Source organism: Spea bombifrons, chromosome 1 (assembly GCF_027358695.1).
Source record: "Spea bombifrons isolate aSpeBom1 chromosome 1, aSpeBom1.2.pri, whole genome shotgun sequence".
NCBI lineage: Eukaryota > Metazoa > Chordata > Amphibia > Anura > Pelobatidae > Spea > Spea bombifrons.
The window spans coordinates 49,426,173-49,486,143 of NC_071087.1; the positions used below are offsets into that span (position 1 = coordinate 49,426,173).

Below are 59,971 nucleotides of genomic sequence, written 5' to 3' on the forward strand. Positions count from 1 at the left end.
CCATCAACAGGTTACCCACACCTGAACCTACAGTCTTCAACGGGGACCCAATTCAGTTTGTGAACTGGAAAGCCTCATTTATGTCACTTATAGATAGAAAGGGCATCTCTGCAGCTGACAAACTTTATTATTTGAAAAGGTACGTGAGTGGCTCAGCACACAGATGTCTTGAAGGCACCTTTTATCGAAATGATGAGGAATCCTACAAAGATGCTTGGAACAAGCTTAACCAAAGATACGGGCAGCCCTTTATCATTCAAAGAGCATTCCGGGAGAAGCTATCAAAGTGGCCTAGAATACAGTCCAAAGATGCAGAAGGTCTGAGAGCATTTTCAGACTTCTTAAATGCCTGTCTGCAAGCCATACCTCATGTTAAAGGCCTGGAAATATTAAATGACTGTGAAGAGAACCAAAAGCTAGTACAGAAACTTCCTGACTGGGCAGCCTCCAGGTGGAACCGCCAGGTCACAATATCCTTTATGGATAGCAAAGAATTTCCAACCTTTAAAGACTTTGTAAAATTCATGTCAACGGAAGCAGAGATTATGTGTAATCCTATTACTTCCTTTCAAGCTCTGCATTTACGTGAGTCTCAAAAGGAAACCAAAAGAAACAAAGCAACTGTCTTTAAAACTCAAACAGCTTTAAACAATGATAAACAGACAAAAGCAAAGGGACAGTTAAAAACACCATGCATGTTGTGTCAAGATGACAATCATCCACTTTGTAAGTGCCCAGAATTCATGCAAAAGTCTCTGAAAGACAGAAGAGCATATGTCAAAGATAATAAACTTTGTTATGGTTGTATAAAACCAGGTCACTGCGCCAAAGAATGTCGTCGTCGCCACACATGTGACGTATGCAAGTTACGTCATCCCACATGTCTTCACGATTACAGCTATGAGGCTAACGAAGATAGGAAACAATCACTGTCCATGGTAAGCAATGCGCATGTACAGAATGGTGAAACTACTAATGCCATGTCACTTAACATCACAAGCACAAGTCATTCAGTCATGACATCTATGATAGTACCTGTATGGGTGTCGTCTGTTAAAAATCCATCCGATGAAAAGCTTGTCTATGCTTTGTTAGACACTCAGAGTGACAGTACTTTTATTGACGAAGAAATAAGTAACGTACTTCAAGTAGATACTCACCCAATAAAACTTAAACTTACCACCATGATAGGAGACAATATGGTCATCAAAAGTAAAAGAGTGTCTAATCTTCGTGTAAGAGGGTACAATTCCTCAGTGTATATCAATCTTCCTCCAGTATACGCAAAAGAGTGTATTCCTATTAATCATGATCACACACCAACGCAAGAAACAGCAAATAACTGGGCTCACTTGAAGGTAATTACGAACGAAATGCCACCTCTTCTCAATTGCGAAGTAGGTTTACTGATCGGCTACAACTGCCCTAGAGTGCTAGCTCCCAGGCAAGTCATACTAGGTAAAGAAGATGAACCTTATGCTATTCTGACAGACTTAGGATGGAGTATTGTGGGCTGCTCCACACCACGCATCAACGTATCATCAGCAGTCAGTCTTTGTCACAGATTAACCACAAAGGAGATACCAGCTTTGACACCTGTGGATGCAATCCGTATACTAGAGTCCGACTTTAAGGACGTCACAGCAGATGACCAGACAATCTCGCAAGATGTTATTGCGTTCCTAGACAAACTGAAGGGCAACATAAAGAAAAATGCTGAAGGACATGAAATGCCCGTTCCGTTTGAACAACGTCCATACTTACCTCACAACAGAGAACTTGTTAAAGTCAGACTTAATCAGTTGCACAAGAAGTTCTGTAAAAATGAAAAATACAAGACGGACTATATTGCTTACATGAAGGACATAATTGAAAGAGGTGATGTAGAAACAGCAAATGAGGATGAAAACCCAGCAGACAATGCTTCTAGAGGAAGAATAACAAATGAGTTACTCTCATCTAACTGGTTCTCTGGTCCCTCATTCTTATGGAAAAAGGAAATACCAACCTCAAATGTTGTATTGGAACTTACAGTAGGAGACCCAGAAGTAAGAAAAATTCAGACATTACAAACAAAGACCATAGAAAGTAAAGATCTTGTAGACCATTTGTCCAAATTTTCATCTTGGTCTAAGGCTGTCAAGGCCATTGCACGCCTTCAGAGACGGATTAAGAAAGATAAAACCCATTCACCTGCATCCGTAAGTGAACAAGATGATGCAAAACGCTTGATTTTTAAGGGTGTCCAAAAACAAATATATCAGAAAGAAATAGATGCTCTGAGTCAAGGAAAACAACTTCCAGGTCATAATAAACTTCATCACCTGGACTCCTTCTTAGATACAGATGGTATAATCAAGGTGGGAGGGAGATTAAACCACTCGTCGTGCATTCACTCATTCAAGCACCCACTGATTCTTCCTAAAGATCATCATATAACAAGGTTGATAATTGCACACTATCACGAAAGTGTAAAGCATCAAGGAAAAGGTTTCACAATTAATGAAATCAGATCTAGCGGATATTGGATACCTGGAATAAACAGAGCTGTCACATCTTACATTCGCAATTGTGTAACTTGTAGAAAACTGAGAAAATCTGTTGAAGGCCAGAGGATGAGTGATCTCCCCAAAGAACACGTGGAGCCTTCTCCACCGTTTGTGTATTGCGGTATGGATTGCTTTGGTCCTTTCATGACTAAAGAAGGAAGGAAACAGCACAAAAGGTATGGTCTGCTTCTAACTTGCTTTTGTTCAAGAGCCATTCATATAGAAATGCTAGAAGATATGTCCACGGATGCTTTTATCAACAGTTTACGCTGCTTTATTGCAATTCGAGGCACAGTACGGCAGATCAGATGTGACCAAGGTTCCAATTTAATCGGCGCAAAGAATGAACTTAACTTAGCATTACAGGAGCTTGACTCAAAAAGGCTCACTGCTTTTCTTGCAGATAAACAGTGTGATTTTGTTATGAATGTCCCTCATTCCAGTCATGCAGGTGGTGTATGGGAGCGTCAAATCAAAACTGTACGGAATGTTCTTAATGCTACAGTTTCCCTCTCATCGGGCAGACTCAATGATGCTTCACTACGCACTTTGTTTTATGAAGCCATGGCTATAGTCAATAGTCGCCCCCTTACAGTGGACAACCTAAATGACCCCAAGAGCTTAGAACCACTTACACCTAACCATCTGATTACCATGAAATCCACCACAGCCCTTCCACCACCAGGAGAATTCACAAGAGAAGATTTATATGGGAAAAAGAGATGGAGACGAGTACAGTATCTTACTGAACAGTTTTGGAGCAGATGGAAAAAGGAGTATCTTCTCAACATCGCTACTAAGCAGTGTTGGCATGCTTCCAAGAGGAATTTTCAAATTGGTGATGTGGTCATGGATGCAGATGATAATTTGCCAAGAAATGAATGGAGACTTGGACGGATTATAGACACCATAATCAGCCCAGATGGACTAGTAAGGACGGCCACAATAGCACTTGGTGATAAAACACTAAGCAAGAAAGGAGAACGGATAAACAAGATCTCAGCAGTAGAGAGACCAGCACAGAAGTTGATCTTATTATTGGAAGCTGAATGACTGAATGTTCTAAAGGACTTCACTATAATTTATTATAGTTATTAATGTGTTATTAAGTGGAAATTACTCATGTTTGGAAAACATGTATAATTTGGTGGGAGTGTAACAGACTTAACTCTGTCATTTATGTTATAATTTGTTGTATTCATATTCTCATAGTTTTTGCAAGTTTTAAATGTGGATAGGGTTTACACTGTCCATGTTGCAGGGGGAATGTGTTTGGGGTAGGTAAATCAGTAAAGTTTTAGCCATCATTCAGACGGGGTCTGCTACAAGGGGTGAAAGGTGAGTGCGAGGGGGCGGAGCCATTTCACTTGACTTGCCCCCCAGGCCTTAGGCTGCCAGCCCTCCCCTGGTATACATGTTAGTATGTGACTGCCTGAGTATGCATGTTAGTGTGTGTCTGCCAAGGTATGTATGTGTGTCTTGGTATGTGTATGTCTGTATGTAAGTGTGTGTCTGGGTATATTAGTGTCTGTTTGGGTATGTATGTTAGTGTATGCATGTGTGTCTGCCTGGGTATGTTAGCGTGTGTCTACCTGAGTATGTTAGAATGGGTGTCTGGGTATATTAGCATGTATATCTGTTTATGTTAGTGTGTGTGTGTTTTTTTTTATTGTGTGAACATTAATTGATGTTAGTATGTGTGTGTCTGGGTATGTTAGTGTGTGAACACTTGTCTTTGGGTATGTCGGTGTGTGTGACTGGTTCTGTTAATTTGAGTATCTGAGTATGTGTGTGTTGGTGTCTCTGTGTGTATGTTAGTGTCAAGTGTGGGTGGGTTAGTGCAAGTGTTTGGGTGTTTGTTAGTGTGAGTGCCCCTCCCGAGGTCAGGCTCTGGATACGCCCTTGGGGTGTAGTTTTATTAGTGAGATAAAATGCTTAGTTTACAGAGATGAGAACCAGTGTGTACAGGGAAGACAGGAGAAAGGACAGACGATAAAGAGAGGAGGGGAGGGAAATGAAATAAAGGAGACAAGAAAGGTGAGTCAAAGAAAAGAAGACAAGAGAGAAAAGAGAGACAAGAAAGGGCTATGAGATGATTAAGAGAGGGATAACCATAGGAAAAAAAGAGAGAAGAGATAAAAGGAAACAAGAGCAATAAAAGAATACAGAGGGGAGAGAGGAAAGGATTCTGGACATCCTGAACATCATCCCTCTCTTCACAATGCTCCAGGGTCAGTGCTGCAAACAGCTGCCTTCACGTGTCCAAAAGATGCCCAGTCCATACCTTGTGGAATACAAACGAACATAGACAGTAGCACAGCATTTCTTGGAGTGGCCAGGTTAAACATGGACAGGCAGCGACCCTATTCCCAGTGCTTTATATGGAAACAACTCCTACTCAATTCATAAAAATTATATCTGAAAGTTTCTTTAAAGTTGAAGTTGATACCTTTTATTGGCCCAACAGTGAAACAAATATAAAATTGTATAAATGTTTGAGACCCCAGAGTTCTCTTCTTCAGACGGACTCTGAGGTCCCAAAACCTTATGCAACTGTATTATGTTGGCCCAACTTCAATTTAAGCCTTCGTTTTAATTGTTAATCTAAGACAATATCAGTGAGTTAATAAACAAACACTGAGCTTGTGCAATAAGAACTAGTATCAGTGAATATTTGTTTTTCTTGTTTTATTTTTATGGACTAGATGTGCAAGTGCAGTGCAGTGCAGGTCACAGTCCTCCAGAGGCATTAACCAGGCCGCCAGTCCCCCTGGAAATAATGTAATGGTTGCTGGGGTAAAGCTTGGACACTTCATCTCAGCTACAGTGAATGGGGCGATCATAGAGCTATAGTTTATTAGTGCTGGGAAGTTCGGATCATTAAAGTGAATCAGATCATTTCGATTCGTTCACTGAAATGATCCGATTCATGATCCGGATCTTCGGATCACTCAGTGTGCCTGCACGGAGTTACTGTTTTCCAGTAACTCCGTGCAGGCATACTAACGATTGGCCCCGCCCCTTTCATTATGAATCCTCCCCCCTGCCTCCAGTGATGTCAATGAAGGCAGAGAGTCGTTCAAAGATTCGGATCTTACAGGGATCCGAATCTTACAGTGATCCGGATCACTGTAAGATCCGGATCATTGTAAGATCCGGATCTTTGAACGACTCTCTGCCTTCATTGGCATTCTAATCATTCAGAGAATATCACCATACTGTTATAAATAAATACATTAATAATCACTGCCCCCAGGATTTAGATTCCCCTTTACCTGCAACTGCACCTTAAGCTAACTTTATTAAATTAATTAAATTAACCCTCACCATTAAATTAACCCTAAACACCCCATCAACCATGACTGCCCCTAAAATTAACCCTTAACACCCCATCAACCATGACTGCCCCAAAAATTAACCCTTAACACCCCATTAACCATAACTGCATCCAAATTAACCCTAAACACCCCATTAAGCATAACTGCCCCTAAATTAACCCTAAACACCCCGTTAAGCATAACTGCCCCCAAATTAACCCTTAACACCTCATTAAGCATAACTGCCCCTAAATTTACACTAAAGACCCCATTAAGCATAACTACCCCCATATTAACCCTAAACACCTCATTAAGCATAACTGCCCCTAAATTAACACTAAAGACCCCATTAAGCATAACTGCCCCCAAATTAACCCTAAACACCTCATTAAGCATAACTGCCCCTAAGTTAACACTAAAGACCCCATTAAGCATAACTGCACCTAAATTATCCCTAAACACCCCATTAAGCATAACTGCCCCTAAATTAACACTAAAGACCCCATCAACCATACCAATTTATTAGGTAATTTATCTGGAGTATATGCAATTAATTTAGGGGCAGTTATGGTTAATGGAGTATTTAGGGTTAATTTCAGGGGCCGTTATGGTTAATGGGGTCTTTAGGGTTAATTTCAGGGGCCGTTATGGTTAATGGGATCTTTACGGTTAATTTCAGGGGCAGTTATGGTTGATGGAGTATAAGGGTTAATTTTATGCTGATGACTGAGGGTTAATTTAATTAATTTAATAAAGTTAACTGTAGGTGCAGTTATAGGTAAATGGGGGCAAACTCAGGGGAATCTAAATCCTGGGGGCAGTGTGAACGTTATTAATGTATTTATTTATAAAAGTATGGTATCAGTAATATTCTCTGAATTATTCGAATCTCTGTAAGATTCGGATCCTTGTAAGATCCGGATCCCTGTAAGATTCGAATCATTCGACTCTTCGGTTCATTCGACTCTTCGGTTCATTCGACTCTTCGGATCATTCGACTCTTTGAACGACTCTCTGACTCTATGAGTCATCGTTCCTGTGTGAATTAATGAGCTGTAACCTGACCCCAGAGTCTGTGTCTGAGTGCTCTGCAGATGACTCACAGCTCTAGGATCAGGTTACAGCTGCATGATTCACAGACTGAACCGCTACAAATGAATCGTTCAGTCTAGTGAACCGATTCATCCGGATCACTAAAAAGAACCGGATCAAATGAACGATTCGTTCATGATCTGGACATCACTATAGTTTATTAGAACTGTGCCATTATACTTGGTACTTGTCTGTTTTTTCCACTGTTATGCCAGGTCTAACTGAAGCTCCTGCTATTGTTAGGTACCTTATGCGATGAAGCAGTTAAGTTGATACAAGTTGAACAATAATAATATACCAACGTAAAACTTGGCCTCGGAGCTCTTATTAAACACAATTAATGTAAAGGTAAAAAACAATATGTATAGGCTATAAACAAAACATACATAGGATGCAATGATCTAGTATCAAGCAAATACATCTGGCATACACACCAATATTTCAACCAAGGAAAACATGATATATGATAAAGGTAAACTACACGCATGGATAGGATAATAAATACATATTCCATACATATAACCAGGGACATACAGAGACCATACAGGGCCCGGGCAACAAAAAGCCATGGCTCCCTGTGGTGATGCCCCTTCCTTGGCCACACCGTATTTTGACCACACCCCTCCCCATGGTTACACCCACTGATATCTATTTTTTAGTATTGAACAAAAAAAATTCAACAGTGTAAACATGTTTTTTTTTTGTGGTTTTCACATATCACATAAATATAATTATTAAATATATATTAAATAATACTGACAGCAATTGAAAAAAACAAGTAACTCTAATAGGGTGACCACATTTTATTTCTGTCATTCAGGGACACACTATGAAGCGCATGAGATCACACACATAGGTGTATATATATATATATGCGTTAGACATGCATTTTTAACTACATAATATGTACTTATCTCTTTGAAGTAAAGACTATGATTGAAATATGATTTCAAAATAACAGCTGAACTGGCAGTTTCTTTAATATTAGCCCCTGCTGCCGATATATATTAATATTAGCCCCTACTGCCGATATATGCTAATATTAGACCCTGCTGCCAATATATATATATATATATATATATATATATATATATATATAATTAGCTCCTGCTGCCAATATATACATAAATATTAGACCCTGCTCCCAATATACATAAATATTAGACCCTGCGACCGATATATATTAATATTAGCCCCTGCTGTCAATATATATAAATATTAGTCCCTGCTGCCAATATATATAAACATTAGACCCTGCTGCCAAATAATTTTATATTGAAAAAATTGGATCCTACGCAAGTATTTCCTTGGGCCCCACTCCACGCTCCATATCATGCAATCACTCCCTCTGCTACTGCACCAAAAATAGGTATAGATCAAATAAACAACACATAAAACAGCACTTGCATGTATAGATCAACTGAATAAGACATACAAACCTTATATTTGCAGGTATACATAAATAATGTATGGAAACATAGCATAGAAGGTATATATCAACACATTAACACACAAACCCAGCTTTGCATGTACAGGTCAATTGAAATTTACATGTGAACTCAGCACTGAATGCATAGAATCAGACATACAAATCCTGTATTTGCCAGTATACAATAATAATATATGGAAACATAGCATTGCAGGTATAGATCAACAGAACAAGAAATTTCAACACCCTGAGGAAGAGTGTTCTTTTTGGGCAGCCGCGATCGTATTTGGGAAGTATTATTTGTATTTATTTTCACATTTCAGCACATGAGCACGTGATTTTAGGATTTCTTTATAGCTCTTATAGATCAACAGAACACACAAGCCCAGCATTGCAGGTATAGATCAACTGGAAATCACAAATAAACTCAGCACTGAGGGTATAGATCAAATAAACACATGGAAACAGAATTGCAGGTATTGATTAACTGAATAAGACACACCCTGTTTTTGCAGGTATACATAAATAATGTATGGAAACATAGCATAGCAGATATGGATCAACAGAATAACATACAAACCCAGCTTTGCAGGTATAGATCAATTGGAATTCACATAAAAACTCAACATTAAATGTATAGATAAAACCTCCTAAATTACAGGCATAGATCACAGGTTGCACAACCCAAAGCCAACCCTGGCGTCCACACTGCCCACATAGAACTTGCCATCTTTGTCCCCAAACAGCCCAGCATGAGTCAACTTTGTCCCCAAACAGCCCGGCCTGTGCCATCTTTGTCCCATAAACATCCTGCTTGTGCCATCTTGGTCCCTAAGGCTCAAACACCCTGCTTGTGCCATCTTTGCCTTTCCACAAATCAATTATACATGATACACACAAACACTTTTACAGTCACTCACTAATTCATACTTTCATTCACATAATTCATTCACACAATCATTTACACATATTCATTAATGCATTCTCAAATTCATTAATTTTCTCCCTCATTCAGACAATTCATCCACACATTAATTCAAACTCTCCCTCATTCAGACAATTCATCCACACATTAATTAATACACTCACTCATTCACACAATTCATTCACACATTATTTCATTCTTTCACTCATTCACATAATTCATCTACACTTTAATTAATTAATTCTCTCACTCATTCACACAATAATTCATACTCTCACTCATTCACACAATTCATCCACACATTATTTCATTCTCCCACTCATTCACACAATTCATCCACACACTAATTCAATCATTCTCTCACTCATTCTCACTCTTTATTTATTTCAATATGACGTCATATTCCGGCATTCAGCATGACATGCCGGCACCGCGACCAAGCTAGAAGCCTCGTGGAGGAGACTGAGGGGCGCTGCTGAAAACTTCCTAGCAGCTTAGAAATATTTTAATACCAAATATACTGGAGCTGTCCCTAGCAATTCAAGCGCTGCTGGAAAGCTACATCTATTGACCCGGTCTCTTTCATGTGCTTTCTTACTAACCATAGCATCACATCTGTTACCTCAGATCCATAGGGGGCCACCTAGCTTGCCTATATGATTGCGCCAGCCTTAGCCCTGGTGCGAAAGAAAAGCAAGTAACCAGGTAAGGTCTCCCAAATTACCCAATTTAAATACACAAATTTCGTTGTCACTATAGAAAACAGCAGTCTTTGTATGTGTGGTAAAATAGTGACTCCCCGTCCATGTTCGTTTTGGTTTACATTAACCTGACCTTATGGATCCAAACCTGGATTAATTACATTAATCCTACTAAGCTTCTTATGGTATGTCTGCTACTTACTTTACTAATGCTATTTGCTCATTCAGTCTCGTGGAATTAGAGTATAGTAGAGGTTACACAGGGCAAACTAGTTCTTGCTCTAAGGGCATCAAAACAACATAGTGCTAGACCAAATCCTGTAAAATCTGTAATGTGCAAATTGGCATTTAATGCACTTCTTTGATACACAAGAAACTGACGAATATTGCTAACTATTCCCCCATATCCTCTGTGTGTTGGTTTCAAAAGAGAAGCATGCAGAAATCACATGCAGAAGACCGAATTGCCGTCAGTAAAAAATGGAGATAAAGAATTTTTTAGATATATAAATGAGAAAAGGAAAGTAAAACAAGGGTTAGTTAGATTAAAAACAAAAGGTATGTATGTAGAAGAGAATAAAGGTCTAGCTGACTGCCTCAATTAATATTTCTGTTCAGTTTTTACAAATGCAAATGAGGGAATGGGACCTCAGTTAGGAAAAAAGCCTTCTGCGATAGCAGTCTGCAATGGCTAAAGCAGCACAGACCGATTCTGCTCTGCTAGATTACCTGGATGAGTCCCCATTCATACTACCATAATGTATTAAAGCAGGGAGGGCACAAAATGTAAAATAAATACATTTAAATGGAAAAAAACATAATGGTTAGGAGGGCTAAGGTCTGAAGACATAACAAACAGGCTATAGTTGCCTTAGATTTAAGAGTATAATTAATGAGAGGTTACGTGGAACAGGAAATGTGGAAATTGTTAAACGGTAGAGGTTGACAAATGTTGAAGGAGCAAAAAAAAGGGTTCTTTGAAGCCTGTATGGTGCTATGCGCTTCTTTTTCTCTTTAATCAGCCATTTTGTTTTTCCCTAGCTCAGCCTAGCGCTTCGGAGGCCATCTTGTACTTCCTGGGAAACCTTGGCTTACAGGTTTTCTTTTACTAGACGCCTGATGGACTTATTCTTTTCCTTACTCCCACTTAGCATATCAGAAAAGGCCCGAAGATTCTGTTTAATTCATTTGGCCTTTTTTATGGTTTCATCTAGTTTGGAAAATAGACATGTTAACAGTTTAACAAAATGTAAAGTGAATGGACAGAACAAAAACCTAAATCAAATCAATATTTAGTGTGACCACTCTTTGCCTTCAATGTAGTGAAGTTCTGTAGCGTAGTGTACTTCTAGGTACACTTGCACAAGGTCAGGGATTTGTGTTTGCAAATAGTAAGGTATATAATTCCACACCTGCCTAAAACTTTTGCACAGTACTATACCTGTATATACATATCCAGGATTTTAGTCCTGAATGTAAAAATACCCATACCTCTCAGTATGACAATTAAGACAACCACGAATGTATACATTGCAAGCTGGCACCCAGTGAGGGGGTGGAGCAATTAGTTAGTAGGCAGGGTATAGATGGGGAGGGAGTGCACCATATGACAACATGAACAGCTCACCCAGTCTGGTGCCATCAGTCTGGATAGACATCAGGAAGGAGGGACCGGCGAACACATCTGACATATTACACACATACACAAAACACACACCGGGCATCTGATCCGCTACATGCAAACACACACAGGGGCTGAGCGTCTGTTGTGTTACCCACACAATGGATCAGCTGTAACACACACTGCGCCGCTGGAATACACCGGACACTGCACGCGCGGGGAAGCTGGCACACGTCGCACAGCTTCGGGAAACCGTTTGCCTATAGGCGCTGCACATATAGGATCTCTACATGCCCTTCCGTGTGTACCCAGCATGACCGATCGCTTGTCTGCCAAGGCGCACACCATGATGGTGCTCGGCATCTCCTCCTGCATTACTGTATAGGGCAAGGCAGCGATTCTCACACTCAGGACGCGGCCAAGTGTGCAGGAGGGGCTGTGATTGCACACAGCAGGCTTAGCATTAGCGCTCATCTCCGCACACACACACATATTTACACCAGGGTTGAGCTCGGGCTGGAGGCCTGGCCTCGCGTCTTGGCTCCTTCCCGGTCTATGAGTCCTGATCTGCCCCGCATACATCCCGGGGATCTGCCTTCATGCCCCCGCGCCATGTCCGGGAAGCATTACAAGGGTCCTGAAGTCAGCTGCTGCATCAAGTACTTCATCTTTGGCTTTAATGTCATCTTCTGGGTGAGTGTTTTGGGGTGCGGGTGACCCTGATTCTTACATTGTTACCGGAACAGAGGGATAGCTAGCCAGGGGTCTCAATCAATGGGGATGGAAGTGGCATGTCTGTCAATGTGTAATGCCTGTTGTTTTTCCATCTTCTAAAGATAAAACACAATACGGTATGTGTAAAAAGTAATGTGTGTATATATATGTATGTATATGTGTGTGTGTGTGTGTGTGTGTGTGTGTGTGTATATATATATATATATATATATATATTCTCACACAATGTATTGCCTTGGCACAATGAATATGAATCTATACCTTGCAAACAATGTATATAGTATAGCTAATATCAGTGCCCGCAGACACTCAGTTGAGTATTGAGATACTAGTATTGTGAGTGTGATCTCACTGGTTTCCCAGTACCTGGAGCCCTGTAGTACTGAAGTATAAATTCATGCTACCCTCAGATTTTTCTATTTATTTTTTAACACATAAACTGCCAACTTTATGGGACCACGAAAAGGATTTTTGTTTTCTTTATAAACAGAGGGTAATAACAAATAAAATGCATCTAAACAAGCATGTGGTACAGCTGTTATTATTATTTATTGGTGTGTGTGTGTGTATAAATATATATAGCACCACCAATTTAATGTAATTTATTACCGTATATTCAGTGAAGTTGAGAAAGTTTATGGCTTATTTAATAAATGTAACTTTTGTTCTTACCATACTGAATAACCTCGGCGTAGCTCTTACGGTGGGTTCTGTTGCCTGTGTGTTTTTGTTGTTTTTTTTTTAAACTCACTGACTTAATGAATTATATATATATATATATATATATATAACGGTATAATTTGTATGATAAAAGTCCAAGCCAGTGAGGTTGCCAAATAATAATCTAAAAAGCGCACCATTTTTTGCCTCTGAATGTTTCCGTTTTCATGCATAGTATGATTTCTTTATTAAAATGGTCATTTGGGACATTCTCCATAAGCTGTATTGTAGGATCCTGTCCGTTAGAGTAGAATATAGCTCAGTACTAGTCACCCTGATACCACAGAACAGTCCCAGGAGCCAATATGTATATACAAATAATATGTATATAATCCAGTTGCGCTGGTACGCCGAAACTGGTTGGTGTTTGTGGTTATTTTGTCGGAAACCAATAAAGGCTGTTCCACTGTGAAGATTTTGGTGGCTGTTTCACATGCTTTGTGTTTATGGCAAGTTGGTTACATCTTTACACTGTTGAATCTCCATGCATTGGTGTTATATATACATATATATATTGACTCTTTATATATTGTTCTCACTTGTTGAGTCAAGTGAATATTGTGGTATATCTATCAATTTTCTTAACCCTGAGTAGGGCCTATTCTTTTCATGTTACATTTTTGGGACCATTATTACCAAGCAGTGGGGAGCTCGGTGGGCAAGAATCATTATTCAGCTTAAACACAAGAACCATATTTTGTTTTCTTTCACCTGTGTGTTTTATTGTATATTTAGTGGTAGAATAATATTAATATTTAATGAAGCGATATTGTTGCCCTTTTATTGTACTCAGCGAAACAACAGGTATATCAAGGGACGGTGAAGCCCCCAATGTTTGCTTCATTGCTGCTGTCTCCAGAAATATTCACGTAGGAGTGTGTCACTTGCTGATTTTACCCCTATTAGTTGAGATCGGAATTGAACCCAGAAGCACAGCATCCATGCTGGTGGCACACGTAAGGGGGAAGCTGATAGACTTAGTGGCCCTGCTGAGGGGGCCTAGCCTACCTATTCCTTGAGCATGCAAGGAGGCTGGGCAGGGTTTGTGTGGTAGACCACACATTTTTTTGCTTCTCATCTATATACGATCCTACATTGGCCAGCGGTGTAGCAACTATGGTAGAGCAAAAGTCCAGGGGTTTTGAGTTTCTGCTCTAATGTAACTATTATCTGTAAAATGGTAGAATGTTCAGATAATGCATCATAGGGTTGTCCAAAAAACATAATCTTATGTCTTTGCCCCTATGCTTCCTCCTCTATGGTCTTCATACACCTGCTGGTGTACAGACCATGAGAGAGAAGAGTTATTGGAGAGGTCTGCACTGGTGGTTGCACAGACCTGTACCAGTGCCATAGGATGTGATGGCTATTGAGGGGCCCAAGGGGTAGATGTCATTGACCCATAAGGTAAGAATGAGCTGGTCCTTTTGACCCTATTAAAGGATGGTGATGATCTTGTGTATTAGATTCATGGGTCATTTTAACCGCAAAAGAATAAGCCAGAATGGGGGAGATGCTTATAGAAGATAAAATGAGATTACATTATTTTAGAAGCTGCCCAGAAGCACAGGATATCTAATTATATATGAACCTTGTAGTTTAGAAACAATTATTTTGGCTGTACAGAAAAAATATTATGTTAGTCTGTAATGATAATGTCTGTTATAGTGGAGTCATTATCCTTAAACAAGTGAATAACATCAATCTGTAGCAGCAACTAAATTTAATAAGAACCGCAGTCTGAATGATGGAGGCTTTTCTCATTTTTTTTTGCTTGCCATAAACATACTGAATCCGTAGCATGTGGCTGTTCAACAGATTTACATGCATAAGCCAAATATATTCTTGCCCTATCAGTTCTAATGAAACAGTTGCCCGTGGGTGGCTTTGGCTTGTCCTTCCCTGTGCTCAAAGCTATGTAGAAAGTAAGCCTATGCCATTTAGACAGCCTGTGTAACAGTTTGTAATGAATCAAAAAGTGACATACCGGGTGTCCCTATTTGAATGGATCTTGAAGTACTTTGGAAAGTCTAGAATTCAGAGCAGGATTGTTTATTTTGTTCAAGTCCTTATCAACACAGGTATATTATTGACATGCTGTATCCAAATCGTCATTAAATTTAATAAATAAAATATTACTGTCTCAAGCTTGACAATTGTTACTGTTCCTTAATGCATACGTAACTGGGGTCACAAACAGTGTCAATGACGTAAGCAAAAACTTTATAGAAAAATTCACAGATAACCTATATATATGAAATGTATTCCTCTATAATGTGTGTGGTTTTTTTTTTCCTGTCAGGTGGAGGGGCAGTTTTCAGATCAGTCCGAAATTTCATTTAAAACTATTATAAAGTTTTTTGATTTCCGCTTTCTAGTGCTTAGATCCCCTACGGTCTTCAAAGAAAAATGATTGATTACATAACAAATAACATGAGCAGTCACGGGCCTCAGCAGGACAGAGGTTGAGTAACATCTGGGCTACATAACAGGAGAGGCAATGATTTAACTGTAGTTTTTAGCAGAGAGGAAGGAAATTTAGGGCACATGATTTGGATCCAGTGACAAATACCAAAGCAGACTGGAGATTAAAAAAGGCGAAGGCACTTTAAGGCTAGCGGTGGATAAAATATATATGCCTCCTGGATGCAAGCCACCATACAACACTTATCCAGTCAGTGGTTGCGCACGGAATCTGCTGCACTAGGGGCAAAAAAGGTCTGTGGGATGCTTCCTTTAAGAAAGCTTTTGTCTTACAAGTTAATTGACAAATAGAATGCTTTCAGAAAAAATCTCACTACACAGTTACTATCATTCTATATATATATTTTTTTTAAATTGCTTCTGAAGACATTCTTAGACATAAGCTAATAGGTGGCCGATGACCTACTCTTCAGGGTTGAGCTGGTCTGATTGACAGTTGCCCCCAGGCCAGTCCAAAACTCTTCAAAAGAAGGGAGTAAGAGAGTGAGAATGGGAGGTAGGTAGGGAGTAAGTGAGTATGTATGTACGGTATGTATGTATGTTAAAGTGACTGTGTATGCAACTGTGTAGAGAGAATTTGTGTTAGCCTGTGTGTGTATGTGTAAGTGTCTGCGTTAAAGTGTATGCTCCCGCTGATGTCATTGGGCGGTCCCACTGACGTTACAGGACACAATCTATTGTTGGAAGGGAAGTGAGTAGGGATTGGGGTGCGCTGCAACGCTCCTGCAGCCAGGAGTTTTCCCGTAGTGACCCAGAGAGTTCCCAGATATGATCATGTAACAGGATCAGCCAACCTTTCTGTGGACCTGCATGGCTCTCTGCTTTAAGAAAAAGGCAAGAATTGTGGTTACAGTGTAAGGATATGTTAATTTTGGCTGCAGACACTGTCACTGTGGGTGGCAATGGCTGATACATAGATAATTCCACAAGCTGACAGCATAGTTTGAAGAAATAGTGGTTTTGTGGAGTTTACTGTGCAGTTTTAAGCTTAAAAAGACATTTTCATCAACAAAAATCTATAATTGAGGTTCCTTCCTTTTAATGTCAAGTAGTGATTAACCATTCTTTATAATGTGCCTGCATTTTAACAAGCAGTATTCTCTCAAGCTGAACATTAAGCGGCACAGAAAATGTTATTTTGTTGATAAAGTGGTTGGAAAAATATATTGAAACTGTACACTATTACCCCAGTTAGAATATTAACCCCTTCTTCACTGAGGGTATTTTGTAGACTTGTGCATTCGTATTCGGGCAAACATGAAAACACCAATGGTACGTTTTCGTTGTTCAGCCTGAATACTGAAGAAAATAATCATGTCGGCGGCAAAACGTACACTAAGACGAATACACAAAACACAAAGAATCTTCATGTTCGTCTTTGTTAATATCTCCAATTAATCTCCCTGGTCACATAGGTTCTCGTGAGGAGTTAAAGGTCCGTCCATCTGAGTGACCAATTGGTTGAGAGCTCCCTACTGGCGACCAATAGAGTTGCTTGTACGGACCTTTAACTCTTGGAGCGTGGAGACCAGGTTGAGTTTCGCCGTCAGCAGTTAAAGGTCTGTATGAGCGACTCTATTGGTCGCTGAAACATGCAGACATCCAGTTAGAAAGAGAGGCGAGGCAGTTAGTTACATGGTCTAAGACAGAGGGAGATCAGGAGAGGATAGGCAGATCTAAGTGTCTTCAGCATACAGGTGGTATTGAAAGTCAAAGGATGAGATTCGTTTGCCAAGTAAGGAAGTGTAAACACAAGGGGTCCTAGATGTTTTATATCATATTTCAGATGGTCAGAGGGGCATTTTTATTTAAGTGGGTGGAGGCTTTTAATATGACTTATTGAGAGCTGTTTTAAGAAAAAGATGAATTTATTTTATTTACACAATTTCTATACACGTTATTGTGACTTGTAGGGATGCAGAGCACTGTGATACACTCATACCCAACAAGCATTCTGAGATTCTAGAAAAAAAGGGCATCAGGGGGAAAAAGTGAGGACTTGGGTTTCCAAGAGAAAGCGTCACTCCGAAAGAGTAACACAACCTACATGTGTATGTGCAGTCACTGGAATAGGGCTTTGGCTGTTTAGGTGGTGTCCAGAACACAACTGCGGCTACTATTACAGTCACCAGAATGTGGTTGTGGCTGCCACATAAAAATATCTTATAGGGAACTGCTGCATTATGATAAGCAATTAGACAGTCTTACCTCTGAATGGAGATTGAGGATGATTTATAATGACCTTAGACAGGTCAGTCAGCATATTGTGCCCTATGTTGTAAATGTGTCTTCAACAAACTGTACCGAATAACATTATCCATGCAATAACAAGTCAGCAAGGGCAGTAGAAGAATGTGGTCTTCAAATGTGGAGAATGTACAAATCAGTGGAAATATTTGTGTTTGTAAAGGAAAAATCGCAGCATTTGATTTTCATTTAGGAGAACACATTCGATGAGGAAATTCCACTTAACAATAAGTCATTAGAACTTGGCACATGAGAAAATAGAGTATGACTCACTTAGTACTTGTATCTCCTGAACCACAGTTTGCTTGGAAAGTGTAATATACTCGATTCCATGTTTTTTTTTCTACATTAAATTACTTAAACACATGTTCAGCGAAGGTAGATTGTTAATTTTGAACATTGCCATCTGCAGCTATGTAGAAATAAATGAATCTGTATTGAAAACCTACTTCAGTACCAAAAGATATGGTTTCCAGCATCCTTCTTCACACCTAGTTACCTTCTGCGTCCTGTGTCCTGTCTCTAATACTAACAGCAGTCATAATTACGAGTGTGTAATGGTGATCCCACTTCCATTCAGATGGTAAAGTTGTTACTCACTTTATCACTATATTTGGTTATGGAATATATTCTTGATCGCCGTTGAGCGCTTGTTGCCTGGACTCACCTTTTGTTGAATACAGTATGTGTCACTTACCCCATGCGTTCTATGTCTGGTTTTGAGCGATGCAGGGATTTTTGTTAAAACAGGCAATTTAAAAATGCATGGGATTGATATAGAGTCGTACTAGATATAAAACAAGAGCAAGGACCACGTAAGGTTTGAGCATTTTACAGCAAGAAAAAAAACTAGGTGGACTGAATGCTTTTCTACTGTTTCGTTTCCGTAACCATACCTAAAGCACAAAAAATGTATCCATGGAGCTCTTCTAATATTTAAAAAATATCACAAATCTCCAAGGTCTGTGATAAATCAATATATATAATTAGATTTTTTCCCAGGAGGGGGTAGAATAATTCTACACTTTTTGCTTGATCATTTTGACATCCTTTTTAAATGTATTTCTTTTTTCCGCTGCAAGAAAATATACCGTATGTGCTCGATTATAAGACGACCCTGATTATAAGACGACCCCCCAAAATCTGAATATTAACTTAGGAAAAAAAGAAAAAGCCTGAATATAAGACGACCCCAAAGGAAAAAAGTTTTACCAGTAAATGTTAATTCATGTAAACTATTTTTTTAATAAAAGCTATGATTGAGAAAAATATTTTTTTTGTTTTTATTTCTTGTATTTTCCAACCTGTCCCCCCAGTTACGCACATCTGCCCCCAGACTTGCCACTCCAATATGGCACTGTGGCCCATGATATGCCTTTTAACCCTCTATATGCCACTGTGCCCCATGGTATGCCTTTTGACCCCCTATGTGCCACTCTGCCTCCAGAAATGCCTTATACCCCTATATCCCATTCTGGCATTTAGGGAGTTAAAATGCATATTATGGGGCAGAGTGGCATATAGGGAGGTATAAGGCATTTCAGGAGGCAGAGTGGCATTAAGGGAGTTAAAAGGCATTGTATAGAGCACTCTGCCTCCAGAAATGCCTTATACCCCTAAATGCCACTCTGGCATTTAGGGGGTTAAAAGGCATATTATGGGGCAGAGTGGCATATAGGGAGGTATAAGGCATTTCAGGAGGCAGAGTGCTCTATTAAATGCCCCCTTAACGCCACTCCAGAAATGCCCTATGCCCCCATTTAACACACACACACCCTATACCCCCATTTAACTAACACACACACACACACCTCTCTCTCTCTCTCTCTCTCTCTCTCTCTCTCTCTCTCTCTCTCTCTCTCTCTCTCTCTCTCTCTCTCTCTCTCTCTCTCTCTCTCTCTCTCTCTCTCTCTCTCTCTCTCTCTCTCTCTCTCTCTCTCTCTCTCTCTCTCTCTCTCTCTCTCTCTCTCTATGATGGGGGGGGGTCGGGTGAGACAGGAAGATCCAGGTCTCCTGCAGCGGTGCGGGGGATCTGGATCTTAGTCTCCTAATCAGACCTCTATTTGAGGTCTGATTAGAAGACGACCCCGATTACAAGACGAGGGGTATTTTTCAGAGCATTTGCTCTGAAAAAAACCTTGTCTTATAATCGAGCAAATACGGTATATATTCCAATGTAATGAAGTTATAGCTGCCTCTCTCTTTTTTTTTTTTTTTATTCATTTTTTTGGTAGTTGACTTTAATTTGGCTTTGAAAACCAAGCACAGAGGCATATGTGGAATGACACACACATAAAATGTCTGCTTCACTTGCTTAATCCTAGCCTTTAATAATTGATAGTATGTTAAATAGCTTACAGATTCTCGACGGGTCTGGAGGCAGAGTGGGGACGTGAAGAACAGTTTTCAGGAGACCGTATATTGGCCTTTAATATGCTTGAACAAGATAATCAGACCTAACATGTCAAGTTTAACAAATCATGTGACATAAGCACAATATTATTTTTCTTTACAGTCTTTCCAATACCATATATATATTTTAAATAACTGTATAGTTTTTGACTGGTAAGTTAAACAGCTGCAAAATGATACAACCAAATCTTAAATCACTAACCAAATGTATTAATTAACTCCCCATGTGCACTCGCACACACACATTTACACACAAACGCATATATAACCTTACCCTTACCTTATACCAGTCACCCTTTACCTCGTGAACAAGTTCCAAAACAGCTTGTAATAGTTCCAAAATGACATGTAATGGCTGCACGTGGTAACGAATCTAGCAAAACCAAACACATTTTCATCAGATTTGCAATTTGATTTCGTCAGATGTTGCCCTTGTTTTCGTTGTTTCGTCTAGTACAGGGGCGTCCAACATGCGGCCCGCGAGACCTCGAGGTGCGGCCCGCGTAAGATCGGCAGCCAGGGCAACCGATCTTACGCGAGCCGCACCTCAAGCCCTGCTACTTACCTGTGGGAGGGTCTTCTGGACTGCACAGAGGAAGCGGAGTTCACGTGACATCCTACTTCCTATGTGCTTTAGCAGAGAAGGCAGAGGGAGGCCGCGCCCCCTGCTGAAGTCTGTGAGAGGCATCGAGGAGCTGCAGTGCAGGTAAGGGGGTGGGGATGGTGTTTGAATGAGTGTGTGTGATTGAGGGAATGAATCTGTGAATGAATGATTATATGAATAAATGAGTGTGTGTGTGTGTGATAGCATGGATTTGTAAGTGCTGGAACCTAGGCATGATGGGACTGTGATTGCTGTTAGCAATAAAACTCCTATCATGCCAAGTCAGCCAGTACATGCTGAAACCTGGCTAGCTGCCCCCCTTGTGTATTGAGGCTGCCAGCAGTATGGGGTCTGCACATCACTTACAGCCACCCTGTACCAGCGTGTATTGGCTGACTTGGCATGATAGGAGTGTGATTGCTAACAGCAATCACAGTCCCATCATGCCTAGGTTCCAGCATTTACTGGATGGATGTGTAAGTGCTGGAACCTAGGCATGATGGGACTGTGACTACTGTTAGCAATCACACTCCTATCATGCCAAGTCAGCCAGTACATGCTGAAACCTAGCTAGCTGCCCCCCTTGTGTAGTGATGCTGCCAGCAGTATGGGGTCTGCACATCACTTACAGCCACCCTGTACCAGCATGTACTGGCTGACTTGGCATGATAGGAGTGTGATTGCTAACAGCAATCACAGCGAGCACAGTCCCATCATGCCTAGGTACCAGCATTTACTGGTTGCCTGGGTATGATACGAGTGTGATTGCTGTTAGCAATCACACTCCTATCATGCCAAGTCATATTGCTAATTTTGTCCAATTGTGTGTTACCTACTTTTATTAAAAATGTGAGTTTTTATTATTATTTTTAAAGGTGGGGGTCGTTTTCGGTTTTGGCTAAGTGAACCCTGAATGTTTTGGTCCAGAATTTTCATTTTAGTTCATCCCTAGAATAAATCTAGGGAATCCTGAATTTGTAGTCGCAAAACTTTCTAGGCTCAGAAATCAGTGAGAGGAAGAGTAAAGGTTTTGTGTCATTTTACTTTATTTTAATCTGAATATTTTATTAAAGGCCATATTTTTTGTCACAGTGAAAAATGAGTGCGTCCCGCGCACGTATACAATTCTGATGAAGTGGCCCACTGCAGAAAAAACTTGGACACCCCTGGTCTAGTACATAGCCATTATGAACAACAACCTAAAAAGACTTTGCTCTAAACCAATATGGAATGCTATAAGTGCAGTCATTGTAAATGTTGTCACTTAATTAAATCTTCCAAATTATTCACCAGCAATTCTACTGAATAAATATTCAATATGAAATCATAGTGGTCCCTCATTCACGTAATAAGATATATGACGAGAGTGTGGTATTCAATATATTGGGAAAACAATAGAACTCTTTGGTTAACTCTATTTACAGCATTATTGAGACCCCTGTCTCTAGACATGTCAAGAAATACCATGACAATAACCACTTGGTTTGACATTTTTAGCAATTGACTACTTAACATTTGATCCCAGAAAAGGGAAGCCGAATGGCAAACTTTTAGAAAGAGAATTTTTATGAATCCTCTAGATTGTAAGCTTGTCGTCCCCTCATCTTCTTGCATGGCTGGTTACCCCTGGCAACGTCAATTTGCCTGTGAAACGCACGTTGCGTCCAGGGTACATACGTGCTGCCATTGTTTGAAAAGCTCCGGGATCTTGCCGTACGTTAAAGTATAGATTGAGTTACGCTTCTAGCTTTTTCCTTTTTTTGTCACACAGGTTTGCAGACACCATCTAAAGGTTTTTTTTGTTCTTTTTATAAGAACAAGCTTCCTAATCACTAAGATTCTTTGCTTTATGTTAGTGAATGCTTTATTAGATCATATTAATTTTTCCTACAATTATTACTTTTTGAGATTCATTTTCATTATTGTTTTAATTTTGGTATTAAATAAAAACTCAGTTTTTACATTAATTATAATTTGGAACGTGGCTTTACCAACTCTAAATTTTTCAGCAAATAGGTTACCCCCTCATATATAACTTTAATATTTAATTGGTTATTTTTCAATTAATTTGACAAGTGTTCAAAATCTAAGAAATTGGGAAGGAGCAAATACTTTTTCGCAATCTTGTACAAAGTGCACATAAAAACGATGCAGTAACTGCATAAGTAAACGCTGATTGCGCATATATGCAACAACATGTTGAAAGGTACAGCCATTGATCGATCAAAAACAGGGTACATGTATGAAGAATTGGGTCTGCGACGCAGCTTGCTCAGGGCTTCAGAACTTTTTGTTTCACCATTGATCCAAAAAGCACTTTTATGACTGTATATAACATGAAATAAAAATATCTAGAGCAGAAATTCTGAAATAAATTGAGGTTTTATGTTTATACTTTATGGGTTTTATGTTATGTATAAGAATCTTTTCTTATTTTTACATACTGTTATTATTTTAAGCTTTATTATCGAATGTGGTTTGATCTAAACCTGTGGCAACACAGAGTTAATATGTGCTCATTTGATCCAGCTGAACACTTGGCTGCTGGTGGGAGCATTGACTTAAACAGAGCTTATGTTGAAAAAATATATATCTGTAGGGGATAGGTAGTGAAGAAAGTAGATACTTGTTACCCCTCACCCAATTCCAGAATGTCTTTTTTTTTTTTTTTTGTTAGCAAAAACAGTAGTAGTAATTATTATTCTGTCAGTGAAATGTAGTTTATGTGCTATGAACGCAAGTTCACTATCACATAGCTATGTTACTTTTTTTCTGCAGGTATGTATTTTATGTGGGGTCCGGCAAAATGTAAAGCATCTAAATACAGTTTTAGAATACCAGTTGCTTGATATTGCGGTGCATTACATAGCGAGTGTCTGGCCCTGGAATTTTTGAGAAGGCAGCTTGTAATTTGGCAGTTACAAGCGATTTTTCTCATGGCCACCGCCACTACCTGCTTGAGACTGGGTGCCAGCATTCACTCGCTGTTCCTGTAGACAGTGACGTAGTCCTTACCTAGACTGTTGGATGAGTTCTTAACTAGATCCTCCTTATTTGAGTGATCCTCACTGTAGGAGCTGGGACATCATCAGCTGGCATTTGCAGCAATAGAATGACTCGGTCTTTATCACCTAGCCAGACATTCTGACAAATGAAAATGTGTTGCAAAGGATCAGCTCCGTGTGGTGTTTGACCAGGGAAAGCCACCCAAAGTCTACCACATGACTGTAAACAATGGCAGCCTCCATGATCCAGCTTCCAAGAAGTTTATTGGAACAAAATAAGCTAAAACCAGGTTTCTGTCATTGCTAACATACATTAACATATACAGCTCTCTATCTTTTATGCTTAAGAAGAATGTTTGTTTTTTGAGGAACTTCAACTTTAAGTTCTTCTAACCGATGAACCCTTGGCATACCTTGACACTTGCAAAACTAAACTTAACAAGTAGTTGGAAAATTCTCTTTGACTTTTCTCGAGTTGGTGCAAGTGTTTGGAAACAAACTATTTGTGAGTCTTGTTCATGTGAGCTGTAATTGTGAGTCTTGTTCATATGAGCTCATATCTTGCATGACTTCGTTGTTTTCGTCAAGAGCTTTTATTTAGTACAATAAAGAAACTTTCCTAAAAGTGCATCACAGAAATGTGCAGAGTTCAAACTTAGCAAGTCGAGACTGAAAGTAGGAAATAGGATTTTTTTTTGTAGCTGAAAAGCTGCTTTCTGCAGCATTAATCCAGCTGACCATATGACTATAATGTTTTAGCATGCTGGCTGAGACATCTTAAGTACACCCTATAAATGTGTTGGAACTATTCAGCTCACTGGTAATACATTGGCAAGAATGACCATGCACATGTTAATTTAGTTTTGTGTTAGAGGAACTCTGGTTAATGACATTGAAATCACTCTTAGTGCAGAGTAAACCTTGTTTATATAGGAAATTGTTATTCATTTGGCTGTCCTTTTGGTACTATTGGAAATATATCAGCTCCGTTATTTGAGAGGCTTCCTACGTCACTCTTGTAAAGGAAACCAAGCCTGCAGATAAACCCTGTCCTACTCTGATAAGCTTCGCTATGTTTTTATCTCTAGCGGTCAAACCTGCGTAGGATCATTAAAGTAATGCAGGCGTGAACCTGTAAGTGAGTGGTACAGCAATAAGATTGTTGACTCAAATGTTTTTTTTATTGTATTTTAGTAAAATTATAAATACAATAGTAGAGTGTACAAGTTGTAACTAGCCAACTAGCAAACATCGAAACTGGTTTTAACTGCAAAGTTGCAGTTGTGGGTTCCAGGCTGTGGCCCCTAAAAAACAAACCAACAAAAAAACGACATTTAAAGAAGAACTCCCACCATACTTTTATACCTTTTTAGTTATTATCTTTTACTTGTAAGGAATACATACCTAATCTTTTGTCACAAAAAGTCCAATAAGTGTATCATTTATTTCTATTTATTTTTTAAAGAGTACTTTCTTACCCGTAATCCTCTGCTATTTGGGAAGCTAGATCTTCTAACTTGTTATCTTCTTGATGATCAACAACACAGCACAGCTTGCTTTAGGTATGATTCAGTGTGCAGCTTAATTACATGAATATTTATGCTGCAACTGGCATCAAACATCCTTACGCAAACCACATATTTTCTCAAAAATAGAAAATATGTCTTTATGTGGGACAATACCCTGACTTCATGTACGGCACGTGAGCTCAGATTAGTAGAGCTCCTTAGTGTCCGTCCAGAAAAGGCGACACGCAACTGTCGGGAACAATGGATGGACTGCATGTAAATCACGTTGGGAAAACTAAGGAAAACCCATACCAAACTTTTGTTTGATTGGAACCCTACAAGAGAAAACAATTTAAAAAAAAAACCCAACTGTATATAACATATACAAAAATCGAGGTAGTTTTGAAATAATAAAAAAAAATCTCTGATCGTTAGGTCGGTTCGTGGAGTAGACATTTAGCACAATAAGATGTACTACCTCAGGGTAAAAACACCAGACAGTGAATACTAAAAAGAAAACATTTTATGTAAATTGCCAAAAACACATCTTGTCTGGCTGTCTGCATCATTTCTTATAAGAGGTGATATTAAGCAACCTCATACAATTCATGAATAAAGTATAGGAATGAAAGCAGATCTTTGATTGAGTTCCTCGTTTGGTTTGAAGGCTGCATATAAAATGTGACAGTTTCATTGGATTAATAATCCTGTGGGGTTTTTTTGCCGCAATGTTTTGGTATTTGTTTTTTTCATAGAGGCTGACTTAAGGGTATCTATCATTTTTAAATGCTGGTTATGAAATATAAAGTATGCTTTGAATAGAAATGATCTAGCTAGTATTAACATAATTCTTGCTTTTAAAGTTTCATTGATATGCTCACATGCACTTATACATAGTTCATGCTCACATACACATATACATATATAGACATCCATGGTTATACGTAGACATAACACACAGACATATGTTCACATACATATATACATAGACATTCATGCTCACGCATGCTTATACATAGACATTTAAGCTCACATACACACAAACACACACAGACATTCATCCTCACATACACATTAATTTTCACATACATACATATACATACATGGGTCACTGCGACAGGGCCTTTTCTAAAGAATTATGAACCGTCACAAGTGGTCGCAGGGGTCCCCTAGAGAGATGTGCTCTGTTGCATTTGCAACCCCTGCAGTTATGCCGCTGTGCATACAAGTGGTCAGTTTATGCAGTGCCTATATTAGACTGGATTTGTGCAGAACATATAGAAAGCTCAGTTTGTGCAGAAGTTGACGTTACTGGCTGCATTATGCCTTGCAATATCACAGAAATTATTGTTTCTAAGGTTTTTTATTTTTAACCAAAGATGTAAACCCTATGAAGAACCACGCCCAATGAGCTTCTTCTGCAAGATGATCTTGAATGGCCATGCAAAATGCATAGTTCAATCAGTGAGTTTGCTTTCAACAAATTTTGCCCACACTTTATAGCTGTAGAAATCAGCTGGGCTTCCATGCAGTTACATCAACCAAAAGCTGCTTTGTCCTCTGGTTAATGAAGCAGTGTTAAAAAATTAGTGACATCCTTGTAGGGTATTTTGACTTAACTGCCATGTTGAATATCAACAGAATCCTTTAATTCAGATCCGTGAAGGATTTTCCAGTTTAACGAAGAACAGCAAAGTACACATGGTTTAAGGAACTTTATTTATAATCCATTTTTGTCTCTAGAGGCCACACTATGTTTACTTATTTGTCAGCATTTATAGGATTAAAGCTGTCATAAACAGATCTTAATTTGATTTTCGTTCTTGGCTGCACTCAAAAGCCACATTTGTACTCGGTTTAAGGCCAGCTCTATTGAGGCATATACAAAGCTACAAAGAATTGTCTCTGTCCCAATTTTAGCTTGTATGCGTCATATGCTAGAAAGCACTTATAACAGAAAAAAACTCTGAAAATGTATTTAAATAGCTGCTTGTTCCATGTAATTTAACTAAATGGAGCATTAAAATACACACTTTACAGAAATGTAAAACTATGTCTCATTCATGTTTTTTCATGTATTGTCAGTGTGTACTATTTTGCATATTGCATAATTCTGCTTCTTTAACCTAGAGTGTATATTAGAGCCCTGCACGGGACTGTTTTCTTAATCCCGCTCCCACTGAATTTCTGACCATTACAGCCCGCTCCCGCAACGTGTGTTCCACTCCCGACCTTTCCCACAAACCTTCTGTCACAGCTTTTAGAACAGTGAATAATTTCATTCCCTCATTAAGATACTCATTCATTCCTTCATTCACAGATACTAATCATTTACAGATACTCATTCATTCCCTCAGTAATGCATACTCGTTCATACAAACTCCCCCACCCCCTTACCTGAACTGCGGATTTTCTGCACACTCCTGCAAGGCTGCCTTCGCGTTGCTCGCACACAGCGTCTCTTCTCTTGTTCAGCCCAGGGGAAGCAGGAACGGAGCAGAGTCATGTGATGTGAAGTAAATTTACGTGACTTTGCTGGGTTCATGGGCGGAACAAGAGAAGAGACGCTGTGTGCGAGCAACGCAAAGACAGCCTTGCGGGAGTGCGCAGGATTACTGGGACCCGCAGGTACATTGTCTGACCACACGCACCCGCAAGTTTAATAAATTAAGACAAGGGTTTCAGGGTGTCTAACAGGACCCTGAACACATATGCACTAAACGCTATTGATTTTAACAAAAAGTTATTAATTACACTGTTCATTGTATGCATTTCAGTAGAAATTTCTAAACATGACATCATGAGCGAAAGCAAAACCAATGTTGACAGTCTGCCGACTGTTGTAAACAGGTCATCAGAGCTTTCACCTTTGAATAAATGTTATTCCAACCAATCTCATGTATATTTACTGATTAATTGTATGTTTAATCATTTCAAGACGAAACCTTAGGCACCCCTTAAAATTAAAGATTTGGGAGTATTGAAGTCGCATCTGACAATAATTCTACAAAATCGCACTAGTTATATTTAATTGGCTGTATCTATATCTGCAGGGCTGGAATGGCAATGACAGGGCGCCCCTGGCACTTGGCCAGTGGCCGCCTGATGACGTACTGTAAGTATGACCGACAGCTGGAAATGCACAGATTCATCAGTGCCTATGGATCTTTGATGATTTCTGTTTTCCACACGGTTTACCCATTAAAATGTATTCTCAGTGTGATTAATATTGTTTTTCCAAGTTTCTTTTTTCCCTGCTTGCTACCCTAATGTGTGGTAGCACTTTCATGCTGACTGCTTAGTGAATTTAATGATTTTGGTGGATCAACACAGATTCAACTGCAGTCTGAGGTGTAACATCAGCCGCTACAGTCCCTACAGTGGGAATTTCCAGATACTTCAGACACTCCAGATTGTTCTGGGTGCACAATCCAGATTCATGGTGAAATAGATTTGAGGAGACAAAGGCCCCTCAACACTACAGTTGGTGTTATGCCTTGAGTTGCAATCTGGAGTACCTGGTTGAATTTACGGTCTGGTTGCCTAATAATTTATTAATGTCCATATTTAATTAGCCAAATGCAAGTACCAATCTAAGAATTTGCTTTGCTTTGGTTTCTGCAGCTGTAGGTATTACGTACCATAAAGATGTGACATATCTTGAGAAGATGTAAGCACTGTCTATGTATTCTTATATGTCTCTGGTGCTGTTTTTGCTGATCAGTCTGTTCGATAGAGCACACAAACACATGTATGGTTGTGCATGTGTATGGTTAAATATATATACGGATATGTTCAAGTGATCTGATGAGACAGTAGAGTTGTCACAGGCATTGGTCAAGCATCATTGTAGTCAAAAGGCAATTGCCATCTTACTAAGGTGACAATTTAACCAAGGTACATGGGAAGCCTGTGGAATAACAACTGTGTTTTAGTCAAGAGGTGGCATCCAGTAATGGCGTGAGGTTTAATCAACTCATAAGGGTGTGACGGAGAAACCATACAGTTTCTGAAAATAATCAGACTCCATCCTGTATTTTAAAATGGCAGTGATGTATTTATTTCCACAGCTACTGATATAACCGTTAGAAACATACTATTCCTGATGGCGGTAATTTGATATTCCGGCGATTACTGTATTTATTTCTGTAAAGTTTGCCTTTTTGTCCAGCCTTAAATTCCAGTCATTGCTCTAAAATAAGTGTTTTAAATAGTTTGGCACATAATGTTATCCTGTGTAGAGGGATACTTTCATGAAAATATTTATTTATATCTCTGTTTAATTTTTGCCGTATATTAACTTTTATTAACAATTATTTATATATATATATATATATATATATATATATATATATATATATATATATATATATATATATATATATATATTGGAATGTATATTCCCATGGCAGTGTTTTAAGAACTTGGTGAGATTTTGTATATTCACTTGGTACTCATGTGTTCAACATATGGAAAGCAATGCCTCAGCTACTGTATTTAGATATTACTGTTGCCATTCAGATCAGCCATCTTGCCCGTCATGTTAGAAGGTATTACTGGTTCAATGCTAAAAATAAAATGGCTTAGATGATAAGAACCTTAAGCATGCATTATCCTCTTTTTTTCCCGCTCTCACAATATCATAGTCATTTGAAGTATATCCATGTACGTCGCATTTTAGAAATCAACACAAGCAAGTCCACCTCTGAATGGCTCAAAAGAAACAAACTGAAGGTCTTGGTGTGGCCTAGTCAAACTCTTGACTTGTATCCGGTTGATTGAAGTTGTTGCTGCCAAGGGTGGCAAAGCCAGTTATTAGGTCTAGGGGGCAAATACTTTTTCACATGGATGATACAAGCTTTTATTAACTCTTTTTTTAACTCAGTAACTGAAATTATCATTTTAAAGCTGTATATTGTATTAACTCCCTTTGTCTTATATTCAAATTAGTTGGATTATTTCAAACATGTAAATGTGATAAATAAGCAAAAATTTGTGAAGGGGCAAACTTCTTTCACAGCACTGAATATTTTTATCATTGAAATCAATCTTTACACTACTATATACCACAACAATAGAGGTGTTTACAAAATACTTTTTAATCATTAAATTAGGATACCACTTATGTGTTATACTTAGGTTTGAATGCCCTTAGGGATATCCTATCATCATCATTATGTTATTATTGTCCCTCGCTATTTGTCTTGACACGCACCGCTCCCTGCCCATTTGCTCTTTAAATGGGGGTGTTTCCCGCGAAGTCACCGGGACTGCCTGCTGATGTCAGTGGGCAGTCCTGGCTAAGTCCAGCAAGGGAAGCCTCTGGGTAGTTGGAGCTCGCAGGTATGTGCATCGGGTCCGTGGTTCAAGACAAACTGATTATAAAATGTAGAGATTCCGCATGTTTGTTAATCCTTAGGCACCCAGACAAAAGTCTAATTTCCACAGCTTGACTGAGCTCCTTAATATTAAGAAAGCAGAGTCGGCTTCTGATAAACCAACCTGTTCCCACCAACTCCCGCATGTTCTTGTTATTATTCCCACCATATTTTTTCTCTTTGCCCTAATTCCTATTCTTTTGCCAATGTGGAGGGCAGAATGGACTTTAAATCAATAGCAGAAGACACCCCCTCCATCTTCTTACCAGTTGATTGAGGTATTCAGGCAAAAACATTTAGATAAGTGACTTTTAAAAACCCCTTCATGGTTTCATCAGAACATGTTGTTCTGGATACAGCGGATGCTCACATCTTGCGTGTGCCCACTCCGTCAAAAAGGTTGCTGGTATTGAAGATGTGTAGAGTATTAGGTGTAAAATCATTCTAGCTAGCACATCTTATCCTGCCATCACATGCTAAAGGGCACACTTTATTGTAATGCTTATTTCTCAACATGTGTTTCTGACATCGTTTGTATTTATTCTTATAATTTTAGTCTCAAAAACATATTTTTATGTTGCGATCTGGGGAGCATTTATTGCTTAAGCTATTTCTTATGCATGTAAAACTTTGGTTTTAATCCTGTTTGATACGCACATAAACAAATTTTGCATGAGATTTTTTCGGTGTAAAGAGACAGCAGTTCTAAGAAGATGCAAAACATATGTTAGAGAAATTATCATACTGCATACATAGTTTCTCTAGGCTAGGGGTGTCCAAGTTTTTTCTGCAGTGGGCCACTTCATCAGAAATGTATGTGTGCGTGAGAGAAAATATGGCTCTTCAGCTTTATAATGCTTATTAATACAGGGTTAATTTGGCGATAATGAAGAGAGCAGTGGAAAAGTTTTTTATGATCAACTTTTATAACACACACCAGGACTGGCTCTGCCACGCCGACACCCAAACACACGCACATCAGGACTGGCTCTTCCACGCCGCCACCAAAACACACACACCAGGACTGGCTCTGCCACGCCGACACCCAAACACGCACACCAGGACTGTCTCTGCCACGCCGACACCCAAACACACACCAGGACTGGCTCTGCCACACTGACACCCAAACACACACCAGGACAGACTCTGCCATGCCGACACCCAAACATGCACACACCAGGACAGGCTCTGCCACACAGACACCCAAACACACACCAGAACAGGCTCTGCCACGCCGACACCCAAACACACCAGGACAGGCTCTGCCACACTGACACCCAAACACACACATACACCAGGACAGGCTCTGCCAAACCTACACCCAAAAACCCCCACACACACATATCAGGACAGGCTTTGCCATACTGACGCCCAAACACACACACCAGGACAGCCTCTGCCCCACCAACACCCAAACACACACACACATCAGGACAGGCTCTGCCATACTGACACCCAAACACACACCAGGACAGGCTCTGCCCCTGCCACGCTGAAGCATAAAAAAATGTATTTTCTACACTGCTTTGTCATTAACTGCCCCTTTTGTATTTCTGTCCCTTTGTGTATTGATGCCCCAGCCCTGCCACCTCTAGTATTGATTAATGTGTCCTCAACAACCTTGTGTATTGCCTCCCTTTTGTGCATTTATGCCCCCACACCCTTGTATATTGATTTATGTGATGCCCCATCCAATCCCATCCCTTGTGTATTGATGCCCCCACCCTGTTTATATTGGCTAATGTGATGCCCAACCACCCTCTTGACACCCCCCCCCCTTGAATATGGGTCCATTTTCTTATAACCCCTAAAGATTTTTTTGGTAATACTTACATTATTATTATTATTATTATTATTTTTTCTTCTTCTTCACTGCTGTCTTTCGACGTGACGATCCTCTCCCTGTCAGGAGATACTCTTCTGTGAGCCCGCCCCCTTGAATGTCACATCTTAAAAGGGGCGAAGAGCTGAGGCAATGCTGCCACTGGGCGGCACTTTAACTTCTTTAGGCAGCCGGCGTAGGTGGTCTTACAACTGCACAACGGCTGCTTTGAAAGCAGCTGCCCGGATGCGAAGTTCAAAGCAGCCGCTTTGGGAAGATAGGAAATAAAGAAAGTGAACCTAGAAGTGCTGTTGCATATAAAAAGCTTGGTCAACTTGACCTTACAGGTAGAGGGGCAACATACTGGCCATCCTACTTGTGGCCCTATTTGGTCTCAATAATTTGCTCCTAATTGATGCTGAGAAATGGCAATATGTTAGCAATTCATCAGGCCCTCACATCTGAAGAGCCAAAGGGGGGTTCCTTGCCCTGCAGAAACACATTACTTGAATACATCAGTGGAAATAATGCAGAACAGATGTGAGAATGGGAAGAGAAAATAAAGGTGATGAGTTAGAATGAAGTACTGAAAACTAGGGCTGAAACAACTAATCGATAATGAAAATCGTTGTCAACGATTTTCATTATCGATTAGTTGAACGATTTTTATCGATTTATAATGCTCTGAAAAACTCCTCTCCTTTATATAATCCGACCTCAAACAGAGATCGGATTATAACACTAGAATCCAGATCCCCCGCAACGCTGCAGGGGACCTGGATTCCCCTCACTGTCGGCCGGTCTCTCACTTCCGTCTCTCTCTTCCGTCTCTCTCCCCCCTCCCATACACCCCTCTTACTCTTCCTCTCTCCCGACTCCCTGGTTTTTTGTGAACCTCCGTTGCTGACCGGCACTTTCACTGCAGCTTCATAGAAGCCTCAGCGTAAGTGAAGGTGAGTAACGAAGGCTCTCTGTGCGCATCGCGCAGACCCCCACCGGCTGACAGAGAATGGAGGTCTCCTGCAGAGGATCATCCTCTCTGTCAGCTGGTGGGGGTCTGCATCGCACAGACAGCCTCCGTTACTGCCCTTCACTTATGCTGAGGCTTCTATGAAGCTGCAGTGAAAGTGCCTGTCAGCAACGGAGGTTCACAAGACACCAGGGAGTAGGGAGAGAGGCAGAGTGGTGTATGGGAGTGGGAGCCACTCTGGCTCCTCCCCCTCCCATACGCCACTCTGCCTCTCTACCCGGCTCCCTGGTGTCTTGTGAACCTCCGTTGCTGACAGGAGGCAGAGTGGAGTATGGGAGGGGGAGGAGGCAGAGTGGAGTATGGGAGGGGGGAGGAGGCAGAGTGGAGTATGGGAAGGGGGAGGAGGCAGAGTGGAGTATGGGAGGGGGAGGAGGCAGAGTGCAGTATGGGAGGGGGAGGAGGCAGAGTGGAGTATGGGAGGGGGAGGAGGCAGAGTGGAGTATGGGAGGGAGGGGGAGGCAGAGTGGAGTATGGGAGGGAGGGGGAGGCAGAGTGGAGTATGGGGGGGGCAGAGTGGAGTATGGGAGGGGGGAGGAGGCAGAGTGGTGTATGGGAGGGGGGAGGAGGCAGAGTGGTGTATGGGAGGGGGGAGGAGGCAGAGTGGAGTATGGGAGGGGGAGGCAGAGTGGAGTATGGGAGGGGGAGGCAGAGTGGAGTATGGGAGGAGGGAGGAGGCAGAGTGGAGTATGGGAGGAGGGAGGAGGCAGAGTGGTGTATGGGTGCCTTATAGTGGTGTATGGGGGTGTAATGAATTTCAGGGAGGCAGAATGGCATATCTGGGGGAGTTAGAGTGGTGTATAGGGGGAGGTAGAATGGTGTATGGGGGGTATAATGAATTTCAGAGTGGCATATCTGGGGAGGCAGAGTGGTGAATCGGAGTATAATGAATTTCAGGGTGGCGCAGGGCATTTATGGGGAGCGGAGTGGCATATCAGGGAGGTATAAGGCATAAATGGGGGCGAGTGGCATATTGGAAGTTATAAGGCATATAGGGGGTATAGGGCGTATCGATATTAGGCATATCAGGGGGGCATAAGACATATCTGGGGGTAAAAGGTATATCAGGGGGCACAGTTGCATATCACTGGCATATAAGGAGTATAAGGCATATCGGGGGCACAGTGGAATCTCTGGCATATAAGAGGTATAAGGCATATATGGGGGCAGAGTGGCAAGCTGGGGGTCAGATGTGCATAACTGGGGGCAGTTTGGTAAATAAAAGAAAATATAAACAAGGCTTTTTCTCAGTTTTTTTGTAAATATGAAAAATAGTTAACATATGAATTAATATTTACTAATAACTTTGTATTAAAACCTAGTTTGAGAAACACTGTGTTTGGGTTCTTGTAGGTTTTATTATTATGCCAGTAAAATGAGAAGGTGAATAGCGAGAGGCCATTGCAATAAAGAGATGAAAGTGTAAATTGTAAGTTTTTTATTACATTATTTTAAATTAAAAAAAATTGCATTTTTTATCCAATTAATCGATTAATCGAAAAAATAATCGGCCAACTGATCGATTATTAAAATAATCATTAGTTGCAGCCCTACTGAAAATATAGAGAAGGGATGTTTCTGAAATTTTAAAATGAATCAGAATCCCAACCAATATTTCCAATCAACCAAGATGCTGCATGTGAAAATAATTATACATTTCCATTTCATACCCCAAGGCTCCCGAGAGTACATTTTCTATTTCTGAAATTCCCACAGATGGAGAAATCAGAGAAAATGAAATTAATCTGTGAACATGAGCATGCAGATTTCTGAGCAACCCAGTGTAACGCTGTGAGCTATATTTATGAAACAGAGTTAAACCTTATTTATCACAAGGACCCAATGTGTCAGAATAGCTTTGTAGCATTTGAAGAAACATAGCCGACAAGCCCATAAAAGCAGAATTTTAATAGATTTTCTATTTTGTAGTTACCTTCTTTCACATATTGAGAAATTCCTATATTTCTTACAAAAAAATTAATCAACTAAATGCAAATAAAAATTCAGAACTCTGCTTCTCTTTTTCGTTTGTTTGGTTGGGGGTCTGTCCTTAAAGTTACAATTCGTACAAATCTGAATGCACAAGTCCAATATATAAATCTGCTTAATATTATTAATCGTAGAACACAATTGAATTTAGAATAAACCTCACGTACTCAAGATGTTCCGCTGTTGCAAATATATTGACTTTTGAAGCTTTTTGAAAAAATTGTGTTTGCTTTTCACGATACATGCAGCAAAGAGAGTATCTTGTTTTTAGCAACACAGTCTAGAGCAGAAATAAAGGCCTAGCTTGTGTTCCTATCATACAGATTTATTTTGTTGCTATGGTACTGCCCTGTATGGTAAATCCATTAATTAAAATATAATAAATGCCAAAGCTGATGACTCATCTCCTTGAGCTATATCTACGTGTAATTGGTACTTTCTAACCTTATAATCAGTGGCTTTATGGAACAAGTATAGTTGCATAAAGTCTTTTGCAGTGTGGTAAACAGGAAGAATATTTTCCTACCTTTTAGTGATTGAACATGGATTGAATCATTCAGCCTTTACGCAAGTGTTTTACTTATGGACAGTGTATTGGTGACATCTAGGATTCAATCTGTTACTAGACACTGATTTCAAGTGCCTAGAATAAAATAAATGTAAAAGTATATTTTCAAAAACAGTGTGAAAAATATTTTTTAAATCAGTTATAGTTTTTGTATGCTATGGTTTCATGCAGCGCTATATATAATAGATATATAGATAGATATCACACACAAACACACACCGTCAGCCATAACATTATGACCGCTGACAGGTGAAGTTAATAACGCTGATAATCTTGTTATTATGGCACTTGTCCGTGGGTAGGATATACTAGGCAGCAAGTGAAAATTTCAGGAAAAGAGGAACCTACACAATATTAGGCAGGTGGTCGTAATGTTATGGCTGATCGGGGTATGTGTATATATATGTATATATGTGTATATATATGTATATATAATTATAATGTACACATACATTATGTATATGTGTGCCATCTGTCTTTTATCTTAGCCCAATCCATCAACCAAATGCACTGATCCTCCTCATACTGTCTGTAGTAAACAATAGAATATCTATGTCTTAATCACCCAGTTGGACATTCTGGCTAATGAAAGTCTGTCATAAAGAATCGGCTCGGTATGTTGTTTGAGCAGGGAAAGCCACACAACAATGGCAGCTTCCAGTTCTGCAGATAATGAAAGAGTATGGGAACAAAATAGACTCAAACCAGGCAGGGCCGGACTAACGATGACACGGCGGCTCCGGCGCTTTTAGTCTGCTGGCTGCCTGATAAAGTAAGTGTGGCCAATGGCTGGATATAGGCGTCCACATGTTCCGTTTTTATTCTCTCATAATGTGTAGCAGGCCATATCTAGCTGACAGACATACACTGCTGCATCCAATCTGAGTATGGGGTGCTATGGGCCAGATGGCGAGTCTGGGCCTGAAACCAGGTTATCAGTGCTAACCAACATGATTTTATTTTATGATCAAGGAGATTTATTTTTTTCATTGGGGCTTCCCATTGAAAGATACATTGAGTCAGATTTATACAAGATGGAGTAGGCCTGGCACTCCTGGTTGCGGTAAATGCCTTGATCCATGCACCGAGTATCAGCAGTCCCACAACAAGTGGTGGAGCCACATGCTACTGTGTCCTACAGGAGCATGTGTGACATACTTGGTCTATTTTACATGACGGCACTCTTGGAATGCTCTCCCTTGTACTCCTTTTTCAGGATAAGCAGCTGAGACAGACGTGTGGTTGCTGTATCTGTCTTGGCCAATTCAGGACTGCTGGCAGCTCTGCTTCTGGTATAGGATCCTGCCAACATTTAGCTTCACAGACTGAAATGAGTCCAGGAAAGAAAAAAGAAAAATGACAAACGAGAACAGCAACAAGTCATTATTAAAAAAAAAAAAAAAACAAAAAAAAAAAAAACCAAAGGTAATTCAGTGTTCCAAGGACTGTAAATTCAATCAGCTGGGACCACTAGGGGATAGCTGCAATCAGTGTGACCTACATAACACAGATTGCTATTTCTTTTTTGAAATACCAAACAGAAAAAGTTTTAGTAAGGTGCATCAAAATGCACACACGGTGCAATGAAAAAGTATTTTCACACTTAAATGTTTCAGTCCATCAAACTAATTTTAATATTAGACAAAGGTTATCCATGTAAACACTAAATGCATTTGTTAAATGATTTTGTGTATAGACGGATAAAAGCTACTGTTTATAAAGCACAGGACGTAACTAGGGTTACAACTAATGGTTATTTTCATAATCTATTAGTTTTTTCGCTTAATCGGATTAAAAAAAGTATTTAAAATAATGTAATGAACAAAATGAGTGTTAAAACAAACATCAGAACAGAAAAAACTTAAAATTTACATTAACATGTCATTAACCCTTTCATCTCTATCACAATGGCATTTCCCTAATTGCCTTCTTATTTTACTGACATAATAATAAAAACTATATTTTAAAGGTACAAGAACCCAAACACAATATTTCTCAAACTAGGTTTTAATACCTAAAAATGTTTTATTATTAAATAGTTTACATATGAATTAATATTTTTTCATATTAAATAAAAACTGATTGAGAAAAATGCATTTCTTGTTTTTATTTCCCTTTATTTGCCAATCTGACCTCAGGCTGTCCACTGTGCCCCCCCAGATATGCCTTATACCCCGTATATGCCACTGTGCCCCCAAATATGCCTTATACCTTCCTATATGCCACTCTGCCCCCCAGATATGTCTTATACCTTCCTATATGCCACTCTGACCCGCAGATATGCCTTATACCTTCCTATATGCCACTCTGCCCCGCAGATATGCCTTATACCCTCCTATATGCCACCCTGCCCACCAGATATGCCTTATACCTTCCTATATGCCACTCTGACCCCCCAAATATGCTTTATACCTTCCTATATGCCACTCTGCCCCCCAGATATGCCTTATACCTTCCTATATGCCACTCTGACCCGCAGATATGCCATTCTGCCCCCACAGATATGCCTTATACCTCCCTAAATGCCACTCTGCCCCCCTGCTATGCCACATACCAATATGCCTTATCCCTATATGCCACTGTGCCCCTCTGATATGCCTTATACCTCCCTATATTCCACTCTGCCCCCTGATGTGCCTTACACCCCCCTGATATTCCTTATGCCCCCCTCCCATACTCCCTGGTGTCGTGTCTAGTGGGGGCAGCCCGTGAACCTCCGCTGCTGGCTGACACTTTCAGTAGAGCTCCATCATAGAAGCCCCAGCGGAAGTGAAGGGCAGTAGTGGAGGTTGTTTGCCCACATCACACAGACGTCCACTGGCTGCCAGAGAGGAGTATCCTCCGCAGCGCTGAAGGGGACCTGGATCCTCCTCCCTGGCAGCTGGTTGGCGTCTATGATGGAACACCGGAAGATCATGTCATGCCGGCGCTCAGTCATATAAGCCACAGTGGAAGTGGAGGGCAGAAGTGGAGGATGTCAGTGCGCATCGCACAGACACCCACCGGCTGCCAGAGAGAATGATCCAGGTTCCCTGCAGCTCTGCGGGGAATCTGGATCTTAGTGTTACTATCCGACCTCTGCTTGATTATATTCGGATTATAAAACGGGGTATTTTCAGAGCATTTGCCAGGACATACAAATAAACACATTCACTTTGATTTATCACATAGGTTATTTATAAACCATTGTGAAGATCGTCTTCTGTTGTATTTTGCAGCACTCAAATAATTTATATTGTAGAATAATTATTTTTTGCAAATCACTCACATACTTATTTACGTTAGGACATAACAAGTAGTATATAACAATGTGGCTTACAGAAACAAATGAGGAGGGCCCTACTCAAACAAGCTTACAATCTAAATCAACCAATTAACCAAATTTAATTGATAGTTGTGTTCAATTTCACTAGGCACATCCATGCATGATCCTGCCAGCCCTGTTGAATCTAAACATCAATAAAATAGAACCTGTCTTGCAAAGGGAAGTAGGCTAAAAGGTCTCAAAAAGCAGCACATGATGCTACGATCTGAGAAACAAAGTCATTGACATCTGTCGGTCTAGAAAGAGTTACGAAGACATTTAAAAGGCTTAGGAACTCCAGGGAATCACAGTGAGAGCCATTATCTACAAATAGAGAAAACTTGTAACAGTGGTGAGCCTACCCAGGAGAGGTCAGCCTCCCAAAATTCATCCCAAAGCGTATTGACGACTCATCAAGGAAGTCACCAAGACTAACAAACTGCTGGACTCATTTGCCTCAGTTAAGGTCAGTGTTCATGATTTCACAATAAGAAACTTACTGTGAAAAAAATGGCATCTATGGGATAGTAGCAAAGTGAAAACCACTTTTGCACAAAAAAGAATATGAGGGCTCATCTCACATTTGCCAAGAAGAATCTTGATGACCACCAACACTTTTGGGATAATATTCTGTGGCCAGATGAATCAAAAGTGGGACAAGTATTGTTACATCTGGCATAAAGTTAACACAGTATTTCTCAATAAGAACATCATACCAACAAACACGGTTGTGGTAGCGTGATTGTCTGGGGCTGCTTTGCTGCTTCAGGACCTGGGCGATTTACCATAATTTATAAATTCTGCTCAGAACAGAATCATATACAGAAATCTTGAAGGAGATTGTCAAGCCATACGTGACCTAAAACGGAAGCGCGGTTGGATTATACAGCAGGAGAATGAGCCGAATCACTCAAGCACGTCCACCTCTGAAAGGCTCAAAAGAAACAAATTGAAGGTTTTAGAGCGGCCTAGTCAAAGTCCTGATTTGGATTGGATCGAGATGCTGTGGCATGACCTTAAAAAGGCGGTTAATGCTTGAATACCCTCCAATGTGTATGAATTAAAATAATTCTGCCAAGAAGAGTGGGTCAAAGTTTCTCCGCAACAATGTAAAAGACACGTTGCCAGTTATTTCAAAAGTTTGATTGCAGCTGTTGCCGCCAAGAGTGGCGCAACCAGTTATTTGGGGGGGCTGGGGGGGCAATTACTTTTTCACATTTTGATTCACTCTTTACCTTCAATAAATGGAATGATTATTTTAAAGCTGCATTTTGTGTTTGCTCATGTTGTCATATTAAAATTAGTTGGCTGATCTGAATCATTTAAATTTGACAAGCAAAAATATAAGAAATCGGGAAGCCTTACATTTAATGAGAGCTAATTATGTTATGATTAATAAACACGTTTATGAAATGTAATGAAATGTATTGTCCTATGGTTTGAGGTTGTTGTTTTGTAACTGTGGTTGTTTGTAAGATTTACCGTATTTTCTCGATTATAAGACAGTTTTTTCAGAGCAAACGCTCTGAAAAATACCCCTCGTCCTATATTCAAAGCCATCTTATAATCGGACCTCATATAGAGGTCTGACAATAAGACTAAAGTCCAGATCCCCGCAACGCTGCAGGGGACCAGGATCCTCCTCTCTGGTAACCTCCGCTGCTGCAGGCACTTCCTCTGGGGGGAGCTTCTATGACGGAGCGCCGGTGTGACATGACCTTCCGGTGCTCCATCATAGAAGCCCCGGCAGAAGTTCTGGCAGCAGCGGAAGTTTTCCGCGCATAGCACATTTACTGGCTGCCAAAGAGGAGGCTCCCTCGCAGCGCTGCAGGGGACGTGGATCCTCCTCCTTGGCAGCCGGTGAGTGTCTGCACTATGCGCACAGACAACCTCATTGCAGAGGTTGTGTACGCGCATTGCGCAGACGTCCACCGGCTGCACCCACTAGACACCAGGAAGACTGAAGTATGGGGGACGAGTCTTGGGAAGCATTGGTAAGTCAGGGGGGACAGTGGCATATAGGTGGTTAAAAGGCATATCTGCGGGTCAGAGTGGCATATAGGCAGGTATAAGGCATATTTGGGGGGGCAGAGTGGCATAAAGGGGGGGTGTAATGCATTTCTGGGGGGCAGAGTGACATAGGGGGTATAAGGCATTCCTGGGGGTAGGGCAGAGTTGCATATCTGGGGGGCAGAGTGGCAAGCCAGTGGGCAGATGTGCATAACTGGGGAGCAGGTTGACAAATAAAAGAAAATAAAAACTAATCATTTTGCTCAATCATAGTTTTTATTACATATGAAAATAGTTTACATGTGAATTCAGGGCCGGTCCAAGACAAAATGCCGCCTGGGGCGAAGTTTAAAATGCCTCCCGCCCCCCCCGTATTTACCTTTCAGCAGTCCTGTGGTGAGTCTCCCTGCTCGGTCTCGGTGCCGGCTTGTAATGCTGAGCGCTGGAAATAACGCCATCTTCCGGCGCTCAACATTGCAAGCCGGCACCGAGACCGAGCTAGAGGGCTCGCAGAGGAGAGAGAAAGGGGCGCCGAGTGGTTTTATCTTACCAAGTTGTCAGTACCCGCTCGGCGCCCCTATCCTATAGGATAGTCTTATATTAAGGCTTTTTTTCCTTTGAATTAATATTCACATTTTTAGAGGTGATCTTATAATCGAGCAAATACAGTAGTTCTGCGAGAATAGATATACAACACACTATCCTACAATTTCCAAGGTCTACTAATAGTTTGTGCTTTACGTGTTGGAAATCGTTATTCTTTTGTATGTCAAAATCTGTGGATTCTTTAAACATAATTTTTATCTCACCAACATTTCGATCCGACTTGTAGCTTTGTGGATAGACCTCAGAGAGACTAGCACTGTTTTCCATCAGTGTTATATAATGAGGGAAAAAAACATTTAGTGAAACCAGTATTTAGTAAACCCTGTGCCTTGTGGAATAATAAGACTAAATGAGTTATACAAACATGTACAATGAGTTATTAATAACAAGCTTGATTGTCCTATTGAAGTTCTGTTCAATGATTTGTTCATTCTGTGCGTGTGTTTTGCTGTTTAGTTTTCTGTGAGTACTTTGTACTTTGTACTTTTTCCAACACATGCTCTCCACTGGGACTTTTGAGTAAATAAATTCTAATTACACACTTCATGCTGCCCTTGGCCAACAAATGTAATAACTTGCTTTTCATATAAGCAGCAAGCATGTTTATACCTAACTTGTTTAGTAACTATTGGAAAATGACCTTTACATAAGTAATCACACACGTTTCTAGCTTTTTTCTTAAAATCTTAACTTAATATGCCATATTTAATAATACAATTCAACACAGAGTTTGGAAAACAAAACGGTTTTCCAAAGACTGCACATGATTTTTAACACATACCACACTGTAAATGCCAAAGTTTGGGGAAAATAACTGTTCTTGGGGTTTTTAAGAACTTGTCCGCAACGATTTGCTTTCAATAGATGTCCGGTGATGCCTGAGATACTCACCCGGGTCTTTCGTTCATGTGATATCATTTATATAAATGTTTAATCCTACCACAACTAACCTACAACTCAAACCAACATACTGTAGGTGAATAGGCAATAGGTAATAAAGATATATATACTTTCCATTGCAAGAATATGTAATGAAAGACAATGTGATGACCTGCTGTACATTTGTTTAAAATCCTCAGCACATAGTAGTATGACAGAATATGAGCTATAATAGATAATATAAAAAGAGCAGAGTTTACACATACGATATTTCTTCGTAGGCACTGGACTCCCAACATATCTGGAGAGGATAGAAATGTCTCCATTCTCATAATAGTTGTGATGTTGGCGCTCTTAGTGGTTATTATAGAAATGTTGTTGTGTGATTAAAATCCCTCAGCCTCTCTAGTTCTGATTTATAGATTTCTTGTTGTAAGTGTATGGTAGAGTTTTGTAGATTAAAGCAAACTTTAAACACAGTGTTGCCCTGTCGTATTCTAACACGCCAACACAACCGTCACAACATGCATCCAGTCTTCTGGAAGATATTGACAGAAAACCTTGCCTGTTGCTACATTCACTGCATTTCATAATTCACTCCCTTTATGTATTATTTACAAGTTTTTGTTTTTCTCTGAACAAAATGCCATTCTTTCTGGCTCTCCTCCCTCATTCAGAACATTGTGCTGATAAAGATGTAGCATTAATTGACAGGCAGACATAATTGTTTCTTTTTCTCTCTCGGTTTATATTTTCTTGGATATTATTATGCACTTAGTAACACAGTTTCTGAAAGCGGAAGAGGTCTGTAGCTTCCCTACTGGTGATTTTAGCAGTTTGGTGCAAGTATTTTAATGTGGTGTGTCACAAACTGTTCTTTAATTAAGAAATACCATTATTAATGGTTAAATACAGCCTAATCACATAGAAACCTAATTGGAACATACTGTACACCGGCTCTAATCAACAACCATGTACTCTTATTCAAAGGAGTGCCATTTTAAAAAGATTTATGTAACGGATGGTGGACCCCATTTTAGGAAGATTATTAGGTTATACATTTATATTAATTTGCAGAGGTTAAATTGTGACATTTTGAATTCCCACTGGTTTCCATTTCTGAGGGATTCTGAATGGCTCACTGTCTAGTCTACATTTACGTGTTACTCCCCTAATGCTTTTACCTCTGTTGTGTTATATGTGTAAGGAGATTAGTCTGGTGCCGATGTTCTCTGTGTGATCCCTTGCCATTGTGTTAAATGTTAATAAGGTTAATCTTTTCCCGTGTTTGTCAATCTCCCATCCCCTGGTAAAGTATATAAATAACCTATACCCAGTCCCAATAAAGTGTGTTCTCTTGCATCCTGACTAGTGTGTTGTCTCATGATTGGTGGTATGGTTCGCTGGAAGACCTTTCTCCCTGAAAAAGCACATTTACTCAGAGACCCGAGCGGCTACCCATCTTGTAGCTGGCTTTTTCTACAAGGATGGCTGCACCAACCGTCCTGGACATCACAATGTACCCCTTGGTTCTACTTACAGTCGTTGTACACATGAAATTATGCATTATACAGGACCTGTTCAGCCATTATTGTCAGAGAAAACTGTCAGTGACCCTTCATAATGAATAGTAAAGTGAGGGAGGGGAAACTACAACTCTCCCTTTAGCTAATAAACCCCATTCACAATAACGAGCTTACAGGCCCTGTAATTTCTAGTTACGGTTGTCCGAGATACGTGAACATTTCAGCTACTATCATGCGCACTCTTTAAACATAATAAATATAATATTCGTATATAGCTCAGCTTGCTAGAATGTGAGCAAAAATAGTTGAACCGCACTGTACTAAATTACATGGGGAAATGTGGCTTCCCTTTTCGTGATTAGAGCCAATTATGAAACTGTTTACACATATAGTAAGAAGGAATGCTTGCGGGAAATGCATAATTATATTACATTCCCAGAATAAACTGTATTAATCATGGATGCTTGCTTGAAACGGAAAAGAATAACTTTGTGAGGGAAATATAACCGGTACTTTGCTGGTGGACATACCAGAGATAGTATGCAGTCTGAAGTTAAATCCCAAGTAGAATGTAAATTGGGTTGGGCACACAGTTGTTTATACAGTTAATTATAGATAAAATAATATAGATCCTGTTGCACCAGGCTAATTGTATGTCTTTTTGTGCATTCGGCTTGCTAGGATCACTTTTAGTAACAAGATGATTGTAGCAATAAATTTCTGTGTTTGCGATCTTTTGAACTATTTCAGTAAATACTATATATGTGCAAATGGACCAAAAACTTTTTTGTTTTTGGCCCATTCGTCTTGGACAACAAATTCTGCTTATTCATTTCAGATGAAAATAGGGGAGTTTTTAAATTAGAAAAATTAAATTAGTTGTCTGACGCCCACTTTTTTACTCTCTCACTCTCTTTCTCTCATTTTCATTCACTCTCTCTCTCTCTCTCATGCTCTCTGAATGTCTCCTTACCTTCTCGGCCGACCATTTCCGTGTCTTGCAGCTCCGCTTCCACGTCTCACATCTTCTTCTTCTGCGTCTTCCTGTTCTTCTTTCTCCTCTGTTCTATCTTCTCTTTTCTCTCTTCACTTGTCTTTCTTCTTTCTTCGTCCGTATCTCAATGGACATAACCTCCAAGCAAACTTCTGCCAAAATGGTGGAGCTTCCGGTGAGGTCCTCTCCCTCAAAGCTCCAATCTAGGAAGAAGCCCTGCCATTTCGCAGAAGTTAACAAGATTTATATCTTGGGGCAAGAATGGCAGAGCTTCCGGTGACATCGTCTATCCCGACCATCCTATTTGGGAAGAGGTTGTAGTTCGCCAGAAGATGTGGATGAAGAAAGAAGAGAGAAAAGAGAAGAACAAGAAGATGTGAGACACGTGAGCGGTCAGCAGAGAAGAAAGGGAGATGTTCCCAATTGTGACAAAAATAGAAGAGGACAGAGAGAAAATTAAGCCAACAACATCCTTAATACGGTCCTGGTCATAATAATAATAATAATGTATGTGTGTTCTGTCTGTTTTCTAGAAGACTGCATGGGACTTAATAAATTGTTATGGATCCACTATACTGAGTGAAAGCAATTTTGTCTTGACATGCTGCCATGGAGTTTTCAGTTAGGCAACCTCTGACATTTGAAGTTTGGACACAATTCTTTGCCATGCACAAGGGAAATGCAAATAATTACTTTACTTTTGTTGACATTAATTAATCAGACAAATTCAGCATATCCTTGTATGGTTTTGTGTTGCATTAGGTGTATTTCTAAGGGATAGGCATGGGGTTTTTTCACTTAAACAAAAGTTCCTGAATTCATTCTAAAAATTTAGAGTCGCCCCTTACTATTATTAATGGCGGCAGTACATTATCAACATTCTTTTTTACTTTTTGTCTGAATAGATTTTTTGGTGCTCCTCCTAGTTTGTAACAATTGAAGAAGCACTGTACCGTGAACCTCTTTTGGTCGTCCCGAGAGCAAGTTTTCTCGGTTTCCGAAAATATCATTAATAATATTCGCTTATTAGGCCTATAATTCCAAACTGGACAGGGAACTGGAAATAGCTACAAGTATACTCTTCCTGCTTGGAGAAAAGTAAGAAGACCTGGCCATGTCTTCCAAAGTGTGTTATAACATGGCGTATTCGGAGATGCAAAACTTAATGAATAACATAGTTTATGTTCGGAAAGCATCTGGTACAGTAACTAATGAGTAGCTTGCCGTGATTGCCAACACTGAAATATTTTGTTTTAATAAGAGTAGTAAATGTATGCAGAATACATTGATAAGTAACAAATATTTGTTTTTGTTTCAGTTTTTGGGGATTGCTTTCCTTGGAGTTGGACTGTGGGCATGGAGTGAAAAGGTAGGTCGTAGATAGAACCAACACTACACTACAGTGTATATTTTAATGTGCATAAAATGTTTCTAAAACCATTTCTCTGTGTATATATATATATTATACATGTATAATTATTTTAGTTTAGTTAGTCTTGATTATTAGCTTCCAATATACCAGTAGGTTACATCATAAGATGAAATTGTGACACTTAAAACCGTTAGAAGTGTAGGTTTTGACTATAACCTACTTTGAAATACATAGCTGGGGACAGGTCTGTAAGGGGGATGGTCCAGGAAATAACTCAACTTTTGGTCCACTTTAGTGTTACAGAACCAAGGGACAGCCTCTGGACTATATTATTACTTGTTTTTGCCTATACAATAAAGTAAACTGTCTTACGGAATATTATGAGACTCCTGAACATTAACTATAACTTGATGTTATAACTTCATCAATCAAAACGTTTAACGGTTGTGGGAACGCCTTAAAATAAGACGCCACTCCTCACAATATGTAGGGTCCAGGGGTCCATATCATTCTGCGCTTTCACATGAAAATACACGCCTGCCCTCAGATGTATATTAAGCCCAGGTGGAGCATATTGCTAAATGCTGGACAATTTTTATGCGATGTAATCACTATTTCTCCATTAATAATAGGAGCCTCATAGGGGTTTTTTTTGACCAATGTGGGAGTTTGCAGAAGAGTTTGTTTGTTTGTTTTTAAGTCTTCAATTTAACTACACATCATCAAAGGACAACCTAAGGGAGTTTCTCCAGGAAGAAAAGCTGGGATGACCTTGTATAGTTTGTGTTTGTGGTGATGCTCAAGAAATCTTGTCATAATAACTACACATTATACAGGGTCATGTTCAGCCCTTAATGTACAACATAGACACAGGGGTTGGCCTTTCACAATGATCCTTAGGGACAGCAACACTCTCTTTATATATTATACAGGTCTAGCTAAGCTGATTTGAGTTGGAATTCTACATTAATAGATGCTATAACTTTTGTAGAAAAACTCACCAAATGTCATCTTCAGATCCTACAGGTATTCTGTGCTATAAAAATATTGAGCAGCCTTAAGTAGATGATGGCTCACTGGTCAGCAATTTCATTAGCCATTTAACTAATTGTATTCTTTTGTTTTTCTGGGTCCTTAGGGTGTGCTGTCCAACATCTCCTCCATCACTGACCTTGGAGGCTTTGATCCTGTGTGGCTCTTCCTGGTGGTTGGAGGAGTCATGTTCATCCTGGGATTTGCGGGGTGCATTGGAGCACTTAGGGAGAACACCTACCTCTTGAAGTTTGTAAGTAGCCTGTTACAGTGCTGATAACGCTACATTACGGGGATCTAACAACCAGTCTGTGTTGGAGGTTTTAATGACCATAGAATGTAGTAATTCTGATCTTATTAAAACAATGATTTAACATAACGTGTTTGCAGCTGAGGCCAATGGAGGGGGAATAGAAAAGTGAGCTCGGTCATAATCTAGACTCAAGTGGTGTAGCAAATCACGTTTTCCCACTGAATGTAATTACAGGACAATACTGACAAACTGAGCAATGCAACATAAAATGTACTTAAAGGGTGCACGGAGATATCATTTAACAAACACACTAGAGCAGTGGTCCCCAACCTTTTTGGCAACAGGGACCGGTTTTGTGGAAGACAATTTTTCCATGGACCAGGGGTTGGGCGTTTTGGGTTTGATTCAAGTGCATTACATTTATTGTGCATTTTACTTCTATTATTATTATCATTATATATTACTATTAAGATATATTATAAATTATTATTTATAATACTCCACTTTCCTTTTCTCATTCATTCTCACTCTTTATTTATTTCAATATTCTTACTCCCCTTCTCCCCCTTTACTCACTAACTACCCCCTCCCCCTTTACTCACTATCTACCCCCTCCCCCGTTCTCACTATCTACACCCCCTTTCCTCCCTATCTTATCGTCCAGGAGTCCTACGGTGGGAGCGAGAGGCCTCTGTCTCCCTGCTCTGCCGTGGCGCGCTGCTTCACTGCTGAGCGCCGGAATATGATGTCATATTCTGGAGCTCAGCATGAAATGCCAGCAGTGCGGCCGAGCTAGAGGCCTCACGGAGGAGAGCGAGGGATGCCAAGCGGTTGCTGAAAACTTTATGAGCGACCGCTCGGCGCACCTCCGTCTCCTCCGCGTCTAAAAAAATAAAAAAGGACGGCGTTTGAAGCCATAGATTCCGGCACATGTGGTCACCCTATCCTGCGGCCCAGTTGCTTATAGGCCACAGACCGGTGGTTGGGGACCCCTGCACTAGAGCTCTTGCTACAAAATATATTGTAATAATGATTCAGTATCAAATTAACTTTTTAAAATGTTCACTGTTTTCATTTTTTAATCTAAAGAATATTGTTTTTTTAAGGGATTTCAAAGGCGTAGAAACAGGGTACTTGAATCAGATACTGTTAAACTGTGAGGCCACGCAAATGTATAAACAGTTTATTATATAGCACTGACTTTCTGCAAGGACAGCCTTCAAAAAACAATAATAAAGATTGCTGTGTTATGCATAAATTCAGTGTACATTGTAGCATATACAATATACTATATACAAATTCCTCACCAAAGAGGGTATAACCCTTCAAAAAAATTACTTAAAATTTAACAGAAGTGGAGAGAAAGTGAGATAGGATAAGGAAAACACAAGTTATTCACATCTAGTTAAAATGATTCCTACACTCCGTGGAACCCTATAACAAAAAAGACACACCTTAATGTTTGTTATATTTTACAGAATATTTTAGCTAAGAATGGATGAAGACCTAATAGCTTTTTTATATTTTAAGTCTGAATTTTCTCAAATTTTCCTTGCTTGTGAAATTACAGACAAAAAATAGCCGACAACATATCAAGTTGATCCCGCCCATTAATATGGTACATACTCAAATCATGCAGTAAAGTCACCCGGAGCCCACCCTTGTGGGATACAGGTAGGAGGTCCCATTGACATCAGTGGGTGGTCCTGCTGATGTTGTGGGCGGTCCTGGCACACAATCGTTGGAGGTGAAGTGGCTGGGGTGCAAGACACCCGGAGATTTACTGTAGTGACCTGGAGAAGCAGCAGGATATTAACATTTGGGATTCTTCCATACAGAAAATTACCATAAGGCAAGCTACAGTATTTAGTGTTGGCTTTTCTCGGTTGATTTAGTATTGTATTGATTTGTATGTATTTTTAATTTGGCTTTTAAGTAGGGACTCTACCTAAGAATCAAAGCCTAGTCTGGATTTAAAACTCCTTGCCCGCTGTGCATTCTGAGGATACCAATCACACCTTGCTGCTGAGGCCTTAGAAGGCCAAAATATGTTTGATGTTATTGGTGTTATTCTCTTGGATTTCTGGGTTACTATTTACGCCACATTAATCATTCCTTCTTGACTCCACAATGGCAACTTGATTTCACACTGGATCAAAAACTATAATTATTCATATTCTGATAACCCATTTTCATGTATTTTTTGCTACAAAATCCTGCACAACAGATTTCAAGGCATGACATCTTCTTCTCTATACAGTACTATTAATGAACAAGTCATCAGAGAGTGGTTGTATGTATTTGTATAATGAAATCATATCTGCCACAAATAAAGACACCCTTTATCTGGTGTAAACAAATTCAAGTTTTCTAGATGTTCCATTCCTTTTCATTTTTGTAGTCCAGTCTTCTCTTCTACAAGTTCCATTTGAGTGAAAGTCATCTAAAATCTAAGACTCTTCTGAGTGAGGATTCACCATTTGCTATGCTATTTAGTAATGTTTCTTCTTGCCTTAGCTAGTCATGCATTTATTTGCATTTTTGGAAGATTAGGGTTTTACCAACCACTTTACTAACTAGGTCCACAGATACTGAAATACAAAATGCACATCACATGACTGCCTACTTTGCTGAGAGCCTCCTTTTTGTGCATCTGTATGCATAGGACTCTGAGATACCACAAATTACTTTGCGGGGAACTCCATGTGTTACCTGCTCTCCCTCAAAACGAGCCTGAAATGAGGCAAGTGGGACAGCTGTGTCCCCTACAACTTGAAGGCTTCCTGGTTTTACCTAGATGTTATGTAATTTGAGAACACCAACTGGAGGAAGTGAACTGGAATCATTGTCCCATTAAGCCAACAATAAGCACATCAAAGCCAGGCACATAATGGTATAGCAGAGACTTGGACTAATGTGACATCATGCCTACTGACCAGTAGGTGCAATGACATGGTATGGAGACCCCTTAAAGGAGGCCTGACCCTAAGGGCATTTATGAATGCAGACACTGCCCACAGTGCATCATATATTGGTTGACTACTTCATTTGTTCTGGCAGTGTCCCTTTGCACAGGTTTTGTTGAGATCCTTAGAAAAAACTCAGACTATGTGGAGAGGAAGTTCCTCTCATGCCACTGTATGTTGTATGGACTCTTTCCAGGAACTCACACAGAGGGTGCCCTTGAAGAAGCCTGGCACTTAATGTGTTGTGCTGAGGACACTTTGTGGGTTGCTAGGAATTGCCTGATCCTCAGTAGAGAACAGGTCCGAGACCGTAGTATGCTGCTCTTACTCTTACTCAAGGACTACTCAGTCATTGACAATCTCAAGGTGGATGACTAACCCCCAGCCCATATTCTCTTGATTCCATTAGCCCTTGGACTTTTGTCATATGCCTTTCCACCTAACCTCCAACCTCCACATCCTCAGCTGTCATTCCTACTGCAATACCACTGGATCTGTGTAATGATTTAGCTGTTTTATCATGATTGCCTGTGCTGTGTTTCATGGCAACGCATGATTTATTGTCTCAGGTGTACTGATTCAGTTATTAACTGTACACAAATGGTGCGTCTGTATATAATTGGTTAGGTTGTTGTTGTTTTGGATTAGTTCAGGCCATCTTTTGTGCTGGGTGGGTGAGAAAAAAAAATTACCTTTGGGGCAAGAAGATAATTAGATAACAATGGATTTGGCACGCAGTTTCCATGAGGTGAACTTAAACTGAATGTCTTAAAAGCAATTACGTTGATTGGCAAACCAAAAGCACATACTATAGCTAATTTATATAATTGAGTTTACTAATGATAAAAGCTGTGAGGGCTGATATATACGCTCCTTGAGATATCAAAAACTACTGTTGATGTTATTTGTACCTGCGTGATTTATAGCAGGCATTTCCGTTGAGGGTTCAAATTAATTCCTTATTCTATGTATTGTGTTATGCTAGAAATACTTCCAATATATTTGTGTATCTCTCTGTGTTCTTTGCAGTTTTCAGTGTTCCTGGGTATCATTTTCTTCTTGGAACTCACAGCTGGCATTCTAGCTTTTGTCTTTAAAGACTGGATTAAAGACCAGCTGAATATATTTATAAACAGCAACATCAGGGCGTATCGAGACGACATCGACCTGCAGAACCTTATCGATTTCACACAGGAGTATGTACGTACTGGGGCATGGCATCATTTTCCATTCTCTTTTACTGACTAAAGGGATCATTATTAAATGCGATGGAGCGTACCGTTGTCCGAGTACCGAGTCGTACCCTAATGGAGGGTCTTGCGCCATTAATTGCTAATTTGTAGCTTGATTTACTGTTGTGGGAAGGATGCTTTTTGTGGTCGACTGTGGTTTGACTAAATAAGAGTTTCCTTTTATTCTCACCTTTCCAGTAAAAACAATTGTTGCCCTGACCTTTTCACAGACCCCTTTTCCATAGCAATGAGTTAAGTCTGAGAGATATGTCATTTTAACAATCAACACATTGCGGAAACAAGACAAAAAGTACAGATATTGTATCGGCCATGGAAACCCAACAAGTAAATATGTGAGGTGCCAAGAGTCACGTCAACTTTCGAATACGTATTCTCAGATTTAAAGGCTCTGCAAAATAATCATCCTAAATGAGGAACATTATCTCTAGGGAAGCTATAGCTCCATCTGTTAACTGTCAAACATTTCAATCTTCAGCCTTGTTTTATTTTACTCCTTTGTTTCAGGGAATATTGTTTTTGTGCCTAAATCCACAGGAAAAGTCATATTTATGTACGTTTATGTACTTTTATTTTGTGGATGGTTTATAACAAGCAGGTGTTTTGAGTGCATCATATGCATGACCAGGCAGAGACATCCTATCCTAATGTCTGTCCATCTATTGTACTTTATATACTGGCATTTACGGTCTTTGCACATTCTGGATTGAGTGTATCTTTGCTATACTTGTAATCAATGTCAAATTGAATGTACTATATGAAGAAACGCATGCATCCATATTGTTTCCATAAGCTGTAATGTAATATAATGATTTGCTCTTTAACCTTAGCCTCATATTTTGCTTATATTTCAATAGTGGCAGTGCTGTGGGGCATTCGGACCCAATGATTGGGACTTAAACATCTACTTCAACTGCACGGATACTAATGCCAGCAGAGAGCGATGTGGGGTGCCCTTTTCTTGTTGTACTAAAGACCCTGCTGTAAGAAACACAATTGATGTTCTTGGTTCATGTGTTAATGAGCGTTCCTTTACCAGAGTTTTTATACAGACTTGACATGAGCCAGTACATGATGTGAGGGATGTTTGAAAATACCCCATGGCTAGTGAAATATCAAACTGGGTGTGATTGGGTCAGCCGATTATCACAGAGGTTCTCCATTGTGGGAGAAGTAGCAAAGTTCTGAAGGATGTGTAAGGGGGTCAGTCCATAGTTAGTCCCAAAGTGTAAAAAAGCCCTGTGAGCTTGGTTTGTGCCAATGATTGTGTTTTGTATTTTCTCTATTTGTTTAATTGAAATCAAACAATACAGTAAGTACAGATAAATGCAGTTTTGAGATCAGTGCAGTGAGGCCACATTTACAAAGGTCTGGCAGTTTGGTGGCCACCATCTTCCCTTGTAGACTTCAGTGGTTCCCCTCTCCAGAGGGAGACCAAGAACATCCAGCCATTCCTGCTGGCCTTATGGCCGGGGAAGGAAAGATGTCACTTAAAGGGTGACCTGGTAATCCACAGTGGCTCTTAATGGACCCATCCTCATTCTTCACACAAAGCACTGCACTTCCAGCTGAATATGTTTTGTCCATTGAAACTGAAATAAAATTCCATCTTAAAAATATTTTAAATTACTTATATACATATGTCTAATGTTACCATAGTAACACAAAAAATCTTTTCATTTTCAACAATTGCTACCGTATAATTTCTAGTGAAGAGTAGCTTGCAACGATCACGTAGAATTAATAACATTTGTTTCCATATAATCAGCACTTTTATTGATTTTCATATCTGTCACTGTGGTTTGAAAGTATTTCTCTCAGATTTACACTATTATTTTTAATCTGTTTGCAGGAGGACGTCATTAACACTCAGTGCGGCTATGATGTTAGACAAAAGCCAGTAAGTATAATAAGGTGTGAGTGCTAGTGTGCATTCAGTGTTGTAAGTGAACTTAATTTTCAACAGATACATGAGCGGCCTCGTTACAAAGATTTTAAAGGAACTTGCTTTGTTGTTACTGGGGTTCCATATTTGCCAATAATCATGAATTTGCTGGGACAATGATGTTTATCCTTCCCCAATGGACTGTGGTGCCCCACACAAGCACTCCATACTTTTACCTGTGTCCATCAGCAATATTCTTGCGTTGACTGGGACAGAGCGTCAGCAATATGGAACCATACAATAAAAGCTCAGTCCCTGTTACTGTGAGGAAATGCTGAAAATAGAACGTGGGGCTCTCCCGAGCACGGTGTCTGGGACAACTGCTCCATTGGCCTATGGGACGAATTACCCTGGTTTCTGCAGTCCTGGTTATTGAACCTGTCAGCAGTGCATCATCGGTGCCAAGAGACAAAGTGTCCCATGGTGTGCTGGACAGCACATCCTGAAGGACAGAGGGGGATTTGGGAAGAACTGCTTAATGTTAAAACGAGCTCATTATTATTTTATTTGCTTCATGAAGGAACTTGAGCAGCAAGTAACTATACACATAAAAGGCTGTGTTCCCCAGTTTGAGAAGTGGCTACAAGACAACCTCACCATTGTGGCTGGTGTATTCATTGGGATCGCACTATTGCAGGTACGTGGTATTGCAAATAAACTGCTAGATAAGGAAACTCTGATGTTGATTTCAATTATATTTAAAGCAGAACCATTAAATTCTGTTCAGTATTCGAAAGTATTCAAACAGGTTCATTGGTTTTAATGGTGTGACAAATATAAAATAATGTATACAAAATTAGTAACATTAGTATAATAATGTGATTTACCAGCACTTAACTCGGGTATACATACTGTAGGCAATAAAGGTTATATTTGGATTACTTTATCAAGGATTTTCTCGATATCGTAGGTTCAGCTAGTGCCTGTATACAGAACACTTGCAAAATTCTAGGCCGGAAAGGTTTAGACGCCAGTGTGTCTTACAACTAATCAGCAACACGTTGTGGTCTAGGCTGATTAGGTCAGGAGCCCTCTGGCACAAAACGTGGAGAAGACCCCCCTATTGATTATTTACGTATCCCAGGCACTCAGCAGTGAAGACCGTGGCATGAGCCTTCCTGATTCTCTCTACTACTTGTAATGTAGTGAGAACCAGCTTGAAAGCTCCTTTGGGACCACTGAAGTAATGGTTTGTTGACTGTAGTGTAACTATTATTGGTCTAGGATGTTCTTTGTGCATTACAAATGAACAACCCACGATGAGCTACTCCTCCAGTAAGAGCTGGGTTAGCCCTACATAATACCTAGTGTAGGGAACAGCTCACGCATGGGGCGGCAATGACAGTCTTCACACCGGTTTCAAACGTAAAGCGGGTTTATTTAGATGCTGTAGGCACAGAGCACCTTATAAACAAAACAAACTATAAGCCTGTCCGGCTCTAACTAAACATCCGGATACCTCTCTACAAGCCAAGGTCTGGCACAAAGCAAAGTAAAAGGTTTTGCATGGGTAAAGCCTCATACCTGGTCGGCTGCAGCGCTGGCTGTAGCTGCTCCTTCCCCCCAGTTTCTCCTCTCTCTGCAAACCTAACAGCCCTCTCTTTTAAGGCTTCCTCCCCAGTAACGAGCTTAGGAAGCCTCACCTGAGAGCACCTGGGTTTGCTACCATGCCTGGCTGAGGTAACCAGGTGAGATATATATCCCATCAACCACTCTCCCATACACTTTACCACATATCCCCCCCGTCGACTCCAGACCAGAGGTCTGGACAGCGTCAGCAACCATACAGTACACCCTGGACAACGCATCCGCATTCCCATGTAACTTCCCTGGTCTATGCTCCACTGTAAATCTAAAATTTTGCAAGGAGAGAAACCATCTGGTCACTCTTGCATTTCTCTCCTTATTCTGTTTCATCCATGCCAAAGGAGCATGGTCAGTCACCAACACGAATTCCCGACCCAGCAGGTAATATCTCAGGGACTCCAACGCCCACTTGATGGCGAGACACTCCCTTTCCACTATGGCATAATTTGCCTCTGCTGGGGTCAGTTTCCTACTCAGGTACAGCACTGGGTGTTCTTCCCCATTAACCACTTGCGACAAAACTGCTCCCAAACCTGTAGCAGACGCGTCTGTCTGAACCAGAAATGGTTTCCTAAAATCTGGGGAAACGAGCACTGGCTGGTCACATAGGGCAGACTTCAGACTCTGAAAAGCCTTCTCTGCCTCGGGGTTCCACTTTACCATCACTGACTTATCACCCTTCGTTAAGTCTGTCAATGGTGTTGCCATTGAGGCAAAGTTGGGCACGAACCGACGGTAGTACCCGGTTATGCCAAGGAAAGCCCTCACTTGTTTCTTTGTTACTGGCCTAGGCCAGTTCTGTATCGCCTCAATCTTATTGATCTGGGGTTTAACCAGCCCCCTACCAATGATATAACCCAGGTATCTTGCTTCCTCCAGACCCACTGCACATTTTTCAGGGTTTATGGTTAGGCCTGCATCACTAATGGAGTCTAACACGCCCTGTACCTTACAGAGGTGACTTTTCCAGTCAGACGAAAAAATTACCACATCGTCCAGGTAAGCAGCGGCATAATCACGATGCGGTCTCAAAATCAGATCCATCAGCCTCTGGAAGGTAGCAGGGGCCCCATGTAACCCAAATGGCATTACAACATACTGGAACAGGCCCTCTGGAGTGGAAAAGGCAGTCTTCTCTTTAGCCTCCTCAGTCAACGGTATCTGCCAATAGCCCTTTGTAAGGTCAAGTGTTGTGATGTACCTTGCCTTCCCAAGCCTCTCAACCAGTTCATCCACTCGGGGCATGGGGTACGCATCAAACTTTGAGACCTCATTTAATCTCCTGAAGTCATTACAGAACCTCCACGTCCCATTGGGCTTTGGGATTAGCACGATGGGGCTTGACCATTCACTAGTGGATTCCTCAATCACACCTAATTCAAGCATGCGCCTGACCTCAGAGGATACCGCCTCTCTACGTGCTTCTGGTATCCTGTATGGCTTCAGGTTCACTTTACTGTGAGGCTCAGTTTTAATATGGTGTTTTATGAGGTGGGTACGGCCAGGTAGGTCCGAAAACTTGCGTCTGCTGTTGCGCATGCTGCATGGATTCAAAAACCTGCTCATGTCTCAGGTTAGCCTGTATCAGCTGTTTTATCACCTCCTCCATTGTGCCGGACGGGCCGTACAGTGGTGCAGCTTTCACTCAGGACATACGCTTCCGGCCCTTTAAATGTCCACAAATTTCAAACGCAGTGTTTTGTCATGCTGTTGCTCCTAGCACCACTGTGCCCGCATTCTCCACCAATTGTAGGGAACAGCTCACGCATGGGGCGGCAATGACAGTCTTCACACCGGTTTCAAACGTAAAGCGGGTTTATTTAGATGCTGTAGGCACAGAGCACCTTATAAACAAAACAAACTATAAGCCTGTCCGGCTCTAACTAAACATCCGGATACCTCTCTACAAGCCAAGGTCTGGCACAAAGCAAAGTAAAAGGTTTTGCATGGGTAAAGCCTCATACCTGGTCGGCTGCAGCGCTGGCTGTAGCTGCTCCTTCCCCCCAGTTTCTCCTCTCTCTGCAAACCTAACAGCCCTCTCTTTTAAGGCTTCCTCCCCAGTAACGAGCTTAGGAAGCCTCACCTGAGTGCACCTGGGTTTGCTACCATGCCTGGCTGAGGTAACCAGGTGAGATATATATCCCATCAACCACTCTCCCATACACTTTACCACACTAGTTAAATCACTGAGACTTTAATCAAATCTCCTTTAATTAAGGGATTTTACCATAATGCTTGCTTGAAACTCAATATTTAGTGAATAGAAAGCCAAAATGAATTGTAAAGTAGCAAGAGGGGAGATATGGTGCTCTGTTTTACAATGTATTTATGACTCTCTCGGGTATAGGCAACGTGTCCTCAAATTTTGTGAGGACCATAACAGAATCATCAAATTCTCCACCACAGACCTCAGTAAATGTCCACCATAAGCAATGTTGGTGCCTATCCCTGTAATGTCCCCTAGGCGCGTTTGTTAAGCGCACAGACAATGGCCCAAAAGAGCTTCCACCCAGTCAGTGACTAGATACAAGATACTGCAATAGCATCGGCTTCTTTCCCTGTCAAACACATGACAAACTTGTAGGCTTGAGCCTTTTGTGCGGTTTGTTGTTCTGTTTTGATAGACAAGGAATATTTATTACCAAGACACACATGAACCACGCATGGAACTGACAAGAACAAAGCTGATTCCAAACGGCCTATACAGTGATCTGTTCTTCTTCCTTTTCCAGATATTTGGTATATGCTTGGCTCAGAATCTGGTGAGTGATATTGAAGCTGTCCGAGCCAGCTGGTAGAAGCATCTGTCTGGAAATAAAGAGCTATGTACAAGACACTGGAAAACAGATACTCTTCAGAGTTACAGCTCAATGTTGGCGCCTGTTTTATGGCCAGGGCCAAGAATACCCTGAACTGATTTGAGCAGCAGAGAAGGAGTTCTTGAGCATTTTCTGGAGCTGAAACCATAATGCCACAAGTAAACAGTTTATTTGCCATAGTCTTTTACACTGCAGGATTCATTGCTGATTTCTCTTTCACAGGCTAGTGAATGTGAAAACAGATGACCCAAGAGTTTGTATTATAGTTTTGATTGCATGTGGATCTTTTTTTTTTTTTTTTTTTTGTGAACTAAGCATTTTTTTGCACCAAACATTATATAATGTGGTTTTCTACAACTAAAGTTTAGGAAACCTTTTTTTGCTTGTTTATTAAACTACTTTGGTCGTGACTACAACTTAAAGATCTTTTGCAAGCTGACCCATGCAAAGTGGGAGCCTTACAATTAAGTTAATTTAAGCTACAGCATTTTGTAAAACATTAAATGTATAATTATCATTATTATTATATTTTCATTTTTAAATTGTCATGTTTGAATTTGGTCTAGTTTAATAGACTCTTATTATATTAAAACTTGGGGAGTTTGTCTCTTGACAACATTGTGTCTCCCACAAGTTCATCTAGAATGACTTGTGTACGCAGCTAGATATTGTCTCATGTTTTTATCCTAGTCTTGAAGAGACTATCTGAGAACAATACTTTTTTGGAGGTTGTCTATACTGCGTAACTAAATTGCACAATTTAAGCATGCCCTGTGTAATGGCAGGCGGGAATCTTATGGGGAATTTTTCAGACAAAAACTTGGCTCACTATAGTGAAAGATGTAGAACGTTTCAGAACATCTTTTCCAGATGAAGTAAAGTGACTGTGGCCAAAATCCTGTAATTGCTTAATGAAATATATCTACATGAAACGCGTTGTGTTATCATAAAGTACAGGTCCAAGTACACTGAGTTTACTCACTAAAGGAATAGTTGTTAGGAGAGTTTGCAGTAGAGCTGCGTATTCAACTCCCTGAGTTCACGGTCCATCATGAAGGCCCAATACTGACGAGCATAATTCAGTGGATGAGGAGGGTTTGAAGAAATTGCACTGATTTAACTATACATTATGCAGGGCCAGGCACGCTATTCCTGCAGCAGCAGTTCACTGAGGTTGGGTCTTTATGATGTATAGTAAAACCATAACTCTTATGTAACCTCTTCAACTCTCCATTTAGTAAATAAACCCCATTTATTTAAAATCTTCCCAATCTACATCTTGCCTATGACATATT

General features: G+C 40.2%; 1 protein-coding gene across 1 annotated transcript; it reads left to right on the plus strand.

Annotated features, from left to right (window-relative positions):
• Positions 1 to 11,531: 11,531 nt before the first annotated feature.
• Positions 11,532 to 58,980, plus strand: TSPAN5 (tetraspanin 5). Its single transcript, XM_053461574.1, has 8 exons — positions 11,532 to 12,327; positions 46,771 to 46,821; positions 47,963 to 48,109; positions 52,105 to 52,275; positions 53,183 to 53,308; positions 54,178 to 54,225; positions 54,791 to 54,907; positions 58,590 to 58,980. The coding sequence occupies exons 1-8, from the start codon at positions 12,190 to 12,192 to the stop codon at positions 58,653 to 58,655; spliced, it is 864 nt and encodes a 287-aa protein (XP_053317549.1). The 5' UTR covers positions 11,532 to 12,189; the 3' UTR covers positions 58,656 to 58,980.
• Positions 58,981 to 59,971: the final 991 nt, after the last annotated feature.

Excerpts from the sequence above, each read along its gene's own strand:
- TSPAN5 (XM_053461574.1), top strand. The coding sequence starts at position 12,190 with ATGAGTCCTGATCTGCCCCGCATACATCCCGGGGATCTGCCTTCATGC. Across the intron at positions 53,309-54,177 it reads GTTGTACTAAAGACCCTGCT|GAGGACGTCATTAACACTCA; the intron begins GTAAGAAACACA and ends ATCTGTTTGCAG. Across the intron at positions 54,908-58,589 it reads TTGGGATCGCACTATTGCAG|ATATTTGGTATATGCTTGGC; the intron begins GTACGTGGTATT and ends TTCCTTTTCCAG.